The sequence below is a fragment of the Rhinatrema bivittatum genome, chromosome 1 (genome assembly GCF_901001135.1).
Source record: "Rhinatrema bivittatum chromosome 1, aRhiBiv1.1, whole genome shotgun sequence".
In the NCBI taxonomy this organism is placed as follows: Eukaryota; Metazoa; Chordata; class Amphibia; order Gymnophiona; family Rhinatrematidae; genus Rhinatrema; species Rhinatrema bivittatum.
In genome coordinates this window covers 830,854,693-830,926,781 of record NC_042615.1, presented here as the reverse complement: position 1 = coordinate 830,926,781, position 72,089 = coordinate 830,854,693, and the positions used below count along the sequence as shown (strand labels likewise).

General features: G+C 49.6%; 2 protein-coding genes across 2 annotated transcripts in view; one reads left to right on the top strand and one right to left on the bottom strand.

Annotated features, from left to right (window-relative positions):
• Positions 1-39,913: 39,913 nt before the first annotated feature.
• On the top strand, positions 39,914-57,672 carry LOC115079415 (killer cell lectin-like receptor subfamily B member 1B allele C). Its single transcript, XM_029582991.1, has 6 exons — positions 39,914-40,043; positions 41,115-41,213; positions 47,605-47,733; positions 49,277-49,425; positions 55,431-55,540; positions 56,655-57,672. The coding sequence occupies exons 1-6, from the start codon at positions 39,962-39,964 to the stop codon at positions 56,851-56,853; spliced, it is 768 nt and encodes a 255-aa protein (XP_029438851.1). The 5' UTR covers positions 39,914-39,961; the 3' UTR covers positions 56,854-57,672.
• Positions 57,673-71,738: 14,066 nt separating this feature from the next.
• LOC115082570 (beta-1,3-galactosyltransferase 5-like) overlaps positions 71,739-72,089 on the bottom strand; it is a 2,855-nt gene continuing 2,504 nt past the window's right edge. The window contains exon 2 of the mRNA XM_029586791.1: positions 71,739-72,089. This exon is cut by the window's right edge and continues 960 nt beyond it. Within this exon, the coding sequence (XP_029442651.1) occupies positions 71,965-72,089 (125 nt within the window). The 3' untranslated portion in view covers positions 71,739-71,964.

Here is a 72,089-nt window from a genome sequence, read left to right as displayed (position 1 = left end):
GGAGGGGGGGAAGCAGAGCCCGGGGCAGATTCCGAGGGAGGGAGGGAGACGCCCAGCAGCAGGAGGTCCCCTGTGCTTTCCAAAAGTGCAAGAGAAAGGGAGAGAGCTGCAGAAAGAGGGAAAGGGAGAGAGCTGGGAGAGGGGGGGGGAGCGGCTGTGCACCGTGCGGGAGGTGCCTTCCCCCACTCCCAGCGGGAGCCTGGGCTGCAGTCTGGCCCTTTTCTGCTACAGCATGCAAGGGGTTAACCTGTCTGCCGAGCCCGCCCCAGGGAGCGGGGTCTCCAGCTCCCTGCTCTGCTGGTCATACCCCAGCACCAGGCCACTCTGGCCGCAGCCTGACCAGTGAGCACAAGCCTGAGGCCCCTAAACTGGCCCCTAAACTAGGACCCAGTGCCTAAATTCAGGAGCCCAGAAAAAGTGACTTCCAGCCAGAGGCGCCTAACTCGGGGCCCCATCTTCTAAGCATTTCCCCCATAGACACCAAATGGAAGGAAAGCTTTTAGTAAATAACCCCCCATTAGGGACCTAAGTCAAGGGGAATGCATTTAGGAATCTTGATTTCTGTGAATTTTCAGCTGAAAACTCAAGTTTGTCCTGACTCAGGAGCACGGCTGATTTTTTAATATTGCCCTCAATAAGTCCATTCCCCCAAGAGCTTACAATCAGTGGGAACCTGAGGCACTGGAGGGTGAGGTGGCTTATGCTAGATCACAAGGAGCGGCAGCAGCGGGAGAAGCAAGCTTTGAACCCCGGGCTTCCCCAGCCAGCAGACCCCTCTTCCTCCTTCCTCTGTGCCTGGGCAAAAACCTGACCCATCTCCATCACGGACATCGCAAGAGGGGACCAGGGTGAGCCGACCGGTGATGGTTTACTTATCCGCTGTGCTGCTGGCATGCATTCCCTTCCAGTGCACTGCCCCAGGACTGCACACTTTTCCATAGCTTTTGGGCTCTGCTTGGGGTCCTGAAAATCTGGGGCGCGAGACTGCATTACCAAGAGGAGCAACCCTCGGCTTATGCATCCCCGGAGCTTATAATGCTAAGTGGGTGGGAGCAGCCGCAGATCCCCTCTGCCTTCCTCCAGCTGGAGCTGATATGTCCCAGTCTCCTCCCCTGTGTGGACCCTGCTCTGAACCTCAGGGGACCTTGTCGAATGCTTTTCCAGGCTTGCTCTACCCCGGCTGCTGCGTCCCCTGAGGCAGATCCTTCTCCTCCATATAAGATGTCTATAGTCCTGATGTAGGGCATCTGTCTGGGAGCACCACTGTTTTCTATCTAATATACACGTGGGATATAGGGGCTACGTACAGGGTACTCACAGATATAGGAGCACCGTTGCCTTCTGCTCCTCCTCCTCCTCAGACTCCTCACTGCCCCTACCCTGAAGTTCCTGGTACTGAACAGCAGGGTGCAGCATCTGCATCCTTCCCCCACAGCAAGACAGGAAGCGATGCAGATCTTCCCCAGTGCCTGGGGAAGGTCTACACTCTTAGTGTCAATGTCCCCAAATCCTGAAATCATCGCCTCTCTCGCTCTCTCTCTCAGGGAATGTCTCAAATTCCAAACTCCCTCACTGCAACCAGGTAACAGCACCCATCACTGCCCGGAACCTGAGAGAACACCATATCCATAGCAACCAGGTAACAGCAGCACCAATCCCCTGCCAGGAACCTGAGAGAACACCATATCCATAGCAACCAGGTAACAGCAGCACCAATCCCCTGCCAGGAACCTGAGAGAACACCATATCCATAGCAACCAGGTAACAGCAGCACCAGTCCCCTGCCAGGAACCTGAGAGAACACCATATCCATAGCAACCAGGTAACAGCAGCACCAATCACTGCCAGGAACCTGAGAGAACACCATATCCATAGCAACCAGGTAACAGCAGCACCAATCACTGCCAGGAACCTGAGAGAACACCATATCCATAGCAACCAGGTAACAGCAGCACCAATCCCCTGCCAGGAACCTGAGAGAACACCATATCCATAGCAACCAGGTAACAGCAGCACCAATCCCCTGCCAGGAACCTGAGGAAATCCTTTTTCCATAAGAACATAAGAATATGCCATACTGGGTCAGACCAAGGGTCCATCAAGCCCAGCATCCTGTTTCCAACAGTGGCCAATCCAGGCCATAAGAACCTGGCAATTACCCAAACACTAAGAAGATCCCATGCTACTGATGGAATTAATAGCAGTGGCTATTCCCTAAATAAACTTGATTAATAGCCATTAATGGACTTCTCCTCCAAGAACTTATCCAAACCTTTTTTAAACACAGCTACACTAACTGCACTAACCACATCCTCCGGCAACAAATTCCAGAGTTTAATTGTGCATTGAGTGAAAAAGAACTTTCTCCGATTAGTTTTAAATGTGCCCCATGCTAACTTCATGGAGTGCCCCCTAGTCTTTCTACTATCCGAAAGAGTAAATAACCGATTCACATCTACCCGTTCTAGACCTCTCATGATTTTAAACACCTCTATCATATCCCCCCTCAGCCGTCTCTTCTCCAAGCTGAAAAGTCCTAACCTCTTTAGTCTTTCCTCATAGGGGAGCTGTTCCATTCCCCTTATCATTTTGGTAGCCCTTCTCTGTACCTTCTAGATCACAATTATATCTTTTTTGAGATGCGGTGACCAGAATTGTACACAGTATTCAAGGTGCGGTCTCACCATGGAGTGATACAGAGGCATTATGACATTTTCCGTTTTATTCATCATTCCCTTTCTAATAATTCCCAACATTTTGTTTGCTTTTTTGACTGCCGCAGCACACTGAACCGATGATTTCAATGTGTTATCCACTATGACACCTAGATCTCTTTCTTGGGTTGTAGCACCTAATATGGAACCCAACATTGTGTAACTATAGCATGGGTTATTTTTCCCTATATGCATCACCTTGCACTTATCCACATTAAATTTCATCTGCCATTTGGATGCCCAATTTTCCAGTCTCACAAGGTCTTCCTGCAATTTATCACAATCTGCTTGTGATTTAACTACTCTGAACAATTTTGTATCATCTACAAATTTGATTACCTCACTCGTCGTATTTCTTTCCAGATCATTTATAAATATATATTGAAAAGTAAGGGTCCCAATACAGATCCCTGAGGCACTCCACTGCCCACTCCCTTCCCCTGAGAAAATTGTCCATTTAATCCTACTCTCTGTTTCCTGTCTTTTAGCCAGTTTGCAATCCACGAAAGGACATCGCCACCTATCCCATGACTTTTTACTTTTCCTAGAAGCCTCTCATGAGGAACTTTGTCAAACGCCTTCTGAAAATCCAAGTATACTACATCTACCAGTTCACCTTTATCTACATATTTATTAACCCCTTCAAAAAAATGAAGCAGATTTGTGAGGCAAGACTTGCCTTGGGTAAAGCCATGCTGACTTTGTTCCATTAAACCATCTCTTTCTATATGTTCTGTGATTTTGATGTTTAGAACACTTTCCACTATTTTTCCTGGCACTGAAGTCAGGCTAACCGGTCTGTAGTTTCCCGGATCGCTCCTGGAGCCCTTTTTAAATATTGGGGTTACATTTGCTATCCTCCAGTCTTCAGGTACAATGGATGATTTTAATGATAAGTTACAAATTTTTACTAATAGGTCTGAAATTTCATTTTTTAGTTCCTTCAGAACTCTGGGGTGTATACCATCCGGTCCAGGTGATTTACTACGCTTCAGTTTGTCAATCAGGCCTACCACATCTTCTAGGTTCACCGTGATTTGATTCAGTCCATCTGAATCATTACCCATGAAAACCTTCTCCATCATGGGTACCTCCCCAACATCCTCTTCAGTAAACACCGAAGCAAAGAAATCATTTAATCTTTCCACGATGGCCTTATCTTCTCTAAGTGCCCCTTTAACCCCTCGATCATCTAACGGTCCAACTGACTCCCTCACAGGCTTTCTGCTTCGGATATATTTAAAAAAGTTTTTACTGTGAGTTTTTGCCTCTACAGCCAACTTCTTTTCAAATTCTCTCTTAGCCTGTCTTATCAATGTCTTACATTTAACTTGCAAATGTTTATGCTTTATCCTATTTTCTTCTGTTGGATCCTTCTTCCAATTTTTGAATGAAGATCTTTTGGCTAAAATAGCTTCTTTCACCTCCCCTTTTAACCATGCCGGTAATCGTTTTGCCTTCTTTCCACCTTTCTTAATGTGTGGAATACATCTGGACTGTGCTTCTAGAATGGTATTTTTTAACAATGTCTACGCTTCTTGCACAGTTTTTACCTTTGTAGCTGCTCCTTTCAGTTTTTTTCTAACAATTTTTCTCATTTTATCAAAGTTTCCCTTTTGAAAGTTTAGCACGAGAGCCTTGGATTTGCACACTGTTCCTTTTCCAGTCATAAATCAAATTTGATCATATTATGATCACTATTGCCAAGCGGCCCCACCACCGTTACCTCTCTCACCAAGTCCTGTGCTCCACTGAGAATTAGATCTAAAATTGCTCCCTCTCTCATCAGTTCCTGAACCAATTGCGCCATAAAACTGTTATTTATTCCATCCAGGAACTTTATCTCTTTAACATATTCCGATGATACATTTACCCAGTCAATATTTGGTAACAGCAGCACCAATCCCCTGCCAGGAATCTGAGGGAATCCTATCCCCTTAGCTACCAGATAAAAGCAGCATCAGACTCATGGCAGCTGAATAGCTGAGGCCGAGGCCCAGCTCCTAGCGAGGAAGACAGCATTAGACAGACAGCGAATCTGGTAAGAGGTGCGAGAAGCACACCATCATCTCACCCCAGGAGCTTTGAACTGAAGACCAAAATAAAGAATCTTCTCTATCCTCAAGAGGTATCATCATATAGAAAATCTCTTAAATCTCCAGAAATCCATGTCCCACTGAACTGGGCCTGAGATGTCTAAAAGGGAACTGAAAAAACATAATCTTCTTCCTTTAGACCTTCAACTCAACAATCCAGATGTTTTTACCAGAGGAAGGTCCTGTCAAATGAGAGAATTAGATCATGGATGACATGGATTTCAGGAAAGCCTTTGATACGGTCCCACATAGGAGGCTCATGAATTCAATGGGAAGCTTGGGAGTGGCTCCCACAGTGGTGGAATGGGCTACTAATTGGCTGACTGACAGGCGACAGCGAGTGGTGGTAAATGGAACCTGTTCTGAGAAGAGAAGGGTGATAAGTGGAGCGCCTCAGGGTTCAGTTCTGTGGCCGGTTCTGGTTAACATCTTTGTGAGCGATATTGCGGAAGGCATAGAAGATAAAGTTGTCTTTTTTTTGCCACTGACACTAAGATCTGTGACAGATTGGACACATTTGAAGCAATCTAAGAGAGCATGAAGAATGGTTGACGTTTTGGCAGCTGGGATTCAACACTAAGAAGTTGCAGAGCCATGCATTTGGGGTCCAGAAATCCAAAGCAGCTGAACGTGATTTGCCGGGGAGGGACTGGGAGTGAGACCTCAGGGTGATAGTGTCTGATGATCTGAAGGCGGCGAAGCGATGTGACAAGAGGGCGACTAAGACCAGAGGGATACAGGATTGCAAAAGTGAGAGGCATAACGCTGATGACGTTCAGTTCCTTGTGCCAGTTACGGATTCAATTGAAAACTCTCTGAAATTGTTGGTGATATATCTTTCTTCCATTCGACAAACTGCTATCACATTCGAAATTGTCCCTTAATCAACAAAAGACTGAAATAATTTTCTTATGCAATAGATTAAACCTCGATTCTATTAAGAAATATAGAATTGAACAATATGATTTTGAGTAGTAGGCCATGCTGGAAATCTAGGGGTGGTTTTAGACAGTGAACTCGATATGAAGAAAGCAATTTCAAATATGATCAGAGATGGTTTTAACAAATTACACATTTTAAAGAAACTAAAGCCTTTACTGTGTTTTAATGATTTTAGGACTGTCTTACAGACTCTGATCTTCTCTAAGTTGGACTATTGCAATGCCCTTTTGTTAGGCCTTCCGTCCTGTACCCTTAGACCACTGCAACTTTTACAGAATGTGGCGGCCAGGATTTTAACTGGGACAAAAAGAAAAATGATCGTAATAGTCAAGTCTTGATGAATTTACACTGGCTGCCTATTACATACGGTATGCAATATAAAGTTCTTTGTTTAATTCATAAATCATTATATAATGATAATATTGAATGGCTGAATGCATCACTACATATTCATACTCCCTAACGTAACCTAATGTCAGGTAATAAAGGTCTCCCCTAACTATCCCATCTCTCAGATCAGCCCATCTGAATAAAGTGAGAGAAAGAGCCTTATCATTGGCTGGGCCCAAATTGTGGAATGCGCTGCCAGTGGAACTGAGATAAGAGACCAATTTTCAGACTTTTAAGAAGTATTTAAAAACCTGGTTGTTTAAACAGGTATTTGGAGAGCGAGCATGTTTATTTTGTATATGATATTGTCACACTGAAGTTTTTTTTTAATTTTATTCTTTCATTTTGTTTATATTTGAATTTTATGTAATTTGATTTATATGTTATTTTTAGATTACATACAATTGATGTTATTTTATTATGTTATTTATGTATGTTTTAATCTGATTTATTTATATGATGTGAACCGGTATGATTGTATCAGAATATTGGTGTACAAAACTAACTAACTAACTAAATAAATAACCAGCAGGAAAAAGGAGGTGATGATGCCCTTGCACAGGTCTTTGGTGAGCAACCAATACAAAAGTGGATCATTGATTTGGGATTCTTTATTAATACAAATTATAAAACACAAATGCCCGACTCTGGCCGAGTTTTGCCCGCAGAAGGTGGGCTGCTTCAGGGGCTATAAAACTGAAAGTAAAATAAAATAAAATTACATAAATCTAAAATCAATAAATTAGAATGCAAAATCATACATAAATATAGTTGCACATATAAAATGAAGAAGTACACAAATAAGATGTAAATAATAATAATTGGATTAAAAAAAAACATATAAAGAAAGAAACTGAACAGCCTCAAAGTTAAAATTAGTGATTTCTAATCTGATATTGTGCACCAGTTTGCCGGACGGGACCCTTCCCGTAGAGCGCGGTGTACATTTTTGGTGTGCCTGCCATAAGAACAGTGGTAATGATAAAACTTTTATTTTACATTATTCTCTTCTGTTCTTAGAGTCTTATCAGTATAGAAATCACTATACCACGTTGGATCGGCTTCCGTGGTGTTTCTCAGGTCTTGGGTGAGGCCTCACTTGGAGGACGTCATCTCAAAGAGGATAGAGAGAGAGAGAGGACAGAAGCAGTCCAGAGGAAGGCAACCAAAATAGGGCAGCATCTGCACCAGAGCCCATAGGAGATGAGACCGAGGGACCTAAATGTGCATATACTGGAGAGGAGGAGAGACAGGGAGACACGATACAGACCTTCGAATACCTGAAAGGTATTAATGACGCACATGAACCAAACCTTTATGGATGGGCAAGAAGCTGGAGAACTAGGGGGCGACGATATGAAACTCCAAGGCAACGTGTGGGGTACATCTTGATGTTAACCTTTCTGCACAGAGTGGCAATTACCCCCTCTGCCCCGTGCCTTCTGTTTAGAGTTGTAACCCACATGAAGCGGCAGGTACAACCCGTATCACCTTTCTGGGCAGACTGGATGAACCAACTGGGTCGTTATCTGCTGTCATTTACTATGCTACTATGTCAACCCCTCTAGGGATCTCTGTCCAGTATACACACGGGAAACGGCGGTTCCAGCAGCCTCACGTGCATGTTTCTCTCTCCTTCTCTAAACGCACGGCCTTTCTAAACAAGGCCATCCCCTTTCTAGGGATCCCAATGTTCCCTGCACCAGCAAATGACGTCCCATTTACCATTAAACTCTACAAATCCTGTAGATGTCTGAAATTCTGTAGATGGCTGAAATGAGGGTTTTCGGGATCCCATGTCTTGCAAAATTACTGAAGAAAGCAATACTTAAATCAATACTCCAGTAAGGATTGCAAACTGGAAAAATAATAATAGCCCGGGGCTGGTAGCATTGTTACCAATAAATATCAACTCTCCCCCCCTCCCCCAAAATCTAAGAAACTCACTGGTGGTGAGAGAGGACCTCAGAATCATCAGAGCTCTGCTAGCACTCAATTTTTGTGATGTGGCTCCGTATTTTTAATCATAGATCTCCGAAATGTTCAGTGCTTCTGAGTTTAGTGGCCGACAGAATACTGCTTCATAGCGTTACAAAACAAGCGAGTGCTTCTCTCGAAGGATGCACCTTCCGCAGCCCGCTCCAACCATGCTAACCTGACCCGGGCCCTGTGCTCAGGGTGTTGAGAAACAGTAGTCGGACTCGACATGCTAACTTGAGAGCACCCAGTCTCCAGTCATGCCTTGCAAGACAAGATTATCATCAATTTTTGACCTTTCTTGATCAAAAGAGGATCCTCCACCTCAGTCAGTTGAGTTTTCGAGAAGGGAACAGAACTCAGACGGTAGTTGCTGGCATTGCTTGATGAGGTGAGGACTCAAGCGGGCGGAGGCAGGAATACATTGCTAATTCAGCTTGACCTGCAGTTGATACCCTTGACTGCGGACTTCTGTTAGTATTGGAGGAGATAGGTTGCAATTGGACCATTTTAAACTGTTTTTTCTTTATTTCAGGCAGAATGCAAATTGTGCACTGGGAGTAGGTAGACTTAGGTTGCCTGCCGAAATCACGCGGCTATCTCCAGTCCTGTTTAACATCTCCCTGGCTCCACCAGCTGCATTAATCTCTGCTTGTAACATGGGATGCCACATATCTGCTGCTGATGTTATGCTGGTGGCATCAATGCAAAATTCAGATCAGGTCATGGAGGTGGCAGAGCTGAACATCAGCCGTGGCAGACCGACAATCTCATCACAAAAGTGCACAAAATCCACAGAAATTCAGACTTCTGTGGATCAGCCATACCAATAGTGCACTTGTAGCTGGTGCACTGGTGGAAGGCTTTGAAAACTGAAGCCTTGGGGTTAAATCAGAATCCAGCTGTCATGAGTGCTCAGAAAATCATTCTGCCCTCTACTACAGCAGGTTTGTCAGCTTAGACCATATTTAGGATCAGGGTGACCTCGCCTGGGTAATTCATTCCTTTATAACTGCAACCTTTAATTATTGTAATTCACTCTATCAAGCGCTCTCAGAGGGCAGTGTTCATTTATTGCATGGCTAAGGAATTCTGCACCTGATTTGCTTTACTGGGAGAAAGAAATATGATGCTGTCTCTCCCGTTCTTTATGATCTGCGTCAGTTCAAAGTTCCTTCTCTGGTTTTTAAGTGCTCGTGTTCGGCAACTCAAGACTACCTGGCTCTCAGTAAGCAGCTTTTCCCAGTGATTGGGCTGACTGCTACTAAAGGACCAAAGTCCAGCCGTGTCCTGGAACCCCCTTACTCCCCCCCTCTGTGATTAGAGCAGAGCTATCTTCTTTTTAGAAAGAAAAAATCAAGGCTTGGGTTTTTTGAGCAGGCGTTTAGTAAACAGGAACATCGTAAATGATGGCAGATAAAGATCCAAATGCTCCATTCAGTTTCTCCAGAAAGTTGTTTAGGTAGTACCTGCCACTCCAGGTTATCCACTTTCCCTTCTGTTTAGGATTGTAACTGCCGCTCTGAGCAATTACCCCCTCACCTTCTATTTAGGGTTGTAACTGCCGCTCCATGCAGATTACTCCTTATCTTAGGTTTAGGGTTGTAACTGCCGCTCCATGCAGATTACCCCTTATCTTAGGTTTAGGGTTGTAACTGCCGCTCTGAGCAATTACCCCCTCACCTTCTATTTAGGGTTGTAACTGCCGCTCCATGCAGATTACTCCTTATCTTAGGTTTAGGGTTGTAACTGCCGCTCCATGCAGATTACCCCTCACCTTAGGTTTAGGGTTGTAACTGCCGCTCCATGCAGATTACCCCTCACCTTAGGTTTAGGATTGTAACTGCCGCTCTGAGCAATTACCCCCTCACCTTCTATTTAGGGTTGTAATTGCCGCTCCATGCAGATTACCCCTTATCTTAGGTTTAGGGTTGTAACTGCCGCTCCATGCAGATTACCCCTCACCTTAGGTTTAGGGTTGTAGCTGCCGCTCTGAGCAATTACCCCCTCACCTTCTATTTAGGGTTGTAACTGCCGCTCCATTCAGATTACCCCTTATCTTAGGTTTAGGGTTGTAACTGCCGCTCCATGCAGATTACCCCTTATCTTAGGTTTAGGGTTGTAACTGCCGCTCTGAGCAATTACCCCCTCACCTTCTATTTAGGGTTTTAACTGCTGCTCCATGCAAGTTACCCCTTTGCCTTCTGTTTAGGGTTGTAACTGCCGCTCCATTCAGATTACCCCTTATCTTAGGTTTAGGGATGTAACTGCCGCTCCATGCAGATTACCCCTTATCTTAGGTTTAGGGTTGTAACTGCCACTCCATGCAGATTACCCCTTATCTTAGGTTTAGGGTTGTAACTGCCGCTCTGAGCAATTACCCCCTCACCTTCTATTTAGGGTTTTAACTGCTGCTCCATGCAAGTTACCCCTTTGCCTTCTGTTTAGGATTGTAAATGCAACTCTGTGCAGGTTACCCCTTACCTTAGGTTTAGGGTTGTAACTGCCGCTCCATGCAGATTACCCCTCACCTTAGGTTTAGGGTTGTAACTGCCGCTCCATGCAGATTGCCCCTCATTTTAGGTTCAGGATTATAATTGCCGCTCCATGCAGATTACCCCTCACCTTAGGTTTAGGGTTGTAACTGCCGCTCCATGCAGATTACCCCTCACCTTAGGTTTAGGGTTGTAACTGCCGCTCCATGCAGGTTACCCCTCACCTTAGGTTTAGGGTTGTAACTGCCGCTCCATGCAGATTACCCCTCACTTTAGGTTTAGGATTGTAACTGCCGCTCCATGCAGATTACCCCTCACTTTAGGTTTAGGATTGTATCTGCCGCTCCATGCAGGTTACCCCTCACCTTAGGTTTAGGATTGTAACTGCCGCTCCATGCAGATTACCCCTCACCTTAGGTTTAGGGTTGTAACTGCCCCTCCATGCAGATTACCCCTTCCCTTATGTTTAGGGTTGTAACTGCCGCTCCATGCAGATTACCCCTCACTTTAGGTTTAGGGTTGTAACTGCCACTCCATGCAGATTACTCCTCACTTTAGGTTTAGGACTGTAACTGCCGCTCCATGCAGATTACCCCTCACTTTAGGTTTAGGACTGTAACTGCCGCTCCATGCAGATTACTCCTCACTTTAGGTTTAGGGTTGTAACTGCCGCTCCATGCAGATTACCCCTTATCTTAGGTTTAGGGTTGTAACTGCCGCTCCATGCAGATTACCCCTTATCTTAGGTTTAGGGTTGTAACTGCCGCTCCATGCAGATTACCCCTTATCTTAGGTTTAGGGTTGTAACTGCCGCTCCATGCAGATTACCCCTCACCTTAGGTTTAGGGTTGTAACTGCCGCTCCATGCAGATTACCCCTTACCTTATGTTTAGGGTTGTAACTGCCGCTCCATGCAGATTACCCCTTATCTTAGGTTTAGGGTTGTAACTGCCGCTCCATGCAGATTACCCCTTACCTTATGTTTAGGATTGTAACTGCCGCTCCATGCAGATTACCCCTCACTTTAGGTGCCGGAGGAAACTCACTAACCTTGCAACCACAAAAGCTCGTGCGCTTTCCATAGCAGGGCCTGCCCCATGGAAGCCTATGCCAGTTAGTCTATGCCAGGAACTCTGCCCAAAGAAATGTAAGCAGAAACTAAAGGCCTGGCTGTTCAAAGAGGCCTGTACCTAAACCCTCTCTCTGCCCCATGCCGCCGGCCTTTTCTTCTAACCTGCCCGCTCATTCCCCCGCCAGGCTTGGCTCTCAGCAGTCTTATGAACACTATTTTCATCATATGTAGTGTGCACACATTTCCTGTTTACTCTGTACATGCTCTGCAAAGCCTGAATGCCTTTCACACTGTATATGGTTTGCACAGCATCCCGTTCCTCATTGTATGCAACCTGCACATTATCCATTCTCGCCTCGTCACAGGCCCTTGTTCGAATTTTTGTTCTATGCTGTTCTAATTATCCACTTTCTAATTTGTCCTAACTTAGGCAGTTCCCTGTAAAGCGCATAAAGCTAAGTTCATGTTTGCTGTAAACCGATGTGATATTCCCAGTGAATGTCGGTATATGAGAATCGATAAATAAATACAATTATATTATTGTAACTGCGACTTGGAAGCAGGGGTTCCTGGGTGTTTGGTCTTACCTTCATTTTACCTGTCTTTATTTCTGTGGCCCAGACGGCACGGTTTATGCACATTACGACTCTGTTTTATTTCTTTCAGTTCATTCTCATTTAATATTTACATACGAAACTTAACAAAGCAGACCATGGTGGTTTAACCTTTTCACTATGTTTGGAGTGGAAGAAGCAGCCTGCTCTGTCTGCGAGTAAACACTGAGTTAAGTTATTAGTTTACATTGCACCTCAGATAACATAAAATAGGAAACACATAGCAGAGACAGAAGAGTGATGTATTGCAGATGCCGTGGACAGACTCACAGAAACATTAGGCCAATTTGCACTAAGAACATAAGAACATAAGAAATGGCCATGCTGGGTCAGACCAAGGATCCATCAAGCCCAGCATCCTGTTTCCAACAGTGGCCAATCCAGGCCATAAGAACCTGGCAAGTACCCAAACACTAAGAAGATCCCATGCTTCTGATGCAATTAATAGCAGTGGCTATTCCCTAAGTATAATTGATTAACAGCCATTAATGGACTTCTCCTCCAAGAACTTATCCAAACCTTTTTTGAACCCAGCTACACTAACTGCACTAACCACATCCTCTGGCAACAAATTCCAGAGCTTTATTGTGCATTCAGTGAAAAAGAATTTTCTCTGATTAGTCTTAAATGTGCTACTTGCTAACTTCATGGAATGCCCCCTAGTCCTTCTATTATTCGAAAGTGAAAAGAACCGAGTCACATCTACTCGTTCAAGACCTCTCATGATTTTAAACACCTCTATCATATCCCCCCTCAGCCGTCTCTTCACAAACCAGTGCATAGTTTTTAAAAAAGGTGATAAAGGGTCTAGGATTGCAAAAAACGAGTCCAGGATACGAAGCTGTATAGTGTGCAGCTGTAGCTCATTCTAAAGTCTACACACTGCATGTTTATTCTAAAATAATATTTGCAAATCATCCCTAGGCAAACAGAAAATCTGTGTCAGACGGAGAAGCGGTGACTATCTGACACGCCTGTAAATTCCTTGGAGGCACCTGTTAAATGCCCTTCCCCCAGCCCCAGCACAACCTGTCCTCTCACTCCCAGCACCAGAAGAGCCTGTCCTGCTCCCTCGCCCACTGTTCCAGGAGCAGCGCAGCCTGCTTTTCCCCCTGCCTCAGACCAAGCAGCAGCACAGCCACCCCTGGAAATTCCCCAGAGGCTCTCCCCTCCTCCGTCAGGCCAAAGCAGCTCCGGCAGCCTGCCCTTCCCCCCACAATACAGAATAATCTGTGCTCTGCTCCCTCTGAAAGAGGATCTGGGGTATCACACCAGGATGCTCTGTGCTCTGCCCCTGGAGTAACTGGGGCTGGGAGTATTACACCAGGATGCTCTGTGCTCTGCCCCTGGAGTAACTGGGGCTGGGAGTATTACACCAGGATGCTCTGTGCTCTGCCCCTGGAGTAACTGGGGCTGGGAGTATTACACCAGGATGCTCTGTGCTCTGCCCCTGGAGTAACTGGGGCTGGGAGTATTACACCAGGATGCTCTGTGCTCTGCCCCTGGAGTAACTGGGGCTGGGAGTATTACACCAGGATGCTCTGTGCAATGCCCCTGCAGTAACTGAGGCTGGGGGTATTACACCAGGATATCCTGTGCTCTGCTCCTGCAGTAACTGGGGCTGGGAGTATTACACCAGGATGCTCTGTGCTCTTCTCTAGCTGTTACAGTAACTGTGGAGTAAGGATGGGAGTAATGCAATATCCCAGTGCACACTGTTTGCAAATAATTCAGTGTTTTGCACATTCAATCGAAAAAAATCCATAAAGGTGATTAATGAGTTGATTAACAAAGGCAAAGCAGTGGATATTAAACTGCTTAGTAAATCAAGGAAAGCATTAAAACTCAGCACAGAACAAACACAAAATCCCCAGGGAAATCCCACTAATTACAGCTTCTCAGTGAAACGGAGCGAGCAGTCGCCAGGCTGGGATCGCTCAGTGACTCGTCCCGTGGGCCTCTGCTGTTTCTACTGTCTACTTTGATTTATTACAGATGGGGAGAAAGATCCAAATGGTTTAGGGAGGACCGGAAAGAAAATGTGAAGGCAGTTTTACAAACTTCCACTGCCAACCTATTTCCAAATGCAAAAAACATGGATTAGCGCCAGAGATTAAACTGATGAACATGAAAAGTTGTTTCACAGTGCAGGGGCAGGTTTGCTCCATAGGCAGGATCCTCTCTGTGGAGACATCACGGTGGGACAACACAGAGGTTGTTACTGTGGGAGTACTCAAGCATGCGTCAATGCAGGAGAAACCAGGAAGCCATCGTTCTGGGAGAAACCTAGGAGAACCTGGGTGCCCCTCACCACAGGAAGGACTCTAGTGCTCCTCACCCTCACCACAGGAAGGATTCAGGTGCCCCTCACCACAGGAAGGACTCTGGTGCTCCAGTCCTCACCACAGGAAGGACTCTGGTGCTCCTCACCTTCACTACAGGAAGGACTCTGGTGCTCCTCACCACAGGAAGGACTCTGGTGCTCCTCACCCTCACCACAGGAAGGGCTCTGGTGTTCCGCAGCACAGGAAGGGCTCTGATGCCCCTCACCCTCACCACAGGAAGGGCTCTGGTGCCCCTCACCCTCACCACAGGAAGGGCTCTGGTACTGCTCACCAGGGGAGAACTCAGATGCCCCACACCACAGGAAAGACTCTGGTGCCCCTCATCTTCACCACAGGAAGGACTCTGGAGCTCCTCATCACAGGAAGAGCTCTGATGTCCCTCACCCTCACCACAGGAAGGACTCTGGTGCTCCTCACCACAGGAAAGATTCAGGTGCCCCTCACCACAGGAAGGGACAGAGACAGGATGGAGGTGGTCCAGAGAAGGGCGACCAAAAATGAGGAGAGATTGAAGAATCTAAATATGTACACCCTGGAGGAAAGGAGATACTTGAAAGGTTTTAATGATCCAAAGTTAACGACAAACCTTTTCCGTCAGGAAAAAAATCAGCAGAACCAGGGATCATGATTTAAAACTCCAGGGAGGAAGACTCAGAACCAATGTCAGGAAGTATTTCTTCACGGAGAGAGTGGTAGACGCCTGGATCGCCCTTCTGGAGGAAGTGGTGATCACCAAAACTGTGAAGGATTTCAAAGGGGCGTGGGTAAACATTGTGCATCCATAAAATCTAAAGGATGTGAATGAGGAGAAGAGGCATGGGAGTGCCTTGCGGGAATGACAGCTACTACCTGGTGATTAATACCCTTATTCAATAAACACACACATGCTTCAATGGCAAGAGAATATGTGGAAAAAAGGATTTGCATTCACAAATAAGCAGGGGAGTAGCTGTTGCGTCCGTCGGTCTCAGATGACTTCGACCCTTGTGCCTCAACTTTTTCTCTGCTCTCTCCGCTAGCCTTGGGAAGATGGCCACCGTCGCGTCTGTAAGCTGCTCTCTCCGGCATCCCGGGAATGGTTATGGCGTTGCCTTCCACCATGTTCCTCCCAAGGGCCTTTCAGGGTGCGACGCATGTGCTACTCACGTCTTTATTCCAGCTATGGTGCGAACCTCAGGGGCGTCCCCCTCGAGTGACGTCACAACATCCGGGTATTTAGCCTTCACTCGTTTGCTAGCTCGTTGAGTAAGCAAGGATTGGATTCATCTGGTCTATGCTGCTCTGCCGCTGGAAGCTCTCTCTCTGCCCTTTGGGGTAATTGCTAACCTGGGTACCCGCTGCTCGGGGGCCCTTCCTTTTCTTTCAGGTGCCTTATTGGGATCAGGTACTCGCTCCTCGAGGGTCTGCTCTCCCTGCCTTGGTGCCTGGAACCATCTACTTCTGCCTGGTGGAAACCTTCAACATTACAGCTACCATCTAGTGAGTAATCTAATTCTCAGTCTGTCTCATCTACAGCTTTGCCGTGCTGGGGAACCTACATTGGAACCTCCCTATATCACCTTGGTGAGATGGGTCCCCTCTGCCGAGGGTCCCTGGACTGCTCAATACTGCCACCTCTGGTGGCTTACATCTGCTGTATAATAAAAGACAATTCAGTGTTTGTGTGTCCTGAGTCTAGCTCCTCCCCGTAGGCGTGGTCATCATCCACAGTACCCAAGAAACTACTCAAACACCTCAAAACTATAACAGTACATAGAAACATAGAAACATAGAAATGACGGCAGAAGAAGACCAAACGGCCCATCCAGTCTGCCCAGCAAGCTACGCACGTTATCCATTTTTTTCCCCTTTTTTTCTCTCCCACCTGTTACTTGCTTGTTGTGGCGGTTACCAACCCAAACCAAATAAGCCTGATTCTTCACTTGGAATACATATCCAGTGCAGCTCACTGCTTCAGCAGCAGGGGGAATGAAGAAAAGATGATTTATATTCAGACAACAACCAACAAGGACTGAATTGCACAGGCTGGGTAAACAAATCAGCGTGGGAGTAGCTTGCTTATTGCGGTGGGTTACTAACCCGAATCAATTAAGCCTGATACTTCACTTAGAATACATATCCAGCGTAGCTCACTGCTTCAACGGCAGGGGAGGATGAAGAAAACAGGATTTATATTCAGCCACAACCAACAAGGACTAAATTGCATAGGCTGGGTAAACAAATAAGTTAGATATTTTACATCAATGCAGCTCCAGCACTGCTCTCTGCATCAATGGCAGGGGGTAAGGAAATTGGAACCAAAAAGTTACCAATAAAGGCCAAGAGTAACAGATAAGTCTGAGAAAAAAAAGTGTGAAAGCTTGCTGGGCAAACTGGATGGGCCGTTTGGTCTTCTTCTGCCGTCATTTCTATGTTTCTATATGTTTCTATGAAGGATTCAGGTGCCCCTCCTCATAGGTAGGACTCAGGTGCTCCTCACCACAGGAAGGATTCAGGTGCTCCTCACCACAGGAAGGATTCAGGCACCCCCCACCACAGGAAGGACTCAGGTGCCCCTCACCACAGGAAGGATTCATGCACCCCCCTCCCCCACCACAGGAAGGACTCAGGTGCCCCTCACCACAGGAAGGATTCAGGTGCCCCTCCTCATAGGAAGGACTCGGGCGCTCCTCACCACAGGAAGGATTCAGGTGCCCCTCCTCATAGGAAGGACTCAGGTGCTCCTCACCACAGGAAGGATTCAGGCACCGCCCCCCCCCCCCCCACCACCACCACAGGAAGGATTCAGGTGTCCCTCACCACAGGAAGGATTCAGGCCCCCCCCCCCCCCCACCACAGGTAGGATTCAGGCACCCTCCCACCACAGGAAGGATTCAGGTGTTCCTCACCACAGGAAGGATTCAGGCACCCCCCACCACAGGAAGGATTCAGGTGCTCCTCACCACAGGAAGGATTCAGGCACCACCCCCCCCCCCCACCACCACCACAGGAAGGATTCAGGCACCCCCCCCCCACCACAGGAAGGACTCAGGTGTTCCTCACCACAGGAAGGATTCAGGTGCCCCTCCTCATAGGAAGGACTCAGGTGCTCCTCACCACAGGAAGGATTCAGGTGCCCCTCCTCATAGGAAGGACTCAGGTGCTCCTCACCACAGGAAGGATTCAGGCACCACCCCCCCCCCCCACCACCACCACAGGAAGGATTCAGGCACCCCCCCCCCCACCACAGGAAGGATTCAGGTGCTCCTCACCACAGAAAGGATTCAGGCACCCCCCCACCACAGGAAGGATTCAGGTGCTCCTCACCACAGGAAGGATTCAGGCACCCCCCCACCACAGGAAGGATTCAGGTGCTCCTCACCACAGGAAGGATTCAGGCACCCCCCCCACCACAGGAAGGATTCAGGTGCTCCTCACCACAGGAAGGATTCAGGCACCCCCCCACCACAGGAAGGATTCAGGTGCTCCTCACCACAGGAAGGATTCAGGCACCCCCTCCCCACACCACAGGAAGGACTCAGGTGCCCCTCACCACAGGAAGGATTCAGGTGCCCCTCCTCATAGGGAGGACTCAGGTGCTCCTCACCACAGGAAGGATTCAGGCACCCCCTCCCCCCACCACCACCACCACCACAGGAAGGATTCAGGTGTCCCTCACCACAGGAAGGATTCAGGTGCCCCTCCTCATAGGGAGGACTCAGGTGCTCCTCACCACAGGAAGGATTCAGGCACCCCCTCCCCCCACCACCACCACCACAGGAAGGATTCAGGTGTCCCTCACCACAGGAAGGATTCAGGTGCCCCTCCTCATAGGGAGGACTCAGGTGCTCCTCACCACAGGAAGGATTCAGGCACCCCCACCCCCCACCACCACCACAGGAAGGATTCAGGTGTCCCTCACCACAGGAAGGATTCAGGTGCCCCTCCTCATAGGGAGGACTCAGGTGCTCCTCACCACAGGAAGGATTCAGGCACCCCCTCCCCCCACCACCACCACCACCACAGGAAGGATTCAGGTGTCCCTCACCACAGGAAGGATTCAGGTGCCCCTCCTCATAGGGAGGACTCAGGTGCTCCTCACCACAGGAAGGATTCAGGCACCCCCTCCCCCCACCACCACCACAGGAAGGATTCAGGCACCCCCTCCCCCCACCACCACCACCACAGGAAGGACTCAGGTGCCCCTCACCACAGGAAGGATTCAGGTGCCCCTCCTCATAGGGAGGACTCAGGTGCTCCTCACCACAGGAAGGATTCAGGCACCCCCTCCCCCCACCACCACAGGAAGGATTCAGGTGCCCCTCACCACAGGAAGGATTCAGGTGCCCCTCCTCATAGGGAGGACTCAGGTGCTCCTCACCACAGGAAGGATTCAGGCACCCCCTCCCCCCACCACCACAGGAAGGATTCAGGTGTCCCTCACCACAGGAAGGATTCAGGTGCCCCTCCTCATAGGGAGGACTCAGGTGCTCCTCACCACAGGAAGGACTCAGGTGCCCCTCACCACAGGAAGGATTCAGGCACCCCCCCTACCCCCCACACCACAGGAAGGACTCAGGTGCCCCTCACCATAGGAAGGATTCAGGCAAACCCCCCCCCCCCCACCACAGGAAGGACTCAGGTGCCCCTCCTCATAGGAAGGACTCAGGTGCTCCTCACCATGGGGAGAACCCAAGTATCCCTCAGCACAGTGAGAACTGAGACGTTCCTCACTGCAGGAGGACTCAGGCACCCATCAGGCTTTTACCATGGTGAAGACTCGGATGCTGTTTCTACATTTTCCTGGGACTGCCCGGTGCTGCAGCCATTTCCTTTCTGGCTCTGTGGTTTTGTTCTTTTTCCTGGATGAATGTGGGAATTATCTAAAGAGGTTAAACGTCCTGGAGCCTGTGAGGCCGCATTATTGTTGTATTCAGAGCTATTTTTGTATTTTAAAGCAAATATTGTAATAGTAGAGGACTGATCCGATGCCCTGCCCTGGTCAGACGCTGTCCTGTGGACCCTCTGGAATAAATGGGCTGTCTCTCAGCTTTCAGTCTGGTTTAAAGCACCCCAGGCAGCAGCAGTGAGGATGTCCTGGCCTATGCTGACACCTAGTGGAAAAGGGGAGAACTGCCCGAGGAGCCATGTTGCCCCTTTGAGGGATTGTGTGGGTTAGCTTGCAAAGCACCTGATTAACAATAACACGTTTCATGCCGATAAATGTCATTAATTATACCAAACGTGCAATGAGATTGCAGCCACTCTTACAGCTGTTTTCTACACTGTTGTGACTGTGGGAATCCAGCTCTTAGCAATAACTGCCTGTGATTAGGTGAAACAAAGCACCACCATCATTATTAGTTCAAAAAACCTCCAAGGAATCACAGTGGTGTCCTTTTAATTTTTTTTTTTTAATGATTTTAGCTTTTTGATGTGAAAACCTACATCCTCCTTAAGAAAAGCATCACAATGTGCAAGTGTCACAGCCTGGCAATCCCCAAAGGTTTGGAGTAACTAAAAGGCCGATTCAGTATTTAAATTAGGACCGGCGGTAGAAACGGGCAAAAGGCGTCCCTAGCGCCTCCTTTTGTCCTGGAGCGGCGGCTGTCAGCGGGTTTGACAGTCGACGCTCAATTTTGCCGGTGTCGGTTCTCGAGCCCGCTGACAGCCGCCGGGAATGATTATATATAAAATATCACACATCCGAAGTTGGCCATAATATATTTGTTACCTAAGATCCACAAATTTCTGGAAAATCCATCTGGCAGACCTATTGTGTCTGCCCATAAATTGATTCTAGAGCCCTTATCTGATTATGCTGATGTTTTTCTGAAACCTTTTTTTTTTTCTTTTCCAAGATAACCGCTTATATCCAGGACACCAAGCATTTTTTAAACATAGTTGAAGATTGTGATTTGTCAGGTTTTCAACATCAGCCCCTAATGGTCACTTTTGATGTTACTTCTCTGTATAATTGTATCCAGCAAACAAAGCCTTAGAAATATTATCTCTCTATCAGGCCAATACAGAACGGTGCGCTCGGCTGAGCGCACTGTTAGCCCCCGTTTGGAAGCACGTTTTTGACGCGCTATTATTACCCCTTATACAGAAAAGTGCTCCGCAAATCATTGCAAAGAGCTCACTGTTATCCTAGGGAAGAATTACTCAGGAGTAGGAGTAAGAAAACTGATCCAGAAGGTCCTTTTAACTGCTCGTTAGAACAAATGGAATTAACAGAGACTTTTAGATAAACTTGGGACATTCTGAGAGTGCACCGAGCAATCAGTCAGAGCAGGTTGTGGTTTGCATAAGAACATAAGAACATAAGAAAATGCCATACTGGGTCAGACCAAGGGTCCATCAAGCCCAGCATCCTGTTTCCAACAGTGGCCAATCCAGGCCATAAGAACCTGGCAAGTACCCAAAAACTAAGTCTATTCCATGTAACCATTGCTAATGGCAGTGGCTATTCTCTAAGTGAACTTAATAGCAGGTAATGGACTTCTCCTCCAAGAACTTATCCAATCCTTTTTTAAACACAGCTACACTAACTGCACGAACCACATCCTCTGGCAACAAATTCCAGAGTTTAATTGTGCATTGAGTAAAAAAGAACTTTCTCCCTTCAAGCCCCTGCTGAGGCCACCCTCAACTGATAGACCTCAAACAACTGTCCCTGATGCCGAACAGTTGTCACTCCTATGTATGCGGATTCAAGAACTTAAAAGAAAAGTGAAGTCCCGCATTCTTGCCTGTCGACAGAAAGACAACGGGAAAGCCTTTAGGTCATTTTAAGCATAGATTGTGTCAAACCTGGGCAGTGACATCCAACATACAAACGTTTGCTTGTCCTAACCTTTGGAAGGAGTATCGGCCTAGTCATGTTTCCAGCTGTGTGGTCTATGCGGCCATCTGCCCGTGGGAGAAGGTTCGTGTGGGAAAGGCTAAAAGGACTCAGTGTGAGAGGCCGCATCTCCGAGCACCGAAGCTGTTTCACAGAGGGCAGGCCGGAAGCCGCTCCTGTGCTGCGCTCTAGGGAGGACTGTGCGCCTTTTCTCATTTTAAGCTTTTGCGATCCATTCCGCCTCAGCCCGTCCTCGCGGTGCAGACAGAGAAAAACTTTTGTTAAAACAGGAACAAAAATAGATTTATGAATTCGGGAGTTTAGAACCAGCGCTTTTCAATGTTGCTATGGATTGGGGATAGTGGGTAGGATTCATAACCCTTTGCACAATTGGATCGCTTTTCTGCTTGCTAAATCCAGCGATTTAAAGAGCCAGAGGGGAGTATACACGCCGCAGCCATTGATTAAAACGTCGGGTTTAAAGAAGCGCGCGGAGCTTGGTAAGCGGTGCTATTTTTAACCGGCTAAACACATTGGGCTTCTATTTTATAACGAGGGGTTTAAACAAGCAAGGAAGCGGTGCCGGTGTTCCTCTCCCTGAGGCAGCCCACACCGGACAAAATGCTGACTGGAAGTGAAAACATTGACAGGATGGCACCCTAAATAACCTTTGCGCTTTTACAGGCCGATACGGTAAGGACGCGTTAGAAAGAGTGCGGTAGTGCCGGGCGCACCCGCGTTTGCCGCACGCACAGTTGAGATCACATACCGCTCAATACAGTATTTAAATGGCATGCAAATGCAAGCTGCGTCCAAAGCGCGTCCATGAAGCGTCCATGAAGCGCAATCCATTTTACTGTATAGAGCGGTATACAGCGCCTATACAGTGTCCTGGGTGCGCTGGTACCTGTCATTTCAAATGACAGGTACCAGCGCATCCAGCGCTCAAGGCAGCGAAAGTGCATGAGTGAACGCCGTGACGTCATGCGCCTTCGCTGCCTTGAGCGCCCAAATTGCATGTACAGGCGTGCGTTCATCCACCTTCGCCGGGGGGGGGCTGCCCCCGGGAGGCAGGGGAGCTGCGGTGCGCGCCTCGGGAGGAGGGGAGAGAGGACTGTTTGTCATTCACATGCAGTAAGTTTACTTTTGTTACACTTTATTCACATTAACCGATGTGATATCATTGATGAACGTCGGTATATAAAAATTTTAAATAAATAAATAAATAAAATAAATTTGCTTTAATAACATGTCGAGTCGATTTTCACCAGAGCCTGCCTATTGCTGTCGCACCACACTAATGCCAGGGTCAGGGTGGGCGGTAAATTTGCGGGTTAAACGCGGGGCAAAACAGCAGGTTAAAAAGGCGATAGTCGGGGCGCGCGTTACTGTATGGGAGGGGATAGCGAATCCGATCGTTTGCATCTCATATACATGCCGCGGGCGGAAAGGGATACGCGTCGAGTTAAAGAAGAGGTCAAGATTGGTAAAAACGGATAGTGAATCGCGGGTTAGACTTACGCGGCCAAATTGTGGGTAGAAAACAGGTTAGAACAGGGTAACCGCGGCCGCGCTTTACTGTATCGGCCTGTTAGTTACTCTAAACTTTTGGGGATTACCCGGCTCTGACACTTGCACATTGAGATGCTTTTCTTAAGGAGGGTGGAGATTTTCACATCAAAAAGCTAAAATCATTTTTAAAAAAATTAAAAGGACACCACTGCGATTCCTTGGAGGGTGGTGCTTTGTTTCACCTAATCTCAGGCAGATATTGCTAAGACTGGGCACTCTCTTACTTTGTGTTTTAATAAATGTTTTTCTGAATGTAATCTTTGTGACATTGCATTGTATTTTGCATTCAGTCTTTTCTGTTTTTTTTGGAATATCCTGAAAACTTGGGCCCTATACAGTGGTGCATAAGATTTAAAATAGTGAGACTAATGCATCCTGCACTAAGCAGAGACCTTCCCCCAAGAATAATTAAATTCTCTTCCATTGTGCGCTTTTCTCCAGAAACCACAATGTCCCCTTCTATTTACACCACTGTCAGAGGGGGCACCTTTAACTCGGAGTGGGGGTTTGGGGGGGCGGGGTAGGTTTACAAACACAGAAGGAGGTACAAGCAGCAAAGTTGGCATCACTGAAGATTTCCTGCTGTTTGAATGGATGAAAGTTACAGGAGGAACTGATTTGTACAATGCACTCTGTACCTAGCCTCAAACAGCAGGAAATCTTCAGTGATGTCAGCTTTGCTGTAAACCCCTCCCCCCCCCAGTTAAAAGTGCCCCCCTTACAGTGGTATAAACACTGGAGTGACGTATTCTCTCTCACCTTTTCCCAGTAAGGCTCCCTGCAGATTATTAATCAGCGCAGGTGCAATAAATGCCCGGCATCTTGCAGAAATTACCTGTGCAACGTGGGAGCAGGGTAATTAGCCTAACCACACCCCCCTTTTTTTTATCACCCGCTCTATTTTCACTATATTTATAGCATTTTGAGAAATCTAGGTCTCAGTTTTCAGCTTTGTCACTTCCAGGTTGTGTGTGATTATGTTTACATGTTTTTGTAACCCACCGAGAATGTGGGTAAAAACCCATTTAAGAAATGAATCAATGAAATAAATATGGATTTTATTGGAGGTTTGGGTGAGTGCTTTATTTGACTCGACGTCCTGTGGTATATTTTTGTCTGTAGGAAAACATTAGGCGCTGTTATTTATTGCTTGCCTTGGGTATTATTTTCAAGGTAATAAATACATTAATAACATTACTCAATATGCAGGAAAATAAAAGAAGGCGCGCTGCCTTTCTCTGCCTAATTTCTTAGCTCCTCCCTTGTAGTTTTTCCTCTCCTTCTCCCGTGCACTCTGACGCCCCAGGGGTTAATGCAGCAGGCTGAGAGCCCGGGAAGCCACTGCTGCTCCTCCTAACTCTGCGTCTCCATTACCTCAGGGGCCACACCAGGCCTTTACTACCACTGGATAGGGGGATGGCCGTGACTTCCCGGGAGAGAGGTTCTGGTTGATGATTTCAGGAGGCAGTGTGTGTGTGCGTGGGGGGTTTAAACCACGAAACCTTGAGGACAGCCCGTGTGATGCTGGTCACGGGTCCCCCGCTGACACATTTCCCATCAGTGCTGCTTACCGCAGTCCTTTTTTGAATAAAACGCAGAATTTGTTTGCAGCCCACATCCTCCCGAGAGCTTCACAGGCAGCAGGTGCAGAAGCTGGGAGTTGGGCAGTCACTGGGGATCGAGGCCCCCATGATTTAAGGGCAGTCAGATTCAATGCCCGGCTGGTGGCCACCTGTGTCTGCCCTTCCAGGGCGAGTGAGGAAGTCCATGATATGAATCTGAGGGAGGGCGGGGAAGCTGCTCTTGTTTTCAGCTCATCAGTTAAAGGATCTGCTTTTCTGGCGGCCCCCAGCCCACCTCACCTGCACTGTGTTGTCTGTGTGTCTTTCCAGACCTGTGCGTGACTGCTCCCATCCTCTGCTGCTTCCGGCTGTGTAGCTATGCCCCCTTCACCGATGCCACAGAGGACCGGCCTGCCAGCGGGGGTCACCGGTCCCTGACTGCCCGCGAGCGTCCCTTTATCTGTTGGGAGCTCTCTGAGAAGTCCTGAGCTCGCCGCTGTTCCGCACCTCTTACCCCCACCTATCAGGTCTTCAGTGTTGGGGTTGGCGGCGCCAAAAAGCTGAGCCGGAGAGGTTGATGAATTGACCGCTGGCTTAAGGGGAAAATGTTCCTTTGCGGTCATCCTTGCCCCATCCCTAGAGTGAGGCCTCGGATAAGGAAGTAACAGAGAAGGTTGCCCCATGGACCTGTCCTAAAGTTAGTTCATCAAATATTGCACAGGTTTTGCACTCGTTATGTCCTCTTTGAAAGTGATGCCAGCACGCCTGCCTGCACCCAGAATGTTCCCTGGATATTTCCACGCATGTGGTCAGATCTGACCGAGTGTGCCCGCCCCTGCTCCCCACAAACATGGCCTATCTGCTGCACATGTGTGTGTGGGGGAGGGGGCAATCTCGGGAGAGTCCACTCCTGTGCTTAAAACCCTGCTTAACCCACCAAAGTCCCTATGGGAAACTGTCCTCCGTCTGTCTTACTTCGGCAGCACATGCACACATTATCGAGCTAAGAGAGCTCCCTGTATCTGAGTCAGTGAACGTGGGAGGCCGCAGGTTTCAGCCCGTGCTGACTCTCTTCTAGCTGTGCCCAGGGAGAGGAGAGGGGAATCGGCCGGGGTTTACCTCCATCCCTCTCAGAAGCAGCAGCTTTCTGCCCATCCCTCTTTGAATTGGGAATACACTGCAGATATGCACGGGAATGAGCGCAGACTATGGGGCCTGATGTAAGCCATGCGGTAAAACTGTCAGCTAAATTTTCAGCTCACGTTTTCTTTCCTTCTGTACTGACAAATGAGTTAACTCCCGGTGCAGTGAGCTAATGCACAGATACAAAAATGAGCCCCGCACCAGGAACTCCAGCTGCAGGACTGCACAGGTGGCACAGCGCCATAGATCAACACTGGCCCCAGAAATGTGAGGTAACTTCTCCATCCAGGAGTTAAATTTCATAAGAACATAAGAACATGCCATACTGGGTCAGACCAAGGGTCCATCAAGCCCAGCATCCTGTTTCCAACAGTGGCCAATCCAGGCCATAAGAACCTGGCAAGTACCCAAAAACTAAGTCTATTCCATGTAACCATTGCTAATGGCAGTGGCTATTCTCTAAGTGAACTTAATAGCAGGCAATGGACTTCTCCTCCAAGAACTTATCCAATCCTTTTTTAAACACAGCTATACTAACTGCACGAACCACATCCTCTGGCAACAAATTCCAGAGTTTAATTGTGTGTTGAGTAAAAAAGAACTTTCTCAGATTAATTTTAAATGTGCCCCATGCTAACTTCATGGAGTGCCCCCTAGTCTTTCTATTATCCGAAAGAGTAAATAACCGATTCACATCTACCCGTTCTAGACCTCTCATGATTTTAAACACCTCTATCATATCCCCCCTCAGCCGTCTCTTCTCCAAGCTGAAAAGTCCTAACCTCTTTAGTCTTTCCTCATAGGGGAACTGTTCCATTCCCCTTATCATTTTGGTAGCCCTTCTCTGTACCTTCTCCATCGCAATTATATCTTTTTTGAGATGCGGTGACCAGAATTGTACACAGTATTCAAGGTGCGGTCTCACCATGGAGCGATATAGAGGCATTATGACATTTTCCGTTTTATTCACCATACCCTTTCTAATAATTCCGCATTTGACACGGTGAACCACTCAACACTCCTGGATTGGCTATCTGACATCGGCATCAAAAGCACTGCTCTCAGCTGGTTCAATCTTTTCTACATAACAGATTTTACAAGGTCAGAGTCAACAATAACGAATCACACCCAGTCTGCTCTTCTCTGGGAGTCCCTCAAGGCTCATACTTATCCCCCACCCTCTTCAACATTTATCTATTACCGCTTTGCCAGCTCCTCTCCAAACTAAAATTAACCCACTACATCTACGCAGACGATGTGCAAATATTCATCCCGGTTACTGAATCTCTACAAAAACCACTAGAATTCTGGAACAACTGCCTTCAAGCCATCAACAACCTGCTCATGAGCCTTAACCTAATCCTTAATTCCAATAAAACTGAAATACTCCTAGTCTCACAGGACTGTAGCTATGCAATGTCTAGCATACTCCCTACTAGTCAACCATCCTTTTCTTATCAAGTTAGAAACCTTGGAGTCATCTTGGACAATCAACTAAACCTAAAGAGATTTATTAATAATACCACTAAGGATGGCTTCTATAAATTGCAAGTCCTGAAACGGCTCAGACCCTTCCTCCACTTCCAAGACTACCGGTCAGTTCTCCAAGCAATCATTTTTCAAAAATTGCCTATTGTAATTCCCTTCTACTCGGCCTCCCAGCTAACACCATAAAACCATTACAAATGCTTCAAAACGCTTCAGCCAGGATTCTGACTAAGACTAACAAAAGAAATCATATTACCCCCATCTTGAGAAACCTACACTGGCTCCCAATCAAGTTTAGAAACAAAGTACAAAGTACTAACAATCATACACAAATCTATACACAAGCTCATTCCACTGGAACTCAATATTTTCGACCACATATACCCTCCAGATCGGTGAGAGCAGCTTATAGAGATACTCTCCTCGCCCCACCCATCAAAACCTCTTTAAATAAATGAACTCAAAACTTGGCTATTCAAACAAGCTTTTAAACTATGCCAATAATTCCCTCTTACCTCACCTTACTTTCCTACAACCTATTCTATCAGATTCCTTCAGATTATATTTCAGTTTAGCTTTCCCACTCTGCTGTCAATCAATCCAAATATGTGCTCCATGTACCGTGACTCTATTTAATCCAATAAGCACCTAGATATTTAGCCAGGTTAGTCTTAGCTCCACAAAAGAATCTTATTACTGTATTTTTATTCTTTGTTCTTCACTCCCCAGTTCCTTGACCCAAGTTTATCTCCCTGTTCTATGTAATCGCATTTTTACATGCTTGTTGGGAATTATTAGGAAGGGAATGGTGAATAAAACGGAAAATGTCATAATGCCTCTGTATCGCTCCATGGTGAGACCGAACCTTGAATACTGTGTACAATTCTGGTCGCCGCATCTCAAAAAAGATATAATTGCGATGGAGAAGGTAGAGAGAAGGGCAACCAAAATGATAAGGGGAATGGAACAGCTCCCACCACCTGAATCTTCCATTCCTGGATCACAGGGGGGGACCCCCTATCACCCCACCCCCTGAATCTTCCATTCCTGGATCACAGGGGGGGTCCCCCTATCACCCCATCACCTGAATCTTCCATTCCTGGATCACAGGGGGGTCCCCCTATCACCCCATCACCTGAATCTTCCATTCCTGGATCACAGGGGGGGTCCCCCTATCACCCCATCACCTGAATCTTCCATTCCTGGATCACAGGGGGGTCCCCCTATCACCCCATCACCTGAATCTTCCATTCCTGGATCACAGGGGGGGACCCCCTATCACCCCACCCCCTGAATCTTCCATTCCTGGATCACAGGGGGGTCCCCCTATCACCCCATCACCTGAATCTTCCATTCCTGGATCACAGGGGGGTCCCCCTATCACCCCATCACCTGAATCTTCCATTCCCGGATCACAGGGGGGGGGACCCCCTATCACCCCATCACCTGAATCTTCCATTCCTGGATCACAGGGGGGTCCCCCTATCACCCCACCCCCTGAATCTTCCATTCCTGGATCACAGGGGGGTCCCCTATCACCCCACCCCCTGAATCTTCCATTCCTGGATCACAGGGGGTCCCCCTATCACCCCACCCCCTGAATCTTCCATTCCTGGATCACAGGGGGTCCCCCTATCACCCCACCCCCTGAATCTTCCATTCCTGGATCACATGGGGTCCCCCTATCACCCCACCCCCTGAATCTTCCATTCCTGGATCACAGGGGGGTCCCCTATCACCCCACCCCCCGAATCTTCCATTCCTGGATCACAGGGGGGTCCCCCTATCACCCCACCCCCTGAATCTTCCATTCCTGGATCACAGGGGGGACCCCCTACCACCCCACCCCCTGAATCTTCCATTCCTGGATCACAGGGGGACCCCCTATCACCCCATCACCTGAATCTTCCATTCCTGGATCACAGGGGGGTCCCCCTATCACCCCACCCCCTGAATCTTCCATTCCTGGATCACAGGGGGGTCCCCCTATCACCGCACCACCTGAATCTTCCATTCCTGGATCACAGGGGGTCCCCCTATCACCCCACCCCCTGAATCTTCCATTCCTGGATCACAGGGGGGTCCCCCTATCACCGCACCACCTGAATCTTCCATTCCTGGATCACAGGGGGTCCCCCTATCACCCCACCCCCTGAATCTTCCATTCCTGGATCACAGGGGGGTCCCCTATCACCCCACCCCCCGAATCTTCCATTCCTGGATCACAGGGGGGTCCCCCTATCACCCCACCCCCTGAATCTTCCATTCCTGGATCACAGGGGGGACCCCCTATCACCCCACCCCCTGAATCTTCCATTCCTGGATCACAGGGGGGTCCCCCTATCACCCCATCACCTGAATCTTCCATTCCTGGATCACATGGGGACCCCCTATCACCCCATCACCTGAATCTTCCATTCCTGGATCACAGGGGGGTCCCCCTATCACCGCACCACCTGAATCTTCCATTCCTGGATCACAGGGGGGACCCCCTATCACCCCACCACCTGAATCTTCCATTCCTGGATCAAAGGGGGGTCCCCCTATCACCCCACCCCCTGAATCTTCCATTCCTGGATCACAGGGGGGTCCCCCTATCACCGCACCACCTGAATCTTCCATTCCTGGATCAAAGGGGGGTCCCCCTATCACCCCACCCCCTGAATCTTCCATTCCTGGATCACAGGGGGGACCCCCTATCACCGCACCCCCCGAATCTTCCATTCCTGGATCACAGGGGGGTCCCCCTATCAACCCACCCCCTGAATCTTCCATTCCTGGATCACAGGGGGGGACCCCCTATCACCGCACCCCCCGAATCTTCCATTCCTGGATCACAGGGGGGTGCCCCTATCACCCCACCACCTGAATCTTCCATTCCTGGATCACAGGGGGGTCCCCCTATCACCCCACCCCCTGAATCTTCCATTCCTGGATCACAGGGGGGTCCCCCTATCACCGCACCCCCTGTATCTTCCATTCCTGGATCACAGGGGGGTCCCCCTATCACCCCACCCCCTGAATCTTCCATTCCTGGATCACAGGGGGGTCCCCCTATCACCCCACCCCCTGAATCTTCCATTCCTGGATCACAGGGGGGTCCCCCTATCACCCCATCACCTGAATCTTCCATTCCTGGATCACAGGGGGGTCCCCCTATCACCGCACCCCCTGTATCTTCCATTCCTGGATCACAGGGGGGACCCCTATCACCCCACCCCCTGAATCTTCCATTCCTGGATCACAGGGGGGTCCCCCTATCACCCCACCACCTGAATCTTCCATTCCTGGATCACAGGGGGGTCCCCCTATCACCCCATCACCTGAATCTTCCATTCCTGGATCACAGGGGGGTCCCCCTATCACCCCACCCCCTGAATCTTCCATTCCTGGATCACAGGGGGGACCCCCTATCACCGCACCCCCCGAATCTTCCATTCCTGGATCACAGGGGAGTCCCCCTATCAACCCACCCCCTGAATCTTCCATTCCTGGATCACAGGGGGGGACCCCCTATCACCGCACCCCCCGAATCTTCCATTCCTGGATCACAGGGGGGTCCCCCTATCAACCCACCCCCTGAATCTTCCATTCCTGGATCACAGGGGGGTCACCCCTATCATCCCACCCCCTGAATCTTCCATTCCTGGATCACAGGGGGTCCCCCTATCAACCCACCCCCTGAATCTTCCATTCCTGGATCACAGGGGGGTCCCCCTATCACCGCACCCCCTGAATCTTCCATTCCTGGATCACAGGGGGGTCCCCCTATCACCCCACCCCCCGAATCTTCCATTCCTGGATCACAGGGGGGTCCCCCTATCACCGCACCACCTGAATCTTCCATTCCTGGATCACAGGTGGGGACCCCCTATCACCCCACCCCCCGAATCTTCCATTCCTGGATCACAGGGGGGTTTCCCTATCACCCCACCCCCTGAATCTTCCATTCCTGGATCACAGGGGGGACCCCCTATCACCCCACCCCCTGAATCTTCCATTCCTGGATCACAGGGGGGTCCCCCTATCACCGCACCACCTGAATCTTCCATTCCTGGATCACAGGGGGGACCCCCTATCACCCCACCCCCTGAATCTTCCATTCCTGGATCACAGGGGGGGACCCCCTATCACCGCACCCCCCGAATCTTCCATTCCTGGATCACAGGGGGGTGCCCCTATCACCCCACCACCTGAATCTTCCATTCCTGGATCACAGGGGGGTCCCCCTATCACCCCACCCCCTGAATCTTCCATTCCTGGATCACAGGGGGGTCCCCCTATCACCGCACCCCCTGTATCTTCCATTCCTGGATCACAGGGGGGACCCCTATCACCCCACCCCCTGAATCTTCCATTCCTGGATCACAGGGGGGTCCCCCTATCACCCCACCCCCTGAATCTTCCATTCCTGGATCACAGGGGGGTCCCCCTATCACCCCATCACCTGAAACTTCCATTCCTGGATCACAGGGGGGTCCCCCTATCACCGCACCCCCTGTATCTTCCATTCCTGGATCACAGGGGGGACCCCTATCACCCCACCCCCTGAATCTTCCATTCCTGGATCACAGGGGGGTCCCCCTATCACCCCACCACCTGAATCTTCCATTCCTGGATCACAGGGGGGTCCCCCTATCACCCCATCACCTGAATCTTCCATTCCTGGATCACAGGGGGGTCCCCCTATCACCCCACCCCCTGAATCTTCCATTCCTGGATCACAGGGGGGACCCCCTATCACCGCACCCCCCAAATCTTCCATTCCTGGATCACAGGGGAGTCCCCCTATCAACCCACCCCCTGAATCTTCCATTCCTGGATCACAGGGGGGGACCCCCTATCACCGCACCCCCCGAATCTTCCATTCCTGGATCACAGGGGGGTCCCCCTATCAACCCACCCCCTGAATCTTCCATTCCTGGATCACAGGGGGGTCACCCTATCATCCCACCCCCTGAATCTTCCATTCCTGGATCACAGGGGGTCCCCCTATCAACCCACCCCCTGAATCTTCCATTCCTGGATCACAGGGGGGTCCCCCTATCACCGCACCCCCTGAATCTTCCATTCCTGGATCACAGGGGGGTCCCCCTATCACCCCACCCCCCGAATCTTCCATTCCTGGATCACAGGGGGGTCCCCCTATCACCGCACCACCTGAATCTTCCATTCCTGGATCACAGGGGGGACCCCCTATCACCCCCACCCCCCGAATCTTCCATTCCTGGATCACAGGGGGGTCCCCCTATCACCCCACCCCCTGAATCTTCCATTCCTGGATCACAGGGGGGACCCCCTATCACCCCACCCCCTGAATCTTCCATTCCTGGATCACAGGGGGGTCCCCCTATCACCGCACCACCTGAATCTTCCATTCCTGGATCACAGGGGGGACCCCCTATCACCCCACCACCTGAATCTTCCATTCCTGGATCAAAGGGGGGTCCCCCTATCACCCCACCCCCTGAATCTTCCATTCCTGGATCACAGGGGGGTCCCCCTATCACCGCACCACCTGAATCTTCCATTCCTGGATCACAGGGGGGTCCCCCTATCACCGCACCCCCTGAATCTTCCATTCCTGGATCACAGGGGGGACCCCCTATCACCGCACCACCTGAATCTTCCATTCCTGGATCACAGGGGGGACCCCCTATCACCCCACCCCCTGAATCTTCCATTCCTGGATCACAGGGGGGTCCCCCTATCACCGCACCCCCTGTATCTTCCATTCCTGGATCACAGGGGGACCCCTATCACCCCACCCCCTGAATCTTCCATTCCTGGATCACAGGGGGGTCCCCCTATCACCCCACCCCCTGAATCTTCCATTCCTGGATCACAGGGGGGACCCCCTATCACCGCACCCCCCGAATCTTCCATTCCTGGATCACAGGGGGTCCCCCTATCAACCCACCCCCTGAATCTTCCATTCCTGGATCACAGGGGGGTCCCCCTATCACCGCACCCCCCGAATCTTCCATTCCTGGATCACAGGGGGGTCCCCCTATCACCCCACCCCCTGAATCTTCCATTCCTGGATCACAGGGGGGACCCCCTATCACCGCACCCCCTGAATCTTCCATTCCTGGATCACAGGGGGGACCCCCTATCACAGCACCCCCTGAATCTTCCATTCCTGGATCACAGGGGGGACCCCCTATCACCCCATCACCTGAATCTTCCATTCCTGGATCACAGGGGGGACCCCCTATCACCCCACCCCCTGAATCTTCCATTCCTGGATCACAGGGGGGTCCCCCTATCACCCCACCCCCTGAATCTTCCATTCCTGGATCACATGGGGGTCCCCCTATCACCCCACCCCCTGAATCTTCCATTCCTGGATCACAGGGTGGTCCCCCTATCACCGCACCACCTGAATCTTCCATTCCTGGATCACAGGGGGGTCCCCCTATCACCCCACCCCCTGAATCTTCCATTCCTGGATCACAGGGGGGTCCCCCTATCACCCCACCCCCTGAATCTTCCATTCCTGGATCACAGGGGGGTGCTCCTATCACCCCACCACCTGAATCTTCCATTCCTGGATCACAGGGGGGTCCCCCTATCACCGCACCCCCTGAATCTTCCATTCCTGGATCACAGGGGGGACCCCCTATCACCCCATCACCTGAATCTTCCATTCCTGGATCACAGGGGGGACCCCCTATCACCCCACCCCCTGAATCTTCCATTCCTGGATGACAGGGGGTCCCCCTATCACCCCATCACCTGAATCTTCCATTCCTGGATCACAGGGGGGTCCCCCTATCACCCCACCCCCTGAATCTTCCATTCCTGGATCACAGGGGGGTCCCCTCTCACCCCACCCCCTGAATCTTCCATTCCTGGATCACAGGGGGGTCCCCCTATCAGCCCAGCACCTGAATCTTCCATTCCTGGATCACAGGAGGGACCCCCTATCACCCCATCACCTGAATCTTCCATTCCTGGTTCACAGGGGTGTCCCCTATCACCCCATCACCTGAATCTTCCATTCCTGGATCACAGGGGGGTCCCCCTATCACCCCATCACCTGAATCTTCCATTCCTGGATCACAGGGGGGTCCCCCTATCAGCCCAGCACCTGAATCTTCCATTCCTGGATCACAGGGGGGTCCCCCTATCACCGCACCCCCCGAATCTTCCATTCCTGGATCAAAGGGGGGTCCCCCTATCACTGTACCCCCTGAATCTTCCATTCCTGGATCACAGGGGGGTCCCCCTATCACCCCACCCCCTGAATCTTCCATTCCTGGATCACAGGGGGTCCCCCTATCACCCCACCACCTGAATCTTCCATTCCTGGATCACAGGGGGGACCCCCTATCACCGCACCCCCCGAATCTTCCATTCCTGGATCACAGGGGGGTCCCCCTATCAACCCACCCCCTGAATCTTCCATTCCTGGATCACAGGGGGGGACCCCCTATCACCGCACCCCCCGAATCTTCCATTCCTGGATCACAGGGGGGTCCCCCTATCAACCCACCCCCTGAATCTTCCATTCCTGGATCACAGGGGGGTCCCCCTATCACCGCACCCCCTGAATCTTCCATTCCTGGATCACAGGAGGGTCCCCCTATCACCCCACCCCCCGAATCTTCCATTCCTGGATCACAGGGGGGTCCCCCTATCACCCCACCCCCTGAATCTTCCATTCCTGGATCACAGGGAGGTCCCCCTATCACCCCACCCCCGAATCTTCCATTCCTGGATCACAGGGGGGTCCCCCTATCACCCCACCCCCTGAATCTTCCATTCCTGGATCACAGGGGGGACCCCCTATCACCCCATCACCTGAATTTTCCATTCCTGGATCACAGGGGGGACCCCCTATCACCCCACCCCCTGAATCTTCCATTCCTGGATCACAGGGGGGTCCCCCTATCACCGCACCACCTGAATCTTCCATTCCTGGATCACAGGGGGGACCCCCTATCACCCCACCACCTGAATCTTCCATTCCTGGATCAAAGGGGGGTCCCCCTATCACCCCACCCCCTGAATCTTCCATTCCTGGATCACAGGGGGGTCCCCCTATCACCGCACCACCTGAATCTTCCATTCCTGGTTCACAGGGGGGGACCCCCTATCACCCCACCCCCCGAATCTTCCATTCCTGGATCACAGGGGGGTCCCCCTATCACCCCACCCCCTGAATCTTCCATTCCTGGATCACAGGGGGGACCCCCTATCACCGCACCCCCTGAATCTTCCATTCCTGGATCACAGTGGGGGACCCCCTATCACTGCACCCCCTGAATCTTCCATTCCTGGATCACAGGGGGGACCCCCTATCACCCCATCACCTGAATCTTCCATTCCTGGATCACAGGGGGGTCCCCCTATCACCCCACCCCCTGAATCTTCCATTCCTGGATCACAGGGGGACCCCCTATCACCCCACCACCTGAATCTTCCATTCCTGGATCACAGGGAGGTCCCCCTATCACCCCACCCCCCGAATCTTCCATTCCTGGATCACAGGGGGGTGCTCCTATCACCCCACCACCTGAATCTTCCATTCCTGGATCACAGGGGGGTCCCCCTATCACCACACCCCCTAAATCTTCCATTCCTGGATCACAGGGGGGACCCCCTATCACCCCACCCCCTGAATCTTCCATTCCTGGATCACAGGGGGGTCCCCCTATCACCCTACCCCCTGAATCTTCCATTCCTGGATCACATGGGGGTCCCCCTATCACCCCACCCCCTGAATCTTCCATTCCTGGATCACAGGGGGGTCCCCCTATCACCCGCACCCCCTGAATCTTCCATTCCTGGATCACAGGGGGTCCCCCTATCACCCCATCACCTGAATCTTCCATTCCTGGATCACAGGGGGGACCCCCTATCACTCCACCCCCTGAATCTTCCATTCCTGGATCACAGGGGGGTCCCCCTATCACCCAACCACCTGAATCTTCCATTCCTGGATCACAGGGGGGTCCCCCTATCACCCAACCCCCTGAATCTTCCATTCCTGGATCACAGGGGGGTGCCCCTATCACCCCACCACCTGAATCTTCCATTCCTGGATCACAGGGGGGTCCCCTCTCACCTGAATCTTCCATTCCTGGATCACAGGGGGGTCCCCCTATCAGCCCAGCACCTGAATCTTCCATTCCTGGATCACAGGGGGGTCCCCCTATCACCCCATCACCTGAATCTTCCATTCCTGGATCACAGGGGGGTCCCCCTATCAGCCCAGCACCTGAATCTTCCATTCCTGGATCACAGGGGTGTCCCCCTATCACCCCATCACCTGAATCTTCCATTCCTGGATCACAGGGGGGTCCCCCTATCACCCCATCACCTGAATCTTCCATTCCTGGATCACAGGGGGGTCCCCCTATCAGCCCAGCACCTGAATCTTCCATTCCTGGATCACAGGGGGTCCCCCTATCACTGTACCCCCTGAATCTTCCATTCCTGGATCACAGGGCAGTCCCCCTATCACCCCATCACCTGAATCTTCCATTCCTGGATCACAGGGGGGTCCCCCTATCACCCCATCACCTGAATCTTCCATTCCTGGATCACAGGGGGGTCCCCCTATCACCCCATCAGCTGAATCTTCCATTCCTGGATCACAGGGGGGTCCCCCTATCAGCCCAGCACCTGAATCTTCCATTCCTGGATCACAGGGGGGTCCCCCTATCACTGTACCCCCTGAATCTTCCATTCCTGGATCACAGGGCAGTCCCCCTATCACCCCATCACCTGAATCTTCCATTCCTGGATCACAGGGGGTCCCCCTATTACCCCATCACCTGAATCTTCCATTCCTGGATCACAGGGGGGACCCCCTATCACCCCATCACCTGAATCTTCCATTCCTGGATCACAGGGGGGTCCCCCTATCACCCCACCCCCTGAATCTTCCATTCCTGGATCACAGGGGGTCCCCCTATCACCCCATCACCTGAATCTTCCATTCCTGGATCACAGGGGGGGTCCCCCTATCACCCCACCCCCTGAATCTTCCATTCCTGGATCACAGGGGGTCCCCCTATCACCCCATCACCTGAATCTTCCATTCCTGGATCACAGGGGGTCCCCCTATCACCCCATCACCTGAATCTTCCATTCCTGGATCACAGGGGGGACCCCCTATCACCCCATCACCTGAATCTTCCATTCCTGGATCACAGGGGGGTCCCCCTATCACCGCACCCCCCGAATCTTCCATTCCTGGATCACAGGGGGGGACCCCCTATCACCGCACCCCCCGAATCTTCCATTCCTGGATCACAGGGGGGTGAACTCTCCTCTGCTCCAGTGTCCCTCTGAGAAATGTTTGCTTTGGGGGCCTTAGCAATGGTCATTTGGTCATTACATTGTTGTGCTCCCAGTGGGGACAGCTAATAGGACAATAATCTCCCGTATTCAGCTGCTTTTCAGTGCCAGCCAAAATACCAAGGCCCACACATCCTCAGCCCACAGCTCAGAATCCTTTGCTTAATTCCACTCGTGATGTTACCCAAAAGTCCCAGAAGCGATCGGAGTTGGATGATTAGCAAATGTTCTTATTTACTTGGTCTCCAATGAGAGTCGCTGGCTCCTTGGGTATCTGCATGATCTACGGCCGCTGCCACTTTCAGAACCGGCTGGCAAGGTCCACTCCTCAGAGAACTCTGACACTGACGCCCCTTCCATCTGCCCCCATTCAGCTTCCCCTCCCCCTGTCCCCTCCCCCTGTCCCGTCATCTCCCGCCATGGTTCCCAGTTCCATGTCCCTCCACCCCAGTTCTATTCCCCTTTCCTTCCCTCCTCTCCAGTTCCATGTCCCTCCACCCCAGTTCTTTTCCCCTTCCCTTCCCTCCTCTCCCGTTCCACTATCCCTGCTTCCCCCTGCCAACTGCTCAGACACTAAGGAGGGTGCAACACTGGGCGTCCACTCCTTCCTGCCCCTGGCTGCCTTGCAGGTCACCACTCCCCCCCCCCTGCTGCCCCTCCCAGGCACAGGCTCTTCTTTCCATGACACCGGGTCGAGGGGGGCAGAATCTTTCCTGCCTGGCGCGGTGGGTTCCCAGCTGCTCCTGCTCTCACCCTGCTGTCAGGGACAGGACAGGGGGCAGGAGGCCCATGCAGCCCCTTGAAGGCAGGAGTCCAACTCTGCACCGGAGCTAAGTCCCTGTAGGGTCCAACAGCCCCGGGGCATGGATTCTCTGAAAAGGGTCGGGGGGGGGGGGGGGATTGGACAGACCTTCAGGGCCCAAGGCATGGGGGGGATGTGTGTGCGTGTGTGCGTGCGCGTGTGTATGTGTGTGTATGTGTGTGTGTGAGTGTGTGTGTGTATCTGTATGTGTGTGTGCGCGTGCGTGTGTGTATGTGTGTGTGTATGTGTATCTGTATGTGTGTGTGTATGTGTATGTGTGCGTGTATGTGTGTGTGTGTGTGCATGTGTGTGTGTATCTGTATGTGTGTGTGTATCTGTATGTGTGTATGTGTGTGTGCGTGTGCGTGTATGTGTGTGTGTGTGCTTGTGCGTGCACGTGTGTGTGCGCGTGCGTGTGTGCATGCGTGTGTGTATGTGCGTGTGTGTATGTGTGTGTGTGTGCGCGTGTGTGTGTGTGCGTGTGTGTATGTGTGTGCGTGCGTGCGTGTGTGTGTATGTGTGCGTGTGTGTGTGTGCGTGTGTATGTGTGTGCGTGCGTGCGTGTGTGTGTATGTGTGTGTGTATGTGTGTGGGGGTCTCTAGAGCGGGTGTGTGCTGATGACCGGAGGGATGTACCAGGGGTAGCTTCTCTATCTGGGAATGCGCCTGCCTTAGCCTTGGATTCCTGACACGGTCTCATCCTTCAGCCCCAGGGCTGGAGAATCCCTTCCCCGAGCTCCAGATGCATTCTGGATTCCCCAAACTCCCAACTTCTCCGGGGCAGAGGCTCCACACTCAGGGCCTGCAGGTGAGCAAACAACTCTTAACAGTTCTCCTCCTCCTCCTCTGACGGGAAGCTGGGAACCCTTCAGATGGATGCTCCGGCACGGCAAAGAAGAAAAGCAAAACGTTTCCCTGTTCCCCGTTCTTGGGCAGGAATGGTGACGGCAGACTTCTTCCCGAAAGAAAAGACAAAAGTCTCCACAAAAACGCTCAGCCCCTCGCATGAAGGTCGCCCCCGTCCGTCCAGCGGGGTGCGAGGAGGAGCAGAAGAAGGTCCCGGAGGCAGACGCCCGTTCCCTCCTGGAGACAAGGCTGGGGATCCTGGGAAAGACCCTCTAAGGTAACATCCGAAAATGCTCAGCGAGCTGCAAAGCAGTGAGGCCACGTCCTCAGTCGGGTTGTGGCCTACCCACCCCAAAATCAGGGGACCAACCCCCTCCACTCCACTCCTGCCCCACCGATCCCCCACGCTCCGCCTCATGGCGTGCTCCAGGACACGGCCCGCTCCTCCCCTACCACCTCCTAACTCCACGACCCATCTGGTGGAGACCCCAAGGAGGTCTGCGCCCGGCCAGCTGGTTTCCTCTTCATGGGCCTGATCTCGCAGCCCGGTCCAGCAGCAGAACATGGGCCTCGCGACGCACGGACTCAGTGCTGCTGTGGGCTTCTTTCACCCACACCACAATCATTCAGAGAGGGGAAGTGTAGGAAACCCCGGGCAGAAAAGGGCTCGGCGGAGAGCCAGTCCCCGCTTCCTCTTTCACTCTGGCATCGCTTCAGCCCGCAGCAAGAGCGCAGGTTTCTGGCTGTTACCGGTGCAAGAGCGAGCATGGCCGAGGACGTCATCTACACCTCTCTGAGCCTCCCGCAGACGCAGGAGCTCCTGCCACCTGCCGCGGAGCAGCCCCCAGGTGAGCACCGGCAGGGGGGGGGGGGGGGGTCGTCTCCAGCTTGCTTCTATGTTAGGATGATGCCCTGGGAGAGGGGGAACCTGGCCAGTCCGTAGAATTCGGGCAGCAGATTCAGGACTCGTGTTGATAGAGCCCTGCATGCGGACGGTGGTTTTGCAAGCCGCTCCCAGGGGTAAATCTGGTCTGTCTGCAAACAGCCTGCTCTCTGGTTCTGAGCCCACACGGGCCTCCTCGGTGCTGAGGGTCAGCAGGAGGAGGCCTTCCCAGAGGGGGTGCCTGGCTTGAATTTTGTCTTATAGTAGAAGTCTGTGCGCTGCATGCCCCGTTCTCAGTGCATGCACAGTGCACGCTCCAGGCCTGCTGGGAAATTAACCACACCTAGGCGGGCTGTCAAAGACATAAAACGCACAACGGTAATGATACAAAAATAATACTACAGACCATAGAAAGGACAAGACCAGGACACGTCCCAGGATCTGATGCAGGGCTGCTTTCATTTCTAGTCCGCTGGCAGGATGCCACAGATTCTGCTGCTCTCGCTTCTTCTCTTTCCTCCAGGATTATAAAGACTCTTTTTTTTTTTTTTTGCTCCTTTTTTTGTGGGATTTTCTCTGTCAGCTTTGGGAAACGTGCAGCTGTGATCTCGTTGGGCTTTGCACAGCACAGGAGGGAATGCATTTCTGGCTCCGACTTAAGATCGCCTCAATATTAAGTCAGATGAACGACAATAGGGAATCTTTACAAGGGTCTGTGTTTATTTTATTTATTTTATTTAACATTTTTTATATACCGACAACCGTTTGCACATCGTATCGGTGTACAATTAACTCAAAAAAGGTAGGCAGAGCCTTTACATGGAACATTAACTATAAAATTAGAATTAAAGAGGTTTACCCTAATCAGGGGCCACAGTGAGCCTGCTCCTCATGGGTCTAAGATTATGTAAGGCCGGGCTATGATGATCCTTTTCCTTGTTGCTGAAAACCATCCCGGGTCCTCTTTCATAGAAAATAACATAATCCTGATAAAATGAACGTTGCCCTGTGAAATGAACCCCTGCCTTTCTTTCAGGTGTTAAGAAGCCGTCTTCCTTCTGGTCGTTTGCTGCTGTTGCGCTGGGCACTGGGGTCCTGGTAAACATCCTAATAACGATCGGCTTAGGAACCCACGGTGAGTGTCCCCGGAGGGGTCTGGGGCTCCAGGGGTCGGCAGTAAAACATTCTGCGTCGGCAGCCAATGTTGCACCGCTCTGAGAAACGCGTCTGCCCGCGTCCCACTCCGGCCGTCCGCGGAGGTCTCTGGGTGAGGACCGCCACCTCACGGTGTAACCCCCAGCACCCCGTCAAGTCTCTGAGACCAGGGTGGGCTCATCGTGGCCTTCCATGCAAGGTCTGGGATCCCGGGGTGGGAAGAGGTGTGGGGTGTCAAGAGGTGTGGGGTGTCACCCCAGGCTCTGTAAATGTTGCACAGGGTAGGCAGCGAGCGGTGCCTCCATCTCGCAGGGCTCCTCCTGCCCAAGGGTACACAGGGCTGATACCTCAGACAGAAACCACTGCTTGAAATGCACCCACAGCTTTCTGACTTAAGGGGACAGGGAACTTGAGTCCTGCAAGGAGAGGGGACAAAAAGGAAAAAAGGATTCGCACTCACAAAGCGGGGAGTAGCTGGCTTGTTACGGCGGTTACTACCCCAAACCAAATAAGCCTGATACTTCACTTTCAATGCATATCCAGCATAGCTCTCTGCTTCAATGGCAGGGGAGAAGAAAAACTGATACTTCACACATCCAGCAGAGCTCTCTGCTTCAACGGCAGGGGAGAAGAAAAAAGGGTTCGCACTCACAAAGCGGGGAGTAGCTGGCTTGTTACGGCGGTTACTACCCCAAACCAAATAAGCCTGATACTTCACTTTCAATGCATATCCAGCATAGCTCTCTGCTTCAACGGCAGGGGAGAAGAAAAACTGATACTTCATGCATATCCAGCATGGCTCTCTGCTTCAATGGCAGGGGAGAAGAAAAACTGATACTTCACGCATATCCAGCATAGCTCTCTGCTTCAACGGCAAGGGAGAAGAAAAACTGATACTTCACGCATATCCAGCATAGCTCTCTGCTTCAACGGCAGGGGAGAAGAAAAACTGATACTTCACGCATATCCAGCATAGCTCTCTGCTTCAACGGCAGGGGAGAAGAAAAACTGATACTTCACACATATCCAGCATAGCTCTCTGCTTCAACGGCAGGGGAGAAGAAAAACTGATACTTCACGCATATCCAGCATAGCTCTCTGCTTCAACGGCAGGGGAGAAGAAAAACTGATACTTCACGCATATCCAGCATAGCTCTCTGCTTCAACGGCAGGGGAGAAGAAAAACTGATACTTCACGCATATCCAGCATAGCTCTCTGCTTCAACGGCAGGGGAGAAGAAAAACTGATACTTCACGCATATCCAGCATAGCTCCCTGCTTCAACGGCAGGGGAGAAGAAAAACTGATACTTCACGCATATCCAGCATTGCTCCCTGCTTCAACGGCAGGGGAGAAGAAAAACAACCAATAAGGGCTGAATAACATAGTCTGGGTAAAACAAATAAGCATGGGTGTAGCTTGCTTATTGCGGCGGTTACTACCCCTACTACCCCTAACTAATCAAGCTTGATATTTCACGTGGATGCAGCGCCATCACTGCTCTCTACATTAAGGGTGGGGGTGGAAGGGAAATAGAACCAAAGAGCTAAGAGAAACAGATAAGTATGAGAGAAAAATGTGTGAAGCTTGCTGGGCAGACTGGATGGGCCATTTGGTCTTCTTCTGCCGTCATTTCTATGTTTCTATGTTTCTATAATTCTCAAGCACCTGCCGAGTGTCTAAGAGAAGCGGCTAATTGTAGCCATTTATCGTTAGGACGATTTGCAAACAAGCCTTACCTTCCAGGTTTCCAGCTGAAAATATGACCGGTTAGATGTAGGAAGTGAGAGGTCCTGCCAGAAGGTGGCAGGTTAGCCGGCTAAAGGCAGCTGACTATAGATAACCAAGTCAGCAGAGATGGACTTAACCAGTCAGATCTGGGTGACGTTTAATGCTCAGAATTAGTCGGCTAAACATAGCCAGTCAGCCCTGAAATTCATCTCTAACTGGCTGCATCGTCTTCCCTCCCCAGCCCCGCCTCTGAGCCCGCCCACTGTTTTACCAGATAAGCAGCTGAAATGTAGCCCCTGGTCCCGCTTTCATTTAGTCAGCAGGAGCCTTTGAAAATGAAAAGCGACCCACAGCCTTTTCTGAATGTGCATCCGATCAGTAGCAGGAGATCCGATCTGTAATTTGTATTGGATATCAAATCCGTATCCAACCACCATATCTGACAACCATACTCAGACATTCCTAGAACGCTGTAAATAATGGCTCTCTAGGTTAAATTCCTTTAGCCTTTCCTTCTTCATCCACTTTTCAACATCCTTGTTTTATTGCAACTTCATAGTTTCGCTTCAGCAGTTACTGTTTTATTTTATTTTCATTTTACAGCCCCTGTTAAATGTAAGCCAGCATGATGTGATTCCTATCTTGAATGCCGATATAGAAAAACACTAAATAAATAAACGAACAAATAAATAAATAAATATCCCCTGCATACCCGCAGGCTTTCCCTCCGCTTCTGCAGGTGCTGCTGTACGGTGCAGAGCAGGGATTCTCAACCCGGCTTCTCTGGATATCTACAATGGCAATGCAGGAGATAGATTTAGATGCCATGCAGGCAGTGCATTCAAATCCATCTCCTGCATATTCATTGTGTATATCCTGAAAAACTGACTGGCTGGGTGTCTCCTCAGGACTGCGTTGAGAACCACAGATGTACAGTGTGTGCGTACACACACACACTCACAAAATCACACTACAGATACACACATTCACACACACACTCTCTCTCATACACAGTCTCTCTCACACACACATTCACTCAAACACACACACATATACACACAGATTCACATACAGAAACACACACACAGATATACATACACATTCACATACACACACACAGACACACACATTCAGACACACACTCACACAATCACACTACAGACACACACACTCTCTCTCATACACACACAGTCTCTCTCACACACACAATCTCTCACACACACACAGATTCACATACAGAAACACACACACACAGATATACATGCACATTCATATACACACATACAGACACACACACACTTCCGTTCTGCTCCAGCTCCTAGATTTGTGCTTGCTCCATTCATGGTGCTGGGGCCTGCTTCAGGGTGCATTTTCCAGCTGCTGGCACAGGCCTCGTGGGTTAGCCCTAGAGGCTGCATCAACTACATCGCAGTACAGAGGGCTCATACACGCACTATCCTTCACACCTCCATGGATCCCATCAGCATGTCCTGTCTTTCCTCCATGTGATATCCTCCATGGCTCACATCAAACGCAGCTCGTCTGTTATTCCTGTATGTGATATCCTCAAAGGATGCCTTTAAATGGCAGCTCATCATGTCATTCCTCCATGTGATATCTTCCATGGATCATATCAAATGGCAGCTCATCTGTCTTTCCTCCATGTGATATCCCCCATGGATCCCTTAAAATGGAAACCCATCTTGTCTTTCCTCCATGTGATATCCTCCATGGATCACAGAAAATGGCAGCTTGTCCTGTCTTTCCTCCATGGTTCACTTCAAATGGCAGGTTCTCCTCATTGCTACATATAATATCCTCCATGGATCCCATCAAATGGCAGTGAATCCTCTTAAATCCATGTGATATGCTCCATGGATCCCAAGAAACAGCAGGCCAGCCTGTCCTTCCTCCATGAAATATCTCCCATGAATCCCAAATGGCATCTTATCCTGTCTTTCCTCCATGTGTTATCCTCCATGGATACCATTAAATGGCAGCTCATCATGTTTTACTCCATGTGATATCTTCCATTGATCACAGAACATGGCAGCTCATCCTATCTTTTTCCATGTGATATCCTCCATAATTCCCATCAAATGGCAGCTCATCTGTCTTTCCTCCATGTGATATCTTCCATGGATCCCTTAAAATGGCAACCCATCTTGCCTTTCCTACATGTGAAATCCTCCAGGGATCACATGAAATGGCAGCTCACCCTGTCTTTCCTTCATGTGATATCTTCCATTGATCACTTAAAATGATAACCCATCTTGTCTTTTCTCCATGTGATATCCTCCATGGATCACAGAAAATGGCAGCTCGTCCTGTCTTTCCTCCATGTGATATCCTCCATGGATGCCATTAAATGGCAGCTCATCCTGTATTTCCTCCATGTATACCATTAAATTGCAGCTCATCCTATCTTTTTCCATGTGATATCCTCCATAATTCCCATCAAATGGCAGCTCATCTGTCTTTCCTCCATGTGATATCTTCCATGGATCCCTTAAAATGGCAACCCATCTTGTCTTTCCTACATGTGAAATCCTCCAGGGATCACATGAAATGGCAGCTCACCCTGTCTTTCCTTCATGTGTTATCCTCCGTCAAATGGCAGCTCGTCTTGTATTTCCTCCATGTGAAATCCTCCATAATTCACATCAAATGGCTGCTTCTCCTCTTTCCTGCATATTATGCCCTCCATGGATCCCATCCTGTCTTTCACCATGTGATATCCTTAATGGATCACATCAAATAGCAGCTCATCCTGTATTTCTTCGTTGCAATATCCTCCATGGATCCCATCAAATGGCAGCTCATTCTGGCTTTCCTTCATGTGATATCGTCCCTGGATGCCATCAAACAGCAGCTCATCCTATCTTTCTCCATGTGATATCCTCCATGGATCCCGTCAAACAGCAGCTTATCCTGTATTTCCTCTACGTGATATCCTCCATGGATCATATCAAATGTTAGCTCATCCTGTCTTTCCTCCATGAAATATCTTCCAAGGATCCCATCAAATGGCAGTTCATTCTGTCTTTCCTCCATGTGATATCCCCCATGGATCCCTTCAAACGGCAGCTCATCCTCTCTTTCTTCTATATGATAACCTCCATAGCTCACATACAATTGCAGCTCGTACTCTCTTTCTTCCATGTGATTTCCTCCATGGATCACATCAAGTGGCAGCTCATCCTGTCTTTCTTCCATGTGATATCCTTAATGGATCACAAGAGGACACAGCTTGTTCTGTGTTTCCTCCATGGATCACATGAGATAGCAGCTTGTCCTGTCTTTCTTCTATAAGATATCCTCCATGGTGCTCATCAAAGCACAGCTCATCCTGTCTTTCTTCCGTGTGATATCTTTCATGCCTTTCATCCAACAGCATAGAAGAAAGACATCCTGTCTTTCTTCTATGTGATATCCTCCATGAAGTTCATCAAATCACAGCTCGTCCTGTCTTTCCTCTATTTCATATCCTCCATGGCTCTCATCAAACAGCAGCTTGCATTGTCTTTCCTCTGTGATATCTTCTATGGATCACATCAAGTGGCAGCTCATCCTGTCTTTCTTCCATATGATATCCTTAATGGATCACAAGAGGACGCAGCTTGTCCTGTGTTTCCTCCATGGATCACATCCGATGGCAGCTTGTTCTGTCTTTCATCCATGGATCCTATCAAATTTTGTATTTTCCTATCTTTCCTCATGTGATATCTTCCATAAATTCCATTTGAGTGCACCTCGTCTTATGTTTTGTTTTTTTTGGGGATGTATTGAATGGTTTTGATTTGATTTAATAGGCTATTGCCCGCCATTCAAAAAAACTGTCAAAGCAGATTATAAAGGTTAAAAGCATGATTTAATACAACATAAAGCTATTCAATAAAAACACAGTATAATTTTAAAATACAATACAAAATCAAAATATTAAAACAGCAGCTATTATACAGTCAATTCTAACTATAACTTGGCACAAATAACCAAGCCTTTGTCTTCTTTCTGGGCTGGAGGTAATTCACTTCCTTATGTTAATCTAGAGGACTGGAATTCTTAAATCTCAGTGCTAAAATGTGGATGGAGACGTACAAGAGAGCTGAGACTCAGAAACAGAAGGGGTCACTCAAAGACGTTGCTGAGAAGATCTCCAGGATCTAGCCAGCTCACACCATGCCAGTTGATCAGCCAAAAATCTTGACTTCCCCTGTTGCAGCCAAAGACCTTAAACACATCTAGCTAGTTCAGCTGACCAATAATGCTCCTGCCAAATTTAAGTAACATGATCAGATTTATGAGCAGTGCAAAGTACCTTAGCAGCAGTGTTTTATAATAACCATAGTTGCTTAATCTCCATCGTAGATGCACCTTAGTACAACAAATTACAATAATGAAGTCTAGATGTGAACAGTGCATGCATACATACTGTCATCGTCGACTTATCTATGTATTATTGAATTTTATAGAGTAAATGCAGCGGATAGAAGACCAAATGTACTGTGCTAGAAATCCGAGGACCCATTGAGAGTGCAGAATCTAATTGTACACTGGCTTCGCCATGTATGTTCAAAAGATAATTTCCAAGAAATATATCACAACCAGTTTTAAGATTTTAGCTTTTCTTTCTGCTTTAGTTTTCTCTAAACTGGAACGGTTCAGTACAAAGGAGAACATCCAGAATCTAAAGGGCCAACTGCAGGAATCCCAGAAGCTACTGAAGAGAACCAACAGCTTCTTACAAGAATTGGAGACCTTACTGACAGGTATGGGAAGCATAAAGAGATAAGAACGTAAGATGTTGCCATACAGGGTCAGACCGGTGGTCTGTCAGCCCGGCATCCTGTCTCTAACAGGGGCCAATCTAGGTCACAAGAACCTGGCGAGATACCAAAGAGTAATTAGATCCCTTATTGGTATCATTTGGCAGTAAGTAGTGGCTTTTCCTTAGTCCACCTGGTCAATATGGACTTCTCTTCCAGCTACTTCTCCGAACCTTAGTTTACACCCATCTATACTAACTTAAAAATAATCAGATAGTGGACCTAACCGATAAAGCTCGAAACCTAGGAGTAATAATTGACACAGAACTCAGCCTAAAGCATCACATATCACGGAAAGTTAGAGAAGGCTACGCCAAACTCATGGTCCTCAGGAGGCTAAAACCCTTGCTAACCCAAGCACACCTTCGAACAGTGCTACTGGCACTTATTTTTGCTAGCACAGACTCTGTAACACACTATTTCTAGGATTACCGTACTCAACAATAAGACTGCTACAAATCTCACAAAACTCTGCTGCCAGAGTACTTACAGGTAAAAGCAAAAGAGAACACATCACCCAAACATTGTATGTAAAAGAGAACACATCACCCAAACATTGTATGTAAAAGAGAACACATCACCCGAGCACTTGCCGAATTACACTGGCTGCCAATAGAACAAAGAATTCAATATAAAACACTCTGCACAATTCACAAACTAATCAACGAAGAAAAAGCTGATTGGTTAAACACGGCGCTACGCTTACATGTCCCACAAAGAAATCTTAGGTCAGCCAATAGAGCCCTTCTAACCACCCCTACGGTCAAAACAGCGAGACTGACCCAAGTTAGAGAGCGAGTGCTATCCTTAGCCGGACCTACATTGTGGAATACATTGCCACTCGAAACAAGATTACAAAGAGATTTAAAACCATTCAGAAAAAGTTTTAAAACATGTCTTTTCAAAAAAGCATTTTACAGCGAGAACGGAGAATAAGAAAGATAAATAAACATCAACACAAGCATAAAGTCACCTAGACGTGTAAGTGCATTTTTATTATTTTTATCAAACTTTACCGCTAATGTTAGAGAAACTCAATATAAAGTACAATACCTGTTTGATTACCTTATCATTCATATAAATGGACTAGATCCATGTCACTTACCATATACATTATTTTATGAAAACTTGTAACCGAAACCTTATGGGCACTCTTGTTAGAACAGTGTACACAAACTTAAATAATTGTGCCTCCCTGTAAACCGTTGTGACGGTACGTAACTAAACGACGGCATAGAAAAGATTTTAAACAAATAAATAAATAACTGCCTTTACCACGTCCCCCAGCAATGAATTCCAGGGCTTATAGGTGCATTGAATGAAAAATAATTTTCTCCTATTTGTTTTAGATGTGCTCCCGGTCTTTTAGGCCAATCCAATAAATCGGTGAGGAAGATGGGCACTCTTGCTCTCTTTTTCACGTGTATTTTGGGCACACGCTCTTCCTTGTTGCTGTGTTTCATGTGTCTCCCGATACTGGTTTTAGGGCAGCTGCCGGTTTGCACAATTGGTTGGCTGCAGAATGGTGAAAAGTGCTATTACTTCTCTGTGAACAAAAAGACGTGGGATGAGAGCAGGAAACAGTGTCACTCATGGGACTCGGACCTCCTACTGATCAAGGATAACATCACTCTGGTAATGTATCGTCTGTTTATCTGTCCTTAATCCACCTTCCCTGTAAAACAGAGTCAGTGACAGAGCCGGGATTAGAACTGAGGCACATGGAGAAAATAAACTTACCCACAGAGAGTCAGCCACAGAGCTGTGAAAACGGAGGCAGTGGCAGATAAAGGGACTTATTCAGGGTCACGCAGGGAGTCAGAGGACGTGAACTTGATTTTCTCATTCCCTCTTTTTAATTTGATCCTAGTAGATCACTTTCTACCTTCAAAGCACTACTTGGGATCAGAAAGCAGATATCCCCTAGCAGCATGTATTGTACAACACTTCTTTACGCTGATACACAGTAGACACCGGAGCTGTGATACAACATTAGAAGCAAAATTTTAAATGATAAAGAAGAGATCACGAAGCCTGTGTGTCAGTCTGCAGGCACAATTCTGAAACGGTGAACTCCTGCCCCAGGATGGAATTCTCTGCAACATCTAGAAGAGAAAATTCTCTACAAATAATAGTCATGTGCATTCGTTTTACACAAATTAGACAATTTCAATGAAATTGTCTAATTCGTCATGGTTTGGGAGCACCGAAATATGAAAAGAATTTTTCTGAAATTTCGGAAAATTCGTATTTTGCATTAATGCACACTAACAGGAGTTAATGCGCACTAACATGTAGTTAGTTTGTACTAAGTCCTGTTGGTGTGCACTAAATAAGTTGCAGGCTTAGGGGCGGATTTTCATACTCCGCGAATAGGCCTACTTTTGTTTGCGCTCCAGGCGCAAACAAAAGTACGCTGGATTTTAGTAGATACACGCGGAGCCGCGCGTATCTGCTAAAACCTGGATCGGCGCGCGCAAGGCTATCGATTTTGTATAGCCGGCGCGCGCCGAGCCGCGCAGCCTACCCCCGTTCCCTCCGAGGCCGCTCCGAAATCGGAGCGGCCTCGGAGGGAACTTCCTTTTGCCCTCCCCTCACCTTCCCCTCCCTTCCCCTACCTAACCCACCCACCCGGCCCTGTCTAAGCCCCCCCCCTTACCTTTGTCGGGGGATTTACGCCTCCCGGAGAAAGGCGTAAATCCCCGCGCGTCAGCGGGCCTCCTGCGCGCCGGGACGCGACCTGGGGGCGGGTCCGGAGGGCGCAGCCACGCCCCCGGGCCGCCCCGGGCCGTAACCATGCCTCCGGGTCCGCCCCCGAAACGCTCCCGTACGCCCCCTAAACGCCGCGCTGTTCGGGCCCGCCCCCCGACACGTCCCCGACACGCCCCTCTCGGAGAACCCCGGGACTTACACGAGTCCCGGGGTCTGCGCGCGCCGGTGAGCCTATGTAAAATAGGCTCACCGGCGCGCAGGGCCCTGCTCGCCTAAATCCGCCCGGATTTGGGCGGATTTAGGCAAGCAGGGCTCTTAAAATCCGCCCCTTAGTGCGCACTAACGGAACTTAATGAGCACTAACTTGAAGTTAGTGCGCACTAAGGGGTAGATTTTCAAAGGGTTATGCACGGAGGGAATGGGAAAAGCCATCGTGGCTCCCCTAGGGCTCAGTGCGTGCAAGGTGCACAAGTGTGCACCCCCTTGTGCGCGCCAACCCCAGATTTTATAACATGCACGTGCATGTTATAAAATCGGGTGTAGATTTGTGCACACCGGGTTGCTTGCACAAATCTACGCCTGCGCGTAGGTTTGAATATCTGGCCCTTCGCCCCATTAGTGCACACTACCTAGTTTTCTAATTCCGGAGTTAGTGTGCCCTAATAGAACTTAGGGCACACTAACAAAAAATGTTACCAATAAGTTACAAATTGTGACAATTGAGTAGTTCGTTAGCTAGAGGTATGGTTCTGCATTCCCATTGGCTGTCTCCTTACTGGCTCTTTAGAAGGAAATAGCCAATGAGAATGCAGAATCATACCTCTAGCTAATGAACTGCACCCCAATTGACACTTTTTAACTTATTGGTAACATTTTTTGTTAGTGCTCCCTAAGTCCTATAAGGCGCACAACTCCAAAATTAGAAAACTGGTTAGTGTGCACTAACGGGGCTTAATGCACTCTAACATCTAGTGCACACTAACATGAAATTCGGGAAACACGAAAAAAACCCCCAACTATGGGAAAAATTAAATTTTCTGCGGGGGACCAGAACCTAAGCACAAACCGATAAAATAAAATGAAGCAGATCTCAATACATTTTCAAGTAAAATCTCCTGCAGAAAGTGCTGTGAAACATTTCTGTGATCCTTAAAATGAATCCTTAGGAGAAAAAATCCACCACTGAAGCCGCCAGTACTGCCCTGTACCTGCAGCACTGGTGCAGAGCTCCAGGTGGCAGAGCAAGGACCCAGGACACGGGCTCTGTTCTCAGGACAGGAAGCAGGAGAGAAATACGTTCTAGGAGACCCGATTCCAGCCAGACAAGTGCTTCTCTCTCTTCTACCACTCAGTAGAGAAGGATTTGTTTCTTATATACACAGGCTGTAAGCAGTCAGTGAGTGGAGCCAGAATGCAAAGAGGCTGAGGTCCAACCATTGGGAACCTCTCCCCATGCTTGATCTGCTCTTTTGCTTTCTAAAATCCCAGTTAGTCTGTAGGTATGGGAGCAATAAAGACGGTGGTGCAGCCTTAGATGAAGTGAAGTGGACTCTTGTCCTGGAAAGCTGGATTAGTCTGGCAGGTACCACTGGCACCTCTGCTGTCTCTTGCATCAGTTGCCCCCTCCCACTGCTCTGAATCTTACTCTGAAGTAGTAAAAGGTTCGGTCCGATGCGTAAGGGTGAGTTTATTTCTGGCACTGCCTGATTTTGTCCCTGAGATGAGCGGAGGTAGAACCTCCCCACTCCACAGGAGGAGGCGGCAAACTACAGAACTATTGGTCTAACTTCAGTACTGAGCAAACCTCTGAGCATAAGATGGCTCAGATGAAAGATCCATCAAGCCCAGCATCCTGACTCCAACAGTGACCAATCCAGGTCGCAAGTACCCGCAGGATCCCTCAAGGTCAATACATTCCAAACTGCTGATCCCTGTGATTGGATTTCCCCAAGTCCTCCTATAGACTTTTCTTCCAGGAACTTTGCCCAAAGCTTTTTAAACTCGTTTACACTTGTTCTACATCATCTGGCAACAAATTCCAGAGTTCAATTATGTGTTGAATAAAAAAGTATTTTCTCCTATTGGTCTTAAATATATTATCTAGTAACTTCATAAGAACATAAGAAAATGCCATACTGGGTCAGACCAAGGGTCCATCAAGCCCAGCATCCTGTTTCCAACAGTGGCCAATCCAGGCCATAAGAACCTGGCAATTACCCAAACACTAAGAAGATCCCATGCTACTGATGCAATTAATAGCAGAGGCTATTCCCTAAGTAAACTTGATTCATAGCAGGTAATGGACTTCTCCTCCAAGAACTTATCCAAACCTTTTTTTAAACCCAGCTACACTAACTGCACTAACCACATCCTCTGGCAACAAATTCCAGAGCTTAATTGTGCGTTGAGTGAAAAAGAACTTTCTCCGATTAGTTTTAAATGTGCCACATGCTAACTTCATGGAGTGCCCCCTAGTCTTTCTATTATCCGAAAGAGTAAATAACCGATTCACATCTACCTGTTCTAGACCTCTCATGATCTTAAACACCTCTATCATATCTCACTGGAGCTCTGGAATTTGTTGCCAGAGGATGTGGTTAGTGCAGTTGGTGTAGCTGTGTTTAAAAAAAGGTTTGGATAAGTTCTTGGAGAAGTCCATTACCTGCTATGAATCAAGTTTACTTAGGGAATAGCCACTGCTATTAATTGCATCAGTAGCATGGGATCTTCTTAGTGTTTGGGTAATTGCCAGGTTCTTGTGGCCTGGTTTTGGCCTCTGTTGGAAACAGGATGCTGGGCTTGATGGACTCTTGGTCTGACCCAGCATTGCAATATCTTATGTTATGTTCTCTTGTAATATCTAAATCCCTGACTGAATCTTATTGTAAAAATGTCTCTTGATCTCTTAATTATGGAAATAGTCTATAAATCAAAGAATGTGCTTAAGGCAAATAAATAAATAAAAACTAACGTAGCTTTCTTTTGAATCAGGCACAAATACTAAAACTTAACTCCAGAATCTCTCGCCTTCCCCAAGCTTTAATTCAGAAAGCTTTCCAGCACAGCCACACACTTACCAATCTTCTTCGATGACCACATAGTGTAGGATGTTGAGGAAAGCAGGCTAGAGGCTGCCAGACATTGTGACCAGAAAGGAAAGATCCTGTCCCAGAAACCTGACTGAGCTGACAAAAGTGATGGCTTTTGATATTGCTCCACACCTAAGGCTGGTACAGAAGGCGAGGCAGCACGAGAGCGGGGCAGGAAGTCGGGAACTGGGTGAGGAGGCAGCAGTGCTCAGTGGGTGGTGCTGAGTGGGGTCCATTCTGCGGAAGGTAAAGTGACCAGTGGAGGAACACAGGCCTCGGTGCTAGGACTATTTCTTTTCCATTTCTAGATGAGTGACTTTACAGAAGGTCCTGAGGGTTAAATGTGCTGATCTGCAGATGTTACAAAAAAAATAAATGCCTAGGATGTAAGGGGACTTGAAAAGAAAATTGAAGAACGATCAAGGGTTTGGAAGCTGAGCTTCAGTGCAAGAAAATGTAAAGTCCCGCATCTTTAAAATTAAAAAATAAAAAAAATAAAAATAAATCTGAGAGGAAAAAAAAAATGAATGACGAGACATGTCAGGGGGACCAGAATTAACAACCAGCAAAGAGGAAAGCGAGGAAGGACTCATGGTGTGGGATGAGCTGAAGGCTGTCAGTGTAAGAAAGTTAACAGCATGCATGTAAGAAGGGGGCAGTGATATCACCCTTTCATAGGTCACTAGGGAGACCCCCACCTCGGGTCCTGGGTTCAGCTCTGGAGGCTGAGGCTTCCCAATGACAGTGGGAGGATGGGCTGCCGAAGTGCTACAGTGCCTGCAACACAAAGCTTGCAAAGAAAGGCTTGAGATGCTCAGAATGCACTGAAGGTGGCTATGACGGGAGCACTCAGATCCCTGACAGGTACGGAGAGAGCATTTTATACACACACACATGCACACACACACACACATGCACACACATACGCAGTGCACACACACACACATACACATGCGCAGTGCACACACACACACACATGCACACACACACACACAGTGCACACAAACACAGTGCACACACACACATACACACACACGCACACACACACACGCAGTGCACACACACACATGCACAAACACACACACAGTGCACACAAACACGCACACACAAAGTGGATAAGGGGTGATGATAAGAAGTTGGCAGGACTAGAGAGGGAGGTTCAAGGGTAATATGAGAAGATCCTTCTATACCTTTGTATTATGTGAGTTACACTGTTAAACTAATCCACGTTATTAACTGACCCCGTCTTCACCCTTATAACAACATGCCTAACAACTTCCCGATGTCATTTACTGAAAAGAAATTGTAAACCATTATGAAAGCAACATTCCTATGCAAATCTTCCTCCTAACCAACACCGTGTCAGACCGCTGTTAATTTATCAACTACCCCCTGACTCCTCTAACATAGCATGCTCATAAGATTGTTAACTTAATAGAAACGTGTACGGTATATAAAGCGCTATAAAATAAACAAACAGTGGCAGGGTGACAGATTCCTGGGACAGAGGACTAGCAGAGGGGGGCTGTAAGCAACCCAAAAATGACAAGAGATTGGGGTGCACGTTATAGGCTAAGCAATACGCTGAGGCACGACAAAGTGGACGCTGTCCTGGAAAGCTACTCCATAAGGAGCCACCCGCGCCACATCAGACCCCTCTGAAGATCTGTAAGCAAACCAGCGGCAGAATCCAGGCATTCTTGGCTGGGGGTAAGGGCAAGGGAGGAAGAGGATCTAAGGTGGGGGCAACTGGACAGACAGGCTAGGCGAGGACTTCCCACCGGAGAGCGTAGCAGGGGATCCAGCGGAGAACCTTTCAGCTCCTCTTGTTTATTCCAGAGCTTCATCCAGGAGCATTCCAACGGGACGGCGTACTTTATTGGCCTAAGGAGGGAGAGCAGGAGCCGGCCCGAGATCTGGAGGTGGACAGACGGGACAGTCCTGGACAAGTAAGCACGAGGCCTTCGTTTTTTTTAATCCCAAGGCTGAGAGCCGTGTAATGCATTTCTCACGTCCCCCTAGACTGCCCAGCTTGCTTCCCGTCTTTCGGAGCTTGCGGTCGCAGTGCCGCGAACGGGCGTCCCGTCCACACGCAAGCTAAACGCCGGCACAGTTCCCGCACGTCGCCTCCTTTGCTGTCCCGCCCTCTCCCTGGCTTGTTCCCCGGCTCTGCCCAGAAGCGAGGCCCTTCTCTGTGGTTCCTCTCCTCTCCTGCTGATCCCATTTCCGCCGTTTGAAAAAAAAAAGTCTTCCCACTCCGGTTTCAACCCTCCGCCCCTGGCTACCTTCCAGCCCATTCCCCGCTGTGCGACCCTCGGCTCGCCCGTTTCCCTCTGCCCCTCTCGCTGGGTGCAGGCTGCAGCGGCCCCTCCGGTGCAGCCGCGTGGCCCCCGGCTCTTCCCAGGCGGCGAGAATGCCCACAGCTCCCGGAGGGACTAGCGGCTGAGCTCAGCTTCCCGGGAAATCGCCCGCTTCTGCAATTTTCCACCTACGTGGCATCACGAACGAGCGGATTCGCACGGTTTCTCAGCTTATGGGTGACTTTTTCCCAAATTAGGAGAATGGATTTTGGAAAGGAAAAAAGCGCACGCAGAGTCATGAAACAGCATGCACGGTTTGGTGTTTCGGCCCAGGCTCTCTTCCCATGCTCCTCCATCGGCCTCACGCGCCACGTGCCTGTCTATTTTATTGAAATTGAGAGATGGCAGTGAGGGTCCCGGAGAGAAAAGAGCGTGCTTTCAGCAGAACCTGGCCTTCCAAAACTTGTAGCTGAGAACCTTTTCCACAAATGACGCGGGCTGAACTTTGAGCCACTCGGTGGGGGTCACTGTCCAGGCAAGGAGCAGAGGGCAGGTCAAGGTGATAGCTGGATCCCAGCCCTGCAGCTGTAATAATGCATTCCTCTCTTGCCCTGCTCTTGTCAATGCAGCGATGTTTTGTTCTGCCCTTTGGAGACGAATATGGCAAACGGCAGGCCTTACAGATGGTCATTGCAGTTTTGCGTCCTTCCCTGTGTGTGTGTTTCACTCTTGCTTCATTGGCACCTGTTTTCTCTGTCCACAGATTGTTTCAAGTGCAGAGAACCAGTGATCTGAGCTGTGTACGAGTGGCTTCAGGCGAGCTCCGGCAGGAATCGTGCTCCAAGGACTCCCAGTGGGTCTGTGAGAAGAAGGCCCACAGGCTGCAGCTTCTGGGATCCAGCCTGTCCCCTGCACGCTCTCTCCTTGGAGCTGACAGCCCTCCCAGTACAGGCCCGGAATGAGACGGCTCCTGGCTGGGGAGAAGCCGCCCCCACGCCCGAAATCTGCACTGCAAAATGAGCTGGAGTCTCCAGCAAAAAAGGATTCCTTAAAGAAACCTGTTTCTCCTCAGGCACCTGCAGCAGCCACGCTACGCTCCTATCATGTCAGGCTTTGCTGAGCTCCAGTGGTCGTCCTGCGGGGTACATTCAGTTCGATATAAAGAGGAAGGGTGATAGCAGTATGCTTTTTTTTTTGTATTTATTTGTCTTTTATGCTTGCAGGTTTTATTAATGCATTGTTTTATTGCACGCCGCCTTGAGCAGCGGATTAAGTGCGGGTTACCCTTTTTATAAATAAATACGTTTTGCCACGTTTGCAAGGGCTGTCCCTGTAGTGAGAGTGCAGCGAGACCTTCTGCCTGCTCTGCATCCAGGCTCTCTCTTCCCCCAGTTGCCTGTTTTTCTCTCGCTCCACCCCTATTCACTGCCTTTTCCCCCCCTCATCTCCTGACAGGACAGCGCCAAGCCAAGGCATCCCAGAGAGCTGTGAGCCTGCGGTGCCTGCCTCGGACTCTCCTTCTCTGTCCCCAGGCAGCACATGAAGGGAGGGGATGGACGAGGGGAGAGAGCGCTGCTCTCTGCTGAGTGATAGATATTAGGGGGCACTGGCCCTATAGAGCTGGGGACACGGCATTGGTGAAAACATCATCCCTACCCCTCACCGGTACATCCGAAACCCGCCTCCTACCACCGAAATCTCGGCCCAGCGCAACCTCTCCCGCCTCACCGGAGTCAGGGCAGTGCTGGGAGCCAGGGCAGTGCTGGGTGTCAGGGCAGTGCTGGGAGTCAGGGCAGTGCTGGGAGCCAGGGCAGTGCTGGGAGTCAGGGCAGTGCTGGGAGTCAGGGAGTCAGGGCAGTGCTGGGAGTCAGGGAGTCAGGGCAGTGCTGGGAGCCAGGGCAGTGCTGGGAGTCAGGGCAGTGCTGGGAGTCAGGGAAGTGCTGGGAGTCAGGGAGTCAGGGAAGTGCTGGGAGTCAGGGCAGTGCTGGGAGTCAGGGAAGTGCTGGGAGTCAGGGAAGTGCTGGGAGTCAGGGAGTCAGGGAAGTGCTGGGAGTCAGAGCAGTGCTGGGAGTCAGGGAGTCAGGGCAGTGCTGGGAGTCAGGGAGTCAGGGCAGTGCTGGGAGCCAGGGCAGTGCTGGGAGTCAGGGCAGTGCTGGGAGCCAGGGCAGTGCTGGGAGTCAGGGCAGTGCTGGGAGTCAGGGAGTCAGGGCAGTGCTGGGAGTCAGGGAGTCAGGGCAGTGCTGGGAGCCAGGGCAGTGCTGGGAGTCAGGGCAGTGCTGGGTGTCAGGGCAGTGCTGGGAGTCAGGGCAGTGCTGGGTCTGCAAATGCTGCAGGCAGGAAAGGGTTTTTAGTAGGAGGGATCAGAATCGGGGCAGAGGGGAGGATGGTAAGGGCAAGGCTTGGAAATCTCATATTTTATGCCCAACGGGGAGAGGGGACAGAAGGCAGGGGGGAGGCCTTGACCGGACTCCATGATTCACAGGAAAGGGGATCAGAGGGTTGGGGGGGGCTCAAGCTGGCAGGGCCCCTTTCTGATATATGGGGTGGGAATCGGGCTCTCAGATCCCGCTGCGGTTTTCCTTTTATGCTAAAGCCACTCCACTGGGGATATTCTCCATCGGAAGAAAACAGGAAAATGCACAAGCGTTGGCGAGTTAAAGGCGAAGAGAGAATTTGAAAAAGAAGCTGGCCCCAGAGGCAAAAACTCATCTGAAAAACTTTTTAAATATATCGGAAGCTTGCAAAGGGGGTAGGTTGGACCGTTAGATGATTGAAGGGTTAAAGGGGCTCTTAGGGAAGATAAGGCCACTGCAGAAAGACTAAACAACTGCTTTGCTCCAGTGTTTACTAATGAGGATGTTGGGGAAATACTCGTTCCACAGACGATTTTCAAGGCTGATGAGTGAGATGAACTGAACCAAATCACTGTGAACCTGGAAGATGTGGTACCCAGACTGACAAATCGCATGTACCATGTGGTTGTGAAATAAATAAAAAATGAAATTTCAGATCTATTACCGTACTAGTATAGTAATTTGTAACTTATCATTAAAATCATCCATTGTACCTGAAGACTGGAGGATAGCGAATGTAACCCCAATATTTAAAAAGGGCTCCAGGGGCGATCCGGGAAACTACAGACCGGTTAGCCTGACTTCAGTGCCAGGAAAAATAGTGGAAAGTGTTCTAAACATCAAAATCACAGAACATATAGAAAGACATGGTTTAATGGAACAAAGTCAGCATGGCTTTACCCAGGGCAAGTCTTGCCTCACAAATCTGCTTCACTTTTTTGAAGGAGTTAATAAACATGTGGATAAAGGTGAACCGGTAGATATAGTATACTTGGATTTTCAGAAGGCGTTTGACAAAGTTCCTCATGAGAGGCTTCTAGGAAAAGTAAAAAGTCATGGGATAGGTGGCGATGTCCTTTCGTGGATTGCAAACTGGCTAAAAGACAGGAAACAGAGAGTAGGATTAAATGGTCAATTTTCTCAGTGGAAGGGAGTGGGCAGTGGAGTGCCTCAGGGATCTGCATTGAGACCCTTACTTTTCAATATATTTATAAATGATCTGGAAAGAAATACGACGAGTGAGATAATCAAATTTGCGGACAAGAACATAAGAAAATGCCATACTGGGTCAGACCAAGGGTCCATCAAGCCCAGCATCCTGTTTCCAACAGAGGCCAAACCAGGCCACAAGAACCTGGCAATTACCCAAACAAAAGTATTTAGAGAAGTTAAATCACAAGCAGATTGTGATAAATTGCAGGAGGACCTTGCAAGACTGGAAGATTGGGCATCCAAATGGCAGATGAAATTTAATGTGGATAAGTGCAAGGAGGAAAGGAGGAGCAGAGGAGATATGATACAGACTTTCAGATACTTGAAAGGTTTTAATGATCCAAAGGCAACGACAAACCTTTACCATAAGAAAAAAATCAGCAGAACCAGGGGTCACGATTTGAAGCTCCAGGGAGGAAGATTCAGAACCAATGTCAGGAAGTATTTCTTCACGGAGAGGGTGGTGGATGCCTGGAATGCCCTTCCGGAGGAAGTGGTGAAGACCAGAACTGTGAAGGACTTCAAAGGGGCATGGGATAAACACTGTGGATCCATAAAGTCAAGAGGCCGCCAATGAAGAGTGGGTGACTCGCCAGAATGATGGCTACTGCCTGGAGACAATACCCTTGTTCAATAAACATACACATGGTTACTGTGACTCCAACATCGCTCTAAGCTTCAACAGCAAGAGGAAATGTGGAAAAAAGGATTTGCACTCACAAAGCCGGGAGTAGCTGGCTTGTTACGGCGGTTACTACCCCAAACCAAATGTGCCTGATACTTCACTTTCGATGCACATCCAGCATAGCTCTCTGCTCCAACGGCAGGGGAGAAGAAAAACTGATACTTCACGCATATCCAGCATAGCTCCCTGCTTCAACAGCAGGGGAAAAGAAAAACTGATACTTCACGCATATCCAGCATAGCTTCAACGGCAGGGGAGAAGAAAAAAGGATTCACACTCACAAAGCGGGGAGTAGCTGGCTTGTTACGGCGGTTACTACCCCAAACCAAATGTGCCTGATACTTCACTTTCGATGCATATCCAGCATAGCTCTCTGCTTCAACGGCAGGGGAGAAGACTGATACTTCACACATATCCAGCATAGCTCTCTGCTTCAACGGCAGGGGAGAAGAAAAACAACCAATAAGGGCTGTATAACATAGTCTGGGTTAAAACAAATAAGATGGGTGTAGCTTGCTTATTGCGGCGGTTACTACCCCTACTACCCCTAACTAATCAAGCTAGATATTTCACTTGGATGCAGCTCCATCACTGCTCTCTACATTAATGGTGGGGGAGGAAGGGAAATAGAACCAAGAGCTAAAAGAAACAGATAAGTATGAGAGAAAAAATGTGTGAAGCTTGCTGGGCAGACTGGATGGGCCATTTGGTCTTCTTCTGCCGTCATTTCTATGTTTCTATGTGATGCATATAGGGAAAAATAACCCTTGCTATAATTACACAATGTTGGGTTCCATATTAGGTGCTACAACCCAAGAAAGAGATCTAGGTGTCATAGTGGATAACACATTAAAATCGTCGGCTCAGTGTGCTGCAGCAGTCAAAAAAGCAAACAGAATGTTGGGAATTATTAGAAAGGGAATGGTGAATAAAACGGAAAATGTCATAATGCCTCTGTATCGCTCCATGGTGAGACCCCACCTTGAATACTGTGTACAACTGTGGTCACCGCATCTCAAAAAAAATATAATTGTGATGGAGAAGGTACAGAGAAGACCACTGACCATGTTAGTAGCCCCCTCTGGAGCGACTCCCTCCTGTTTCTATCCTTGTGAAGGTGGGGTCTCCAGAACTGTACTCAGTATTCCCAGTGAGGTCTCACTAGGGACCTATACAGGGGCAGTGTCACCCCCCTTTTCCTGCTGACCAGTCCTCTCCCTGTGCAGCCGAGCATCTTTGGGGCTTTATCCACCTGTTTGGCCACCTTGAGATCATCGGGTACAATCACCCCCACGTCCTGCTCTCGTTTCCATGCGTAAAAGCATTTTACCCCGTAGGGGATTTGCCCACTGGTCCCTTCAGCTGCAGTGGTGTCCCCCTGCTCCGGCCCAGCCTGAAGACTCCTGCAGTGGAAAGATAGCTCTTAGTATCAGCCTCCTTTCAACAAGGTGTCCTAACTCCCACCCCTCAAGTTCACCTCTACCTCAGGTGTGCAAAAATAAATAAATAAATAAATAAAGGGAGTACCCTGGCTGCAAAGCTCGTGTCAGGCAGCATTTTTCAGGTCCATGGGCAAGAAACAGCAAGCAAGGGAAGGCAAATTGCACCTGCTGTATTTGCAGTCAATCACTGCTCTGTCTCCATTTGATTCCGGTCTATATCCCAAGTCATCAAAGCATGGGGGGCGTGCACGTGAGGGTTTAAAGAGGAGGAGTCGCATTCTCCTAACAAGCCCAGGCTTTGGTGGGCTGCATAATTGCTCCAAACCCCTCACAGCCTGGCCACTTCACCAGCAAGTCCCTACTGGGCTTATCCGGTTCCGAGGGCTGAGGTCCGGTGCCTTCCCAGCCCCTGGTCCCCTCTCCCAGCTGCCCGCCGGGCTCTGCGCTACTTTCACTTTCCTAATCACCTCCCGCGGGCTCCCCTTCCAACTACGACTCCCAGCGAGCCTTGCGCTCTGGCTTCCCGAGCGCCATCTAGTGGCCGTGACGGGCCTGCAGGCTCCCGGACAGGGACTTCCCTGGTTTACCCGGGATATGAAACACCGACGTCCCGGGAGGTTTTTCTTTAACACAGAAACCTGGTTTGTAACAGGGCTCGGAACCGACCGGGGTCATTGGAATGTGGGATCAGTAACAGGTTGCTGGGTTGTTGTTTTTTTTTGTTTTCGTTTTAAAAGAATGACCTCGAGAAATGTATCCTTGCATTTCAATGCAACGTGCCAGTGAGTTTTATAATAATCTGATCACGCATGGATTTCAGAGATAAATGCGTTCTAATCCCGGAGCCTTCACATCCGTGCAAACCAATCTTCCCATCTGGAGCCGGGGCTAGCGCCGGAGCCTCGCGGGAAGGGGCGGAACCTGCAGGATTCGGAGGAATGCACACGATTGCACGCTAATTTCAAAGGGGGGTCGTGCAAGGGAGCCTGCACAAGGGAGGGCCTGCATCACTCCCGGGGCGTGACCTCTCCGGACAACCCTGTCCCTCCCCAGGAAAGGCAGGTATGGTCACTCTTGATGTCATCTGGAGCCGGGGCTAGCGCCGGAGCCTCGCAGGAAGGGGCAGAATGACGGGGGAACCTGCAGGATTCGGAGGAATGCACACGATTGCACGCTAATTTCAAAGGGGGGTCGTGCAAGGGAGCCTGCACAAGGGAGGGCCTGCATCACTCCCGGGGCGCGACCTCTCCGGACAGCCCTGTCCCTCCGCAGGAAAGGCAGGCATGGTCACTCTGGTCGCCGCTAGGTGACCCCTCCCGCGAGGTCGTGTTTAACCAGACTTGCGTCCTCTTCTGTAAAATTGTGCTGCCTCCATGGCCCAATAAAAGCTTTTATTACAATCGTTTTCCTCTCAGTTACATTTTTTCCAGCTTCATTCATTTGATTTAATTGTGAAAATGACCAATACTATATATATATATATATATATATTTAAATCATTTAGTTGAACCTCAGCTCCACCTGAGGAAGTTCTTCCTCTGATTGGTCTCAGTGCAGCTGTACCTGCTGTGCTGGTTCAATGATTATTAATGTCACTGAGCCCAGCAAGCACTTATGAAGTGTGGAGGTCCAACGTGTCAACTCTTGGCTTTGCACATGAAATTTTAGTTCTTTAGGTACTCACGAGGTGTCCTGTGTACCTAACGGTAGTCCACTAATGTCACTGTGGGAGATTAGATGCTTCTGTGACAGGATGATATCCAAACGTACTCCATTTAAACAATACTATCAAGTAATGGCGACCTTAGCAATGTGGGTAATTTCTGTTCAGCGTAGCTAAATATGCTTTCCCCATTCATTGGTAGCCAGCAGGCCTCATAAAAACAAGAAGCAACTGTGAAGAAAGCTAAAAGCAGGGCCGAGGCGAGGGTATGAGGCGCACACACACACATACATATGCACAAACACACAAATATACACATATATATACACATATATACATATGCATTCACACATAGACACATAACCACCAGACACACACACACACACGTACATACACACATATATACATATGCATTCACACATAGACACACACATAACCACCAGACACACACACACATACATACACACACATGTATACACATACACACGTATATATACATATGCATTCACACATAGACACACACATAACCACCAGACACACACACACACATGTATACATACACACGTACATATACATATGCATACACACATAACCACCAGACACACACACACATACATACACACACACATGTATACACATACGTATATATACATATGTATTCACACATAGACACACACATAACCACCAGACACACACAGACACACATACATACACACACATGTATACACATACACACGTATATATACATATGCATTCACACATAGACACACACATACACATACATACACACACATGTATACACATACACACATACATATACATATGCATTCACACATAGACACACACATAACCACCAGACACACACACACATACATATGCACAAACACACAAATATACACATATATATACATATATATACATATGCATTCACACATAGACACACACATAACCACCAGACACACACACACATACATACACACACATGCATACACATACACACGTATATATACATATGCATTCACACATAGACACACACATAACCACCAGACACACACACACACATGTATACATACACACGTACATATACATATGCATACACACATAACCACCAGACACACACACACATACATACACACACACATGTATACACATACGTATATATACATATGCATTCACACATAGACACACACATAACCACCAGACACACACACACACACACAGGTATACACATACACACGTATATAAACATATGCATTAACACATAGACACACACATACACATACATACACCCACATGTATACACATACACACATACATATACATATGCATTCACACATAGACACACACATAACCATCAGACACACACACACATACATACACACACATGTATACACATACACACGTATATATACATATGCATTCACACATAGACACACACATAACCACCTGACACACACACACACATGTATACATACACACGCACATATACATATGCATACACACATAACCACCAGACACACACACACATACATACACACACACATGTATACACATACGTATATATACATATGCATTCACACATAGACACACACATAACCACCAGACATACACAGACACACATACATACACACACATGTATACACATACACACGTATATATACATATGCATTCACACATAGACACACACATAACCACCAGACACACATGTATACATACATACACACATGTATACACATGTATACACATACACATTCACACGTATACACATACACACGTACATGCATTCACACATAGACACACACATAACCACCAGACACACACACACACACACACATGTATACACATACACACGAACATATACGTATGCATTCACACATAGACACACACATAACCACCAGACACACACACATACACACACATGTATACACATACGTACATATACATATGCATTCACACATAGACACACACATAAACAGATATAAAAGATATAATCGTCAGTTGCTTGGAAACATTATCTCTGATTCCCTGTCACCTCCCCCCCCCCCTATGTTCCCCACCATCTCCAGTGCCACTTTAGACTCTATCGACCTCACATCCTCCAAGGAAATCGAATCTGTTCTCAAAAAGATTAAACCCGCCTCCCACCGCTCTGACACCATCCCCACCAAAACCCTCCTACCATTCCCAACACCATTGCCAAACCCCTAGCAGACCTCATTAACTGCTCCCTCTCCATCGGCACAGTCCCTGACTCCTTAAAGCACGCTGTTGTCAAACCCCTGCTCAAAACACCATCCCTAGACCCCAAAGACCCAGCCAACTACCTTCCCATCTCAAACCTTCCCTTCATCGCTAAAATCATGGAAAAGGTGGTAAACTCCCAACTTATGGACTACCGTGATGACAACAATATCCTTCACCCCTCTCAATTTGGCTTTCGTAAAAACTTGAGCACCGAAACACTCTCCCTCTCCCTCACTGACGCCCTCCTCACTGGCCTAGACCAAGGTCATAGCTTCATCGTTGCCTTCCTTGACATCTCCTCAGCCTTTGACACGATAAGCCACAATCTTCTCCTGACATTGGCATCTCCGGCACAGCTCTCCTCTGGTTCAAATCCTACCTGGCTAACAGACAATTCTCTGTAAAACTGGGCAACTCAGAATCCACTCACTTCTCCCTCTCCCAAGGAGTCCCTCAAGGCTCCTCCCTCTCCTCCACCCTATTTAATATATATCTCCTGCCCCTCTGCCAGCTCCTATCTGACCTCGGCCTCAAATTGTACATCTACGCCGATGATGTTCAAATCATCATACCAATACAAGAATCCATCTCCATAACGCTAAAATTCTGGGAGACATGTCTCACTTCCATTAATTCCCTACTCACCAACCTACACCTTGCCCTCAGCTCCTCAAAGACAGAACTGCTCCTCATCCACAACCACCAAAAGCTCAAGCTCTCCCCAGCTAATGATCCAGCTTCCAGCTCCTTCGCCTCACAGCCTCCCGTACGAAACCTTGGTGTTCTAATTGATCAGCACTTAAACCTAAAAAAACACATCAATTCTGTCCTAAAAGAAGGCTTCCATAAGCTCAATGGCATAAAAAAACTCAAACCTTTACTCCACACCCACGATCTCAGAACAGTCTTCCAAGCAACCCTTTCGTCCAAACTAGACTACTGCAACTCCCTGTATCTAGGCCTTCCTTACTCTACAATCAAACCCCTCCAAATGCTACAGAACGTCACCGCTAGAACCATCATGAACGCAAGCAAATCCGACCACATAACCCCCCCTCCTCAAAGACCTCCACAGGCTCCCTATCCCATCACGCATCCTATTTAAGACCCTTACCATTATTCACAAATCCATCTACAAAAGCAATTCCACCTGGCTCAATGAAGCTTTCCGACTCACACACTCCTCCCGCCCAACCAGAGCAAACCTCAACGTGGGATCACATCACCTCAACATGGGATCGAGCCCTATCAATCACTGGCCCCACTCGTTGGAATGCCCTACCCACGAACCTCTGCCTCGAGCCCTGACCCTTCAAATTCAAGAAAATGCTGAAGACCTGGCTCTTCCACCAGGCCTACCCAGACTAAGTCCATGTACTTCATCACCTCACCTCGTCACCCCACCGCTAACTTCATCCCCTCTACCTCTCCAGCTCTCCTTTTCAGGCTCCCCATTCTAGCTTCCTCTGGTCGCAGCACCGTTGTTGCATTACGTTGTCCCCCTCCCCTCTCCCTGTTCATTGTATTTCCCATCTATTGTTCGATGTGAACCGATATGATGTGCATTCTAATGTCGGTATAGAAAAGCTGTTAAATAAATACATAAATAAATACATCTGAACAAGAGTCTCACGAGCATTCGTAAGCAGAAACTCTCCTTATCTGCTAGATGCCGCTGATTGCTGAAATCCAGAGGCGAGATCTCTGTGCCAAGTATTCGTTTTACAAGTTATGCTGCTCCTTTTCCAAATTATTCCAAATTATGGTGCTCTTTTTCCAAATAATGGTGCACTTGCACCTAATGCTATGAAAAGATGTCAAATCGCACCGCAACTTGGAAAACGAATATCTGGCACGAACATCTCGCCTCTGGATTTCAGCAATCAGCGGCATCTAGCAGATAAGGAGAGTTTCTGCTTACGAATGTTTGTGAAACTCTTGTTCAGATAATGTTTCCAAGCAGCTGATGATTACATCTTTTTAAGCACATAGAAGCTTTTGCTTTTGGGTTACCAGAAACCACTTACTGGACCCAGTGCTTTACGATGCTTGCTGGAACATAAAACTTCTTTATAGTCCACAATTTGCATCACAAGTAAGAAAGGTGTTCTCATTATTGCCAGATTGTTGCGGTCCGGTCCGTGAAGGTCACGTCCCGGTCCTTACCTCGAGTATTCCTGCCGGCTGGGAACGAAGCAGTGTCGGGATCCGGGCGTCCCCGCGGGGGAGACACCATTGCTGGCCTGCCTCTAGGCGCGCGCGCGCGAACGTCTCGCGCTTTTCTAGACGGTTTCCCGCCGGAGGGTGCCTCCGCCCCGACTCTGATATCAGAATCCGCGGCCTATTTAGGGTCACCGCAGACACCCGACCAGTGCCTTGCAACAGGGTTCCTGCGGTCCCCCGTTGCCTCGAGCTCCGGAGTCTGCCAGCGTCTTGGCTACTCCGTTCCTGCCTGCTTGCCTGCCTGTCGGTGCCTGCCTGTCTGCCTGCCTGCCTGTTGGCACCTGCCTGCCTGTCGGTGCCTGCCTGCCCCCCAGTTCCTGCCTGCCTGCCTGTCGGTGCCTGCCTGCCTGCCTGTTGACACCTGCCTGCCTGCCTGCCAGTTCCTGTCTGCCTGCTTGCCAGCCAGCCTGCCTTCGACCCAAGCCGGGTTCCTGCCTGCTTCAGCCTAGTCTGATACTCGCCTGCTTCTGCGCCATTGATCGTTTCGCCTAAGTCCCAGCGGTCGGGCCCCTATGGGCTTCTCCCGGGGTGGGGGCTCCGACTTCCAGGGTGAATCTCCTAAGTCCCAGCGGTTGGACTCCCAAGGGCTTCTCCCGGGGGAGTACCAGCTTCCAGGGTGAATCCGCTTCTACCTGCCCGCCTGAAGTCTGCCTCCCGGCCTGTTCAGTCGAGACCAGTGAAGTCCTTCCCAAGTCTCCTGTAGGCCAGCCTAAGGGTCCACTGCCTCGTACTCAGAACAACATAGCTGTATTACCCATACAGCTAACTTGCTGCCTCCTCATCCACTCAATACTCACGCACAACTTAATAGAGCTAACATTTTATCCACATAAGCAGGCCGATACAGTACAGTGCGCTCCGGCACAATTCATAAATCCAGATCTCCATACTGGAAAAGCAAGGGGGCTTCAAGGCAGGAGTGAAATGCATTGGAAGAGCTCTGTGTGTGTGTGTGTGTGTATGTGTTTATGTGTCTGTGTGTGTGGGGTGAGGGTGTCAGTACTAGAATAGCAGGGGTGCTGCAGGGTAGGAGGGAGGTGCATTAGCAGAGCTGTGTCTGTGTGTGTGGGGTGAGGGTGTCAGTACTAGAATAGCAGGGGTGCTGCAGGGTAGGAGGGAGGTGCATTAGCAGAGCTGTGTGTGAGGGTCTCAGTACTGGAATAGCAGGGGGTGCTGCAGGGCGGGAGTGAGGTGCATTGTAGGAGCTGTGTGTGAGGGTCTCTACTAGAATAGCAGGGGTGCTGCAGGGCAGGAGTGAGGTGCATTATCAGAACTGTGTCTGTGTGTGTGTGTGTGTATGTGTTTATGTGTCTGTGTGTGTGGGGTGAGGGTCTCAGTACTGGAATAGCAGGGGGTGCTGCAGGGCAGGAGTGAGGTGCATGGGCAGAGCTGTGTGTGAGGGTCTCAGTACTGGAATAGCAGGGGAGCTGCAGGGCAGGAGTGAGGAGCATTGGCAGAGCTGTGTGTGAGGGTCTCAGTACTGGAATAGCAGGGGGTGCTGCAGGGCAGGAGTGAGGTGCATTGTAGGAGCTGTGTGTGAGGGTCTCAGTACTGGAATAGCAGGGGGTGCTGCAGGGCAGGAGTGAGGTGCATTAGCAGAGCTGTGTGTGTGTGTCTGTGTGTGTGGGGTGAGGGTGTGAGTACTAGAATAGCAGGGGGTGCTGCAGGGCAGGAGTGAGGTGCATTAGCAGAGCTGTGTATATGTGTGTGTGTTTGTGTGGGGCGAGGGTGTCAGTACTAGAATAGCAGGGGTGCTGCAGGGCAGGAGTGAGGTGCATTGGCAGAGCTGTGTGTGTGTGAGGGTCTCAGTACTGGAATAGCAGGGGGTGCTGCAGGGCAGGAGTGAGGTGCATTGGCAGAGCTGTGTGTGAGGGTCTCAGTACTGGAATAGCAGGGGGTGCTGCAGGGCAGGAGTGAGGTGCATTGGTAGAGCTGTGTGTGAGGGTCTCAGTACTGGAATAGCAGGGGGTGCTGCAGGGCAGGAGTGAGGTGCATGGGCAGAGCTGTGTGTGAGGGTCTCAGTACTGGAATAGCAGGAGGTGCTGCAGGGCAGGAGTGAGGTGCATTGGTAGAGCTGTGTGTGAGGGTCTCAGTACTGGAATAGCAGGAGGTGCTGCAGGGCAGGAGTGAAGTGCATTGGTAGAGCTGTGTGTGAGGGTCTCAGTACTGGAATAGCAGGGGGTGCTGCAGGGCAGGAGTGAGGTGCATTGGTAGAGCTGTGCATGGAGGGTCTCAGTACTGGAATAGCAGGGGGTGCTGCAGTGCAGGAGGGAGGTGCATTAGCAGAGCTGTGTGTGGGGTCTCAGTACTGGAATAGCAGGGGGTGCTGCAGGGCAGGAGTGAGGTGCATTGGCAGAGCTGTGTGTGAGGGTCTCAGTACTGGAATAGCAGGGGGTGCTGCAGGACAGGAGTGAGGTGCATTGGCAGAGCTGTGTGTGGGGGTCTCAGTACTGGAATAGCAGGGGGTGCTGCAGGACAGGAGTGAGGTGCATTGGTAGAGCTGTGTGTGTGGGTCTCAGTACTGGAATAGCAGGGGGTGCTGCAGGGCAGGAGTGAGGTGCATTGGCAGAGCTGTGTGTGAGGGTCTCAGTACTGGAATAGCAGCGGGTGCTGCAGGGCAGGAGTGAGGTGCATTGGCAGAGCTGTGTGTGAGGGTCTCAGTACTGGAATAGCAGCGGGTGCTGCAGGGCAGGAGTGAGGTGCATGGGCCGAGCTGTGTGTGGGGTCTCAGTACTGGAATAGCAGGGGAGCTGCAGGGCAGGAGGGAGGTGCATTAGCAGAGCTGTGTGTGAAGGTCTCAGTACTGGAATAGCAGGGGGTGCTGCAGGACAGGAGTGAGGTGCATTAGCAGAGCTGTGTGTGGAGGTCTCAGTACTGGAATAGCAGGGGGTGCTGCAGGACAGGAGGGAGGTGCATTAGCAGAGCTGTGTGTGGAGGTCTCAGTACTGGAATAGCAGGGGGTGCTGCAGGACAGGAGTGAGGTGCATTAGCAGAGCTGTGTGTGGAGGTCTCAGTACTGGAATAGCAGGGGGTGCTGCAGGGCAGGAGGGAGGTGCATTAGCAGAGCTGTGTGTGGGGTCTCAGTACTGGAATAGCAGGGGAGCTGCAGGGCAGGAGGGAGGTGCATTAGCAGAGCTGTGTGTGAAGGTCTCAGTACTGGAATAGCAGGAGGTGCTGCAGGGCAGGAGTGAGGTGCATTGGTAGAGCTGTGTGTGAAGGTCTCAGTACTGGAATAGCAGGGGGTGCTGCAGGACAGGAGTGAGGTGCATTGGCAGAGCTGTGTGTGAAGGTCTCAGTACTGGAATAGCAGGAGGTGCTGCAGGGCAGGAGTGAGGTGCATTGGTAGAGCTGTGTGTGAAGGTCTCAGTACTGGAATAGCAGGAGGTGCTGCAGGGCAGGAGTGAGGTGCATTGGTAGAGCTGTGTGTGAAGGTCTCAGTACTGGAATAGCAGGGGGTGCTGCAGGACAGGAGTGAGGTGCATTAGCAGAGCTGTGTGTGGAGGTCTCAGTACTGGAATAGCAGGGGAGCTGCAGGACAGGAGTGAGGTGCATTAGCAGAGCTGTGTGTGGGGTCTCAGTACTGGAATAGCAGGGGAGCTGCAGGGCAGGAGGGAGGTGCATTAGCAGAGCTGTGTGTGAAGGTCTCAGTACTGGAATAGCAGGAGGTGCTGCAGGGCAGGAGTGAGGTGCATTGGTAGAGCTGTGTGTGAAGGTCTCAGTACTGGAATAGCAGGGGGTGCTGCAGGGCAGGAGTGAGGTGCATTGGCAGAGCTGTGTGTGAAGGTCTCAGTACTGGAATAGCAGGGGGTGCTGCAGGGCAGGAGTGAGGTGCATTGGCAGAGCTGTGTGTGGAGGTCTCAGTACTGGAATAGCAGGGGGTGCTGCAGGGCAGGAGGGAGGTGCATTGGCAGAGCTGTGTGTGAGGGTCTCACTACTGGAATAGCAGGAGGTGCTGCAGGGTAGGAGTGAGGTGCATTGGCAGAGCTGTGTGTGAGGGTCTCAGTACTGGAATAGCAGGGGGTGCTTCAGGGCAGCAGTGAGGGTCATATCTATGGTAGAAGGTAGAAGACCACACCCCCTGTTTGCACTGAGCCAATGTTATCAACCTGTTACTTTTAAGAGAAGCTTAAAACAATGAGGGAAAATACCGTGTGATCCCCAAATACTGTATATTTGCATGCTATGCGAGACTTTCCGAAAGAGAATCTATTTTTGTGCTGCAGAGACACGGTGAGAAGGCCGTCACATTACTACCAGCGGATGACCTCTCTGCTGTCCTCACAGGCGGTCCTGGCTTTCAGCATGTTGACCTTGGCCAGCGTCTGCCCCTTGGCGCTCAATTGATGGATTACCATCAGGTAGCGGTAGTTACATA

What these genes read in the sequence shown, in the direction of transcription:
- LOC115079415 (XM_029582991.1), top strand. Translation starts at nt 39,962, where the DNA reads ATGGCCGAGGACGTCATCTACACCTCTCTGAGCCTCCCGCAGACGCAG. An exon ending in TGCCGCGGAGCAGCCCCCAG is followed by an intron (nt 40,044 to 41,114) that starts GTGAGCACCGGC and finishes CCTTTCTTTCAG; the next exon opens with GTGTTAAGAAGCCGTCTTCC. An exon ending in TCAAGGATAACATCACTCTG is followed by an intron (nt 49,426 to 55,430) that starts GTAATGTATCGT and finishes TGTTTATTCCAG; the next exon opens with AGCTTCATCCAGGAGCATTC.